At 40.3% G+C, this 72,089-nt stretch overlaps 3 protein-coding genes across 4 annotated transcripts in view; 2 read left to right on the plus strand and 1 right to left on the minus strand.

Moving 5' to 3' along the window:
* rspo1 (R-spondin 1) overlaps positions 1-4,044 on the plus strand; it is a gene marked incomplete at its 5' end in the record, with an annotated part of 10,115 nt that extends 6,071 nt beyond the window's left edge. Inside the window, 1 exon segment of the mRNA NM_001279577.1 lies at positions 3,778-4,044. Within this exon segment, the coding sequence (NP_001266506.1) occupies positions 3,778-3,949 (172 nt within the window).
* Positions 4,045-28,760: 24,716 nt separating this feature from the next.
* fhl3a (four and a half LIM domains 3a) lies at positions 28,761-55,845 on the minus strand. Of its 2 annotated transcripts, none has more exons than XM_003450551.5 (6): positions 55,607-55,845; positions 35,402-35,566; positions 34,268-34,442; positions 31,085-31,254; positions 30,742-30,928; positions 28,761-30,229 (listed from the first exon to the last, which is right to left on the minus strand). In XM_003450551.5, exons 2-6 carry the CDS (start codon positions 35,555-35,557, stop codon positions 30,078-30,080), a joined length of 840 nt encoding a protein of 279 aa, XP_003450599.1. In that variant the 5' UTR covers positions 35,558-35,566; positions 55,607-55,845; the 3' UTR covers positions 28,761-30,077. The 2 variants fall into 2 exon arrangements, with proteins under 2 accessions (XP_003450599.1, XP_025767541.1); XM_025911756.1 differs by lacking the exon at positions 55,607-55,845 and adding an exon at positions 43,935-44,079.
* A 6,678-nt stretch (positions 55,846-62,523) lies between these two features.
* utp11 (UTP11 small subunit processome component) lies at positions 62,524-65,683 on the plus strand. The gene is made up of 8 exons (XM_003450519.4): positions 62,524-62,751; positions 62,907-62,968; positions 63,061-63,163; positions 63,259-63,378; positions 64,750-64,843; positions 64,993-65,123; positions 65,258-65,368; positions 65,462-65,683. Exons 1-8 carry the CDS (start codon positions 62,692-62,694, stop codon positions 65,543-65,545), a joined length of 765 nt encoding a protein of 254 aa, XP_003450567.1. The 5' UTR covers positions 62,524-62,691; the 3' UTR covers positions 65,546-65,683.
* The last annotated feature ends 6,406 nt before the right edge of the window (positions 65,684-72,089 follow it).

The raw sequence follows: 72,089 nt of genomic DNA on the forward strand, positions 1-72,089 counted from the left end.
TCAACATTCAAAGGCCTGCATTCTCGCCAGTGTGTCTGTGACCCGCAGCGTGTTGATTGGGTTTGGTTTGGCAGAGTCCACAGCAGAACACAGAATTTCTTGACTTTTCAGCATGTAAACAATAAACTTCATCTGCGAGCCAAGCAGATGAAGGGCGGACATTACGCACTGCAAAGCTGGATAAGGATCAGAGCTAGAAAGAGCTGTTTGTTCTGAGGACTGCTGAAGCGCGAGGTTTACATGCCCATGACATGTTTGCTTGAGGTCTTTTCATCCACATAGCAGCTTGCTCTCCAGCGGGTGAACAGTCATTCTCACCAGTTAGTGGTCATTATCAGTTTTCATAACATCTTATTAAGTGCTCTTGGCCTTATTTGCTGCTACGGCTATTAAATGACAGGTCTGTTCAGTTGAGTCAAGCATCCTGAGCATACTAAATACAAAAATGCAACAAAAACAGAAATAAAGCTTATTTACATTTAAATATTTTGCTTCTTAGTCAAACAAATAAATAAGTATCAGCAGCGGCTTTTGGGGGTGATAAACCTTGCAAAAGACAGGAAAATAAGTGGATGGGTTTAACCCTGTTCCTGATTCATATCATCGGCTTTTGGTCTCTTTAGGTGCAAAGGAGTTATTGCTAATGAAATGTCATTAGAAAGTTTCTTTGTCTTTAAATACCCCCATATTAATCTGCTTTGCATAATATGCCAATTTTCAACCGTAAACTTATTTACAAGACTTAGAGAACTGTTAATGAGCAGTATTTAAGGTCTTTATTTTTCGGTGGCACGCTTTGGGGATTTCGGGCACAGCAGCAGCATTGCATAACAATATTAATTGGCCACAGTACAGATGTTGCAACACGTAACAGATGACATGGCCTGATATATGTGAGTAAACATGGTGGAGGCTTGCGTACTCTGGTATCATTCTCTTCTTCTCCAGGGGTCTGAGTCTGAAAAGCAGAACATGATCTGACACTTTCCCATAGATCTGTGGTAATGGGAAATGAGAGAGGTTGGCATGGCTCGTAACTGCTCAGTGAGGAGGGGCCGCTTCACTGGACAGGCTGTTACAGTGCAGTTTGAGAAATGAGTGGCAGATTTGCTCTGTGTGGGGCCAGCACCCTGGAACAAAAATTCAGCCTTGGGTTCAGAATAATACTGAATAGTGTAATATTATAAAAACAACTGCTATGTAGATTGTCGAATTTTAAGCAAAGGGTGTTTTTGGTTTAATCTGAGGAGATGAGTCGTGGAAGCTTTGTGGATGTGATTGTTCACATTGAGTAAGCTACTGTTAAATAGGTAAACGTGTATAAACTGAAGACACTTAATGGTGCTAAAACGTACAGGGATGAGTTTCCCTCTATGGGGTCATTCATGCGTGATGGTACCACGACTCCAATGAACTAGTTTATGTGGGTAAACTCTTCAAAAAGAGCACAGCTGTGGATTCATCTGTGGGGTGGGAGTTGGCTGGCAACTGGCTATATAAAACACAGGGGGCAGATCTTGTATAACATTAGTGATTTAGTGGTCTGCAGATCTCACGCTTTGTGTTGATTTGGCTGTGATTTTTTTTTCCACCCTTTTCCTGAAGCTTTACAAAAAGGTCTCACGCGAAAACAAAATTTTCTGGATATGTTATTTCATTTGTCAGGCAAAATTGTTTAGCTTGGATGAAGAGGAGCTGCAATCAGAGCTGTCATAAACTGATGGAGTCCGCCTTTCTTGGCTCCATTAGTGATTTGTTATAGAAGTAATTAAGTCCTTACACAGTAAGCACATCATCTCAGAGGCTGCAGTGTGTGATTGAAGACCCTTACTTAATGCCATTCTCTTTCATTGTGTCTCAATGATTTAAAGCGAATCTGTTACTTCTCAATATTAAGTGTTTATTTTAATAGTTTCTATAAAAGTCCAGAAATATGTTTATTCATTCAAGACAAATGATGAACAAGCTGGACAAACTCATCTTATGTAATTTAAGTCAACTAAACAAATGAGTTCTTAGTGAAGTTTCCACCACTTTTGGCACTAATAGCTCCAAAAAAAAGACATGTTATTCCTGTTTGTGCACTACTGTGTGGGACTGAGCCTTCTCGTTTACAGTTCAGACTAAAGTAACTGTGACATGCATGGGTCAGTGGTGGATAAATGTTATTGTGTTAGGTTTGTTCACATTCACATCAAAATTACATCACGCCCATGCACTGAATTTCACTGTAGAATTCTGCTCTTTTTCAAGTTTGTGAAATATCATGACTTGAGGTTTTTTTTTCTACTTTTCTTTCAATTTGAACATAATTGAATGGGTGACAAATTTAAAAGTGCTGGTAGGGAGATAAACACAGACATAAAGTTACTACTGCATAGCAGCAGACAAACATGGTGGCGCCATAAGCTCTAAGTTTGTCAGCCATGTAGTGAACACTGTCCAGCCCTTGGCACGTGTCCTCTCAGCTTTCCGGATGTGCAGAGAGTCTCAACGCACAAGTTTATAACAAACACACTCCAGCGTAACTATGCTCCCTCGTATATACAAAATCAAATACTTTTCAGTGCTGCCTAAACAATAGTTGACAAAGTTAAAGTTGACAAAGTTAAACTGAAACACAAGCCTCGTGTCCATTTGCACTTTCCGACAGCTCTTCATGTCATTGTGGGCCATTACTGGGTCCTTGACAATGTTTAACTCATTAAGCCAGATGTGATTTATGTGACAGCAAATTGTCACTTGTCTGTCCCTTCCGCTCTTACAGTCAGTACGCGTGCTGTAATTTAAAATCACCAGCCGATCTAAGCCCTTCACTTTTATGAACAGGTTTAGTGGGGAAATTAACCACACAATGATGGATGTTTGCATTTAGAGAGCAATTATGCTCTTAAAATGTGCGACTGCTGTGAATTTTAATGCAAGAGTACTAGCGGGGAGGAGACTGGGGGAGGTTTGAGTGTATGTCAAGTGGGACAAGGGAGCGGGTGCTGAAAGAGAAATTAAACAGACTGAGACCTTAGCGTGTGGATGACACCTATGTGAGAATACACTTAGGTACTGCAACGCTTGTAGCTATGCTATGAAAACATCAATATGCAGCTGTTAGTAGATCCAATATTAATTACGATTACCATCTTCTTTTAGCCTGACAGCAAATGTCATTAGTTTTTTCCGGTGTTACACAGTTTTTTATTGGGACCCGACAGCATTGCAGATAAAAAAGTAAAGGGAGTATCGCTGTGATTACAACCCGTCTGTATCAAGTTCCCAGGCAACACGTGCGATAATTATGAAGATATTTTACTGAAAACAACAAAGGTGAAAGTCATGCTGATGCCACAGAAGTCAGGGAGACTCTAAAGTGATTTGCATTCTACCTCCTCTGGCCGTGAACGTCTGCACTGAAGACATGAGACTGATTCAACAGCTGTTGGGTTATTTCAGTCCAGTCGTGGACAAACTGGCTCCAAATGTTTAGATGTGTTATTTTTTGCTGGCTGCATGTTGTGCGGTAATTGCTGCTATACATATACTGTCACCATGGCTAAACATAACATTATTTTAGCTTTTGTTGTTTGGGATTTCTTGACTATGGTTTATGTCTGGTAGCCTGTATTAAAAGTTCTGATGCATAACACAACCCCTCAGGAGGTTTTTAGCCAAGCAGGAGCATTTCTATGTGCAACATTTTGTTGGGACAGATGCCTTTTTATAAGAAATACAGTAATATGTAGTATAACCACCTTTTTTTCCTTATACATTCTTTTTTTTCAGAGAGGAAGAGTAAAGGAGACAGACAAGACGATACAAACAGGAGAGAAAGGGAGAATACACGTGAGCGAGCACAAGGAGGAGGAGGAGGAGGAGGAGGAGGCGGAGGCGGAGGAGGAAAGCGGAGGAAAGGCCACAGCAGGACGACCACTGCTCCCAGCATCACAACCAGCTCTGTCACCTAAGCGCTGACGCCTGCTGGATGAGGCTGAGAGAAAACCAGAGACAATGCCTCGCCCAGCAGTGTCAGCCACAGACACAGATTGATGTTGAAGGAAAGGATTAATGCTGCTATGCTGCATTGTAGAAGATGCAGAGAGAACTGGAGGTTTGCTGAAACACAAAAGATTCCCTGAAGCTTTTTGAATAGCTCACCATATCTGGAAGAGACATGCTGTCCTAATGTTGGACAGCAAAGCCAAATTGAAGACTATGGTTGGACTTGATTTGTGTGATGAACTGACCCTATATCACTCTTAAACTAAGACCAGACCATGTGTTTTAAATGCAGCATTCGAGCCTGATTATGAATGAAGGGATGCCTAAATCTCCTCTGGTCCATGATGTATTTTGTTCCAGTCTGATTTTAATTACCGTCTGTTCTCCATTTGTTTTCATGTTTGTAAGAGGTGGCAGATGGATTTTCTCAACTGTCACTGTCTGTGATGTAAAGACAAAGAAAGTATTACGTCTTGGTACCTTTATTTCCTATTGTGAAAGGAAACAGAAAGAAAGGCACTGGAAATCACTTGTGGTTGCTGAGGACAGAAGTCTTCTATACAGTTAGGCTCATAATTTGTTGGACAAACACAATTTTTGTAGCACTTCATCTGTAGACCACTACAGGAGATTTTAAATCAAGTAAAAAATACATGATCAAAGTGCAGACTGTGAGCTCTGATTCAAGAGGTTTCATAAAAGTATTGCATTTACTGTTTGGAATTACAGCCATTTTTTATACATAGTCCCCCCATTTTAAGAGGCTCAAATTCAGCCATAATTTAGATGAAAGATACTTTTTCATACTGTTTTTAACCTTTGCAGTCAATGAATCACCAATTCTGTGCTTCCTCCCTTTAGATTCTCCATTAATCCCTTAGTGATTGTAGTCACTTTCAGTAGGTCCTTGCTTGTGAGTCTCTCTCCCTTCAGTTTTGTCTCCATTAACTGAAATGGCTACTGAAGAATATCCCATTTCTTTACCTTGAAAAACTATTGGGTTTCTTCTGTAGTAATGCTGCGGATCCTAATCCATCTGGACTGTGAAGCACCAGATCGGTTTTGCAGCTTTTGGCTGGATCTGAGTGCAGACTACAGCCCTGTACTCTTTAGAATTAGCTAAGGAGGCAGGCTCTCTTAGATGTTTTCTAGCAAAGGCTGATCTAATCTGACCTTCCGGTTCTTGGGCGTAACCAGTGATTTGCACCTTGTTGTAAACCCTCCGTATTTACTCTTGAGTGTATTTAGTCTTGAGGCATCTCTTGATTGTAGACCTTGACAATGATAAAACTACTTGCTGGCTGGTGCATTCATTCTTTTTAAGACTGTATCTCTCTAGTAGGTTTTTTGGGTTTTCAGCTTGATGATGGCATCCTTTACTTTCATTTGGACTTCATATTGAGAGTTTTGAACACAAACACACAACTCGTAGATTCAACTTCAGATCATTCATCTGTTTAATTTGCAGTGTAATATTGAGAGAACAGGCCTTCCCTGGCCATAAAACTGCTTGTCAGTCAGTACTCTGAAAATTGGGGACTGTGTATAAAAACATCTTAAATTCCTAAACAGTTAATACATTTTTTTTTAACAAATGTCTTGAATTAACGCTGAAAGTCTGTACCCCAGTCACATCTTTATTGTTTGATTTAAAACCCACTGTGTTGTGTACAAAAATTGAGTCGTTGTTCAAAAACAAGCCGAAGAAAATGCAGAGGAGGATTACTGGGCGCACATCTTATATCCTCTGGTCTTTAGTCACAAACTTTTGTCATTTGATAGCTTAATGTTTGTTTTGAAAAAAAAAAATGTTTGTATCTGAAAATATCTCTGCACAGAAATGAGTATTTGCATGGCAAACGATTACATGTGTGTGCAAGTGTGTGTATGCGTGTGCATCTGTTTGTTTGTACCTGAAGTCTGGGTGTTTGTTTATATGCATTCCTGCACGAATTCAAGTGGTTTGATGACAGAACTTAGTTGTTTGTAGGTTTGTTGATGTTTGCACATATAGTATATGGTAATACTGATCTAACAGATTGAAAGAAAAGGGTGTGGAAAACAGCAGAAAAAATGTAAATGCACAGTGATATATTGAATACGCAGTAAATACAAGCCAATTATTACTACATAAGCCATCAAATCATCACTAATCAGTATGTTTGCAACAGGGTCTGAAGATTTTGCACAAATATAATGTTCCCTACTGCTCATATTTCAGAAGGATAATAGCATTTTATAAACGTATACTGTAAAAACTGGCTTTATGACATTGCGGATAGAGTGTTTTCCATGGGTCTGTTTGTTAAACAAGGTGTTAGTTTCGGGGAAAGTTACACGCTCTATTATTCATTCATACTATGAGTTGTGATACTGAATATGTCAAGCTGTGTTTATCAACAAATTTAAAAGTATTAGTACTATCATGTATAGCTTATTCTGTGAAAGCCTAAATAAAGTTCAGATGAAGCTAACGAGCATCACTCCTACGCTCATGTGGCACCTGGTCTGTTTGATTTTAGATTGGTCGTTTTATGATTTTGTCAATAAATGACAAATAATTGCTGCTGTGGGGTTAACAGTAAAAACAAGTACTGTGCGTATACTTGAATGAATTCAGTCCTTTTTACAAGGTGGCCTTATTTTCTTACTTTTAGTCTATTTTTCACTTCCAGAAAGAAACAAAGTCAGTCCAACTCAGTAAAAGTAGTACTTTTATACAAATCTCAAGCTTAGTCAAGCTTATTCAGAAGGAACAGGATAAACAAAATATCAACTTGCCTTACAATTTTACTGATTTTGTGGTTTAACTTTGATCTTTTTAATGTAATTATGGCCACATAAACAAATGTTCCTACTTGTAATCTGCATCATGGGTGGGTATTTTTTTTTATTTTTTATTCCAGCAGCAGATAATTCAGTTAAGTTGGTAACATTTATATATAAAGTGTCTTTTACAGGCAAGTTGTCACAAAGCACTGCACACAAATTAGAGTAAAATAAATAAGAAACTTGAATGCCATGACAACAAGTTAAGATACAGAATAAATTAAAATCAGTATCAACAAAAACCCAAGAGTCAGCTACACATATTTGGTATAATTTGCTTCACTTCAATGTTAAGATCCTGTTCTTTTTGATGGCTGCTCTTGCGGCTCTTTTTCCAGCCTTTCAATCCAGCTGTGTTGCCTTTATTTGAGATCTCAGTGACTCCTTTTGGTGAATACAGTTACATAAGCAATCAATATGATAGCCAAACCAAAATTAGGACTTTTATTATTATCATAACAAAAATGAAAATAGTAATTATTTATTCATTTCAGAGAGAAGCAAAATATGTGACAAGGAAGGTCAGTCCTGGTCAATGTGATCTATTTTGGACAGTTTTGTACCTTAAGTAGCCATTTCCTCCTCGCTGTGCTGAATATAAACCTGGCAGATTGGAGCTGTTAGTATGTTGCTATCTATCTCCAATTTGAAAGATTTCTGTAGCCACGGCATGTTCTTTCTCAGGCTACAGGAAGCCATTTCGAGAGGTGGAAGGGCTTAGATGGTGTGATGGTCCCGATCACTGGCCAAATGCTGGCGCCTGGGCAGGGGTCGTAAAAGCAGAGACAGAAATAAAAACTAATGGTGTGTCATAGCCAGAAGGGAGGGGGTATACCATGCACTGGCCCCACAACAAAACAGCCGTTTCTCATTACCAAAGGGGAGGGCAGGGGGAATGGTAGAGTATGCACCGTAAATTACACATTCATCGCTCTTCCTGACCATAAATTCTTACCCTGGCTCCACTGGACGGAGCTCTCCCTCAGCTCCCACTCTCTTTTTTCGTTCTCTTGTTCCCCGCTCCCATGTTTTCCAAGAGAAATGAATGGTAAATCTTTGGAGTATATGGGTGCCCTTGATTTGCCAAGATTCTTAACACTAAATGATTTCATTACTTTAGCTTGGCTTTTAACCCAGACCCCAGAAAGTGCATCACATCAATAGGGAACACCCTCTCTATGTCTGCTGGACTTGAATGCACAATGCTTTGACCAAATGTAAACAAAATAGTACTATCACTATAACAACCCTTAAAAGAAATCTAACAATGACAAAGATTACCGGTAGAGAGCAACTAAATCAAATCTGTTATTGTTTTCTGATGGCATTTGTAGTTAAAATAATCTCAGATGAGAAGATTCACTTACAGGATTTTGAAATTTCTCATTACTTTTTTCTCTTGTGATCATCATAAATTGTTTCTATAAACTGACTCATCTGTTTGATGATTTTGTCAAACTGTTTCCAGGAATGAACTTCCTTGTTTGTGGTATTTATAAGTTGTCTATACAAGTTAAAGTTTATACTGTTATTTCAAAACACACCAAAGGCTTATATTGTATGAAAAAAATTATATGTATGTATATATCTTTTGACACTATGCAGCTTCCTCAGAATAACCCATAGTCAGTAAAGGCTGTCATATAAACTAACTGAGCCATTCCTTTAGGGCCTATTTCCACTGTTATACTTCAAGGGAATTGAGTTTTTCCTCTAAAATACTGTAAGGTTACAGTGTAACGTGTACTGGTTTGAATGGTGTTGTGAATACATAAATAAATGCTTACAATTTAACTGAAAAATAATAACATTTTAAAGGCATGTGAGAGAGATATAAATGTTAATCTGTCATATTTTTCATTTCCACTTGAATGCACAGTACACTACCAGTAACAGCCTCTGCAGATGTCCCATCAGCAATCCGATTTGATCATTTCTATGCTGAAAGCCGAACATACCCTCTCTGTGGCTCAAGATCTGAGAGGCCGTTTCTGGAAATCTACAAAAAGAAAATGTCCTATTTGATTCAAAAATATTCCAGAGAATTGTACATCAGTACTGACAGTTTGGCATGTTTGACCAGCAGCAGATATCAATAAAAGCAGGGCTTCTAAATCAAAATAACAGAAGTATTTTGTGTTTTAGGGCAAGCCAGGATGCTTTGTGAGAAAAGACAAATCACAAATGTGCATCTGACAACAGTTAAGCACACACGTGTAATGGAAATAAGAACTAAAAGACTTAGTGAGGAAGGACCTTTTCTTTAATATGGAAACTTAGGTTCGATGTTTAGTGCCAGACCCAAACATAGGGGTATTTTAGGGTGTCGGTGGATTTCTCAACTCTGGTAGTCTTCACTCAACACTTACTAAAGAAAGAAGCTGGAAAAATGATTTAACTCGTGTCAGCTGTCAAGTTATTTTTAAGAAAGTTTAAATTATAGCTTGATTTAACTGGAAGGGACTGGCTGAAAAAGGTCGTCAGTAATTCCTGATACTTGAGAGGAAAGGTTTGGAGATGCTTGTAGGATGGTAGGTATGATACTTGAAGTGCACTGCCCTCTTTTGGTTATAAAATGGTACTACATGTTAAAAGAAGGGACAGTTTTTAATTTTGATTTGACGTTTGCTTCTCTGTTTAAATGTTTAAATGGTAAAGGTCTATAAGGTATGTGGTTTAAAATACATACGCTTACAGTGATTCATATACCTTTTTTATTAGTAATCATTAATAATTATTTATAATACTCTATTATATTTTATATACAGTGGTGCCAAATTTGTCAAGCAATCATTGGTAAAAATGATTTTAATTTAAATTTTTATTGTATCACTACAAAAAAAATTCAAGCGCTTATAAGATCTTTGAAAATACCTTGCTGAAGACTGTAATGCTGTAAAAGTCTTTTTTCTTTTCATTTCATTTCTTTTCTTTTCTTTTCTTTTCTTTTCTTTTCTTTTCTTTAATCACTGCCTTTTTTTGTTAACCAAACACTTTAAATCACAAAGACCTATGCCAAAAAAAAAAAAATCACCAGTAGAAAATGGTCATAAAGGGGTATGGGTTGATAAAAAGGACAGGATAAACACAACATGGTAGTTTATATGACTGTAGATTTAGGCATGTAGAGTACTTTGTAAAAGTCCTGAGCCACCCCTCATTTCTATGATTATCCTTCCAAAGAGCTAATCTTTCTCTTTTTGGTCATTTCTAAAGTGGTCTTGAGCAATACTTCTTCTGGCTGTCTGAAGGTCTTTCAAAGTCTTTCTTTAGACACTGGCTCCTTTTTTGTTCATTTTGAGTCCATGTATCTGAACATTTCATAGAAGTGTATGAATTACTCAAGCAAAAAAAAGGCATCTAACCCAAGGGGTAAACCTGTGTTGTATCTACACATAATAGAAAACTCAGCAAAGAACCGTCTTTAAAATGTGTCACTTTCAAAGTGGACCCCCCCCCCCAAAACAAACAAACAAACAAACAAACAAAAAAACCCAAATCAAAAATAAAAATAATTGTTGTTCTTTCTTTAGTAGAATCTATCAAAAATAGCAAAGTTTGACAGGTATAAAATAGTATTTTTACACCAACAACTTGGTTTCTAACTTCAAACAGTTAATTGGACAGGTGGACGACAAAAGAAGAAGTGGCAGGCCTAACAGCTTACAGAGTTTAGGCTGCGTTGGAGAATAAAGGTGGTCATACCAAATATTTACTTTCAGGCATATTCGAATTTTACAAACTCACTATACACTATACACCATACACTTTATACACTGCTTCATACGTTTAAATTTCCATGCACATATTTTAGTAAATCAGTGCACCCACTTTCAATGTTCCTATTAATATATGAGATAGGTCAAGACTTCTACACGGTCCTGCATCCATTCATCCATTCTCCAAGTTATCTAGTTGAAAGGGGGCCTGGAGTCTATCCCTGCAGCCCTGATAGGTCACCAATGTAATGCAGGGCTAACATAGAGAGACAGTCAACCATTTGCATTCATATTCACACCTATGAGTAATTTAGATTCACCAGTTAACCTAACCTCGACTAACTGCATATCTTTGGGCTGTGGGAAGATGGTGGAGTACCCAGAGAACATGCAAACTCCACATATAAAGATACCGACCAGATGGTGGATGCCAAATTCAAGACGTTCCTTTGGCTAACTACCACGCCAACCTGCTGCCCTATTCTAAATCATATTGCATTTTAAGACCTTTTGGTTCAAGATTGCAATAACTGAATTGGACACAAGAGGGAGGTATGAACACATACAAAATAGGCAACAACAAACAAAACAAACAGAAAGAGATTTTTACAATGGTTTTCATCATAAACACAGTATTCACTGTGACATTCCAAATAAGCAAGAAAAATGTCCGTTCTGAAACACATTTTGTAAGATTTCAGAAAGTTAGTGAGGCAAATTAAAGATCATTCGGAACATGCAAGTCTTTGCTGTTACAGGTCAAATGTAAAGATGTACCATATCTAAGAAGAATAACTTAAATCATGCGACCCCTACATTATGCTCTGCTTTATTTCATTTTGATGGAAATCTAATTTCTAATTCAATTTTCAAGTAGCTCCAGTTTTTTGTTTGTGCAGAGACAAATGCCCTTTTCTGGTGACCTTGCTTTTATCGCAGATGTGTGACTTTAATTTCATGTCCTCAAATTTTCAGAGCACTTTCCTGTAGAACTTTTTTTTTTTCCATTTAATGTTATTTAAATTTTGTGGGGGCATTGCCAAGCATTTACAGGTTATAAAGATGAATTCAGAATGTGTTTAAAACCTATTCAGTTAGCACTATTTTTCCCACATTACAACACGAAAACCCCCCAAAAACTGGCCTCTTGAAATCTTACACAACACTTAAAGTAGGTTTGAATAAATCCTCTTAAATCACATGAACTTTACAAGGTTACTCTCGTCCATGGATTTGTTGGTTTCTTTTAATCCATCAATTTACTTTATTATTAACTATTTTAACCTGAACAAAAGAGATGAATTAGAGGACTGATTTTAAAAAAAGAATTGGAGAGGTTCCCTAGTTTTGTTCATTGCTAAATCCTTCAGACATTTTAAATTACAGTCAATCACAGTCAATCCACTCCTCAAACCTTTTGCATTCCAAAAATCTAATCCCAAACAACTGTTCCATCTGAGCTGCCCAGCTGGCAGCACTAAATGACTGGAGTTATGCTGCACTGCTCCAAAATGGAAAGCAGCGCAACTGTGTGACCACTGATCTGACGCTGGGTAAAGAAAAGCATGCGTGATCAGCAACTTTCCACCTTACCCTTTACGCTTACTTTTCTCATGTCTCAATAAGCCACGAAGTTCAAACACATCCTCGAGTAGAAATGTTTTTGTAGACGCTGTTCAATCCCACTGAAGCAGAAAAGTAATCAAGAGGTTCCTCTTTCCCTCTCAGCACATTTGGGTGATTTGAGCCATCTTTCATTGTCTTCCCCAGTGATCTGACCTGCTTTCAACTGCTGTTATATTTCCAAACAATTGCTGGAGAATCACTGAACCGTCACCTTCTCTCCATTGCTGTCTTGAGTCCTGTTACCTCTTGAGTTTTGTTTTGTCCTCCAGTCTTTCACACTGAAAGTCAAGTGAAGAGTAAAAAATAAAGCCCAAAAAGGTATTAAGCTGTATTTATTAATAACCAATTTCTTTGTTTACTTAATTTCCACTTTAGCTGCTTTAAAAGGTCATGCTGTGAGATTCCAAGCTTTCATCTGTACCACTAGTTTCACCTCAGAATTTGTGCACATTATAAGTGAGGAGATACACACTTTTTCTCTCAGTCTAAGTCAAGAACAAAGAAAAAGATGTAAGCAACGCTAATAATCTGTTGACACAAATCTTTCCCCTCTGCAGGAAAAAGGAAGATACTTTTACGACATGCAGAACATTTTAGGCATTATATTGTTTGTGGTTTCACCAGACCAAATACAAAGGAGGACAAAGTTAAAAACCACATTCAGACAATAGATCTTAGTAATGTCCTTCTGTCCCAGAGATGTTCAAGTCTGAATGGCTTTGTAGGAATTTATCACATTCCTGCTTTCCCACATTAATACACTGTTTTAGGTCTGAAACCACATTAAACCCTAATGTGTAAAATGTATGAGGGGGGAGTAAATGGCAGCAGAACAAACAACTCGCACTAACACATTTTGAGGCAAATGTGTGAAATACAGCGTGGGTGTGAAATGCAACAGTGACTACAAGTATGCATAACATTTCTGTAATGCATCCATTACTTCCAGAGGCCCATTTACATTAGGAGCTGTCTTTAGTCATTCTCAGGACATTAAGGTTTTCAATGGAGGACAAATCAGAGAGGTGGACACATCCAGCTCTGAAGTCTGGAAAAAACATTTTTTTGCTTAGAGCACTCATTACGAGACAGTATAAGGAGCTTCCCACAAACAAGCACAACTCCTTGACCTCAGATGGGAGTGAATGGAGAGGACGAAAGTCGAGCCAAACCATAGAGGCAGACTCCAAACCTCACCAACAAGCACCAGCCCCAGGAGTGTCAGCTTGGGACACAGATGTATATACTTTTTTTTTTTCCTCCATGCACAGCAAACAGACCTTCAGAACACTTTGAGTAACTACAGCTGTGTGGAGCCTCACAATCTCCTCTGATACTTTGGCTGAAGAGAATAGGTTTAAGAAGAAAGTTTGAGGATAAGAAAGCATCTCTTTTATTCATATTAGTTATGGGAGATATCTGATGAGAAAAGCCATGGTTACTTGTTCTTTGTCAACATGCTGACCCATTCACTCAATACATTTAGCTCATATGTTTCTATGTTTATCATTTAACATCTAAACATGTTAGAATTTGGTTATTCAGCAATCAATCTGCATAATATTTGCAAGAAGTCCTCATAGTTGGACATGTTCTTATTGGTTAATGTCAGTAAAAGGACAGGGAGCAATCAGTTCACCATCAACAATAATGAACTGTTATGTACATTAGAATTGAAATTCAGCCCCATTCAATGTACGTGGATGTGCTAAGCCTAACCAAGAGGTTATTTCATTTGTAAATGCAAAAAGGAGCAAAAGGACTACAACAAATAAATCCAACTTATCCCTCAGTGTCTCAGTCATTAAAGAAAAGAAAAGAAAAGATTTGCTTAACAAATTTATGACAACCATGAAAATACTGAAAATATGAGGTGTAAAATATGTGTGTAAGAAAACAAAATTTCAATTAAAATTTAAAAGTCCACACTCATTCCATTTCTACACAACCTTGTACACACTGTCCTAATTTCCTAAGAATAAGTCCTAAGTCTCTTTTTTAATTAAATTTTAACCTTTGTATTTGAACAATTCCGGCCTGAGGGGTTACCAAGGTCGTAGTTTATGACCATATTTAGACCCCTTAACTTAACAGCTAACTCACAGATTGGACAGCAGAATGTGTTTTTGTCCCCAGATCCCCTGAAGCATTTCATTACTCATCTCAGAAATTTTAATTTCTGCTGTGAAAACTTTAAATTTCTGGACTTGGCTTTCTCAGATGGGTTAAATGCAAACCTACAGACATTGGATTTAATGGGTCTGTATTGGAAACCTTCATTCTGTGATGGGTCTGTAGCCACAGGTGCTCACAGTCACACCTATTGTTTTAACTTGCATTAAACATTTAGGTCAGCTAAGCATAAACCACTACTAAAAAGGCCTTGCTTATACAGAGAAAACAGCAAGGTGTTAGGATGCCTGGGTCGTTGACCCAGGGTTTTGAGTTTATTATATTTATCATTTCTAGTCTTTGGTTTCTTTGAAGTTCTGTCTGATGGTTTATGTCTCTGTGTTATCCTTAGTTGCTGTCTCCCCTGTCGGCTATATCCTCGTGTCCAGTCAGTGTCTGTGTCTGCCCTGTTCCCACCTCTGTTCCCTCTGTAGTGCTTGCCTGTGAGTCTGTCTGTAAGTTCAGTCTGTGTTACTTCCTGTTTTACTTTGAAGGTCCGGGTCTTATGTGAATGTGTCCTGCTTTGCTTCCTTGTCTCGTTAGTCCTGATTTGCCCCAGCTGTGTTTCCCTCCTGTTGCCCATTCCCTGATTGCTCCCTCTGTGTATTTAAGCCCTGTGTTTTCCTGTGCTCTCTGTCGCGTTCTACCGTTTATTATGCTGTGTGTTTTGTCTGCTTGCCTGAGTTTATTTGGAGTCTGTTTTGTTACCTTTTTTGAGTTCAGCATTAAAGCTGTTTTGAGTTCACCTTTTTGTCTCCGGAGTCTGCACTTTGGGTCCTTTTCCTGTCTGCACACAGCCAACCCTAACAGAAGAACGCGACCATACTATGGACCCAGCAGACTCCGTTTGGTATCGGCGACCCGCAGTTTCTGCCTTCCTCAAGGAGAGCGTGAGGCAGGAGGCTAAGCATGCCCAGGAGCTCCAGTCACCCTTCTATGGGTCTCGTTTGGCTTTCGGAGGGCCCCGCAGCCTCCAAACTGCCATGGCCACGGCCGAGCCGGCACCTATGCCTCGGGCGATCAGATTGAGCACGTGCTCATTCTCTCCAGTCGCTACACCTCCGCCTCCACCCCTGGATTACCAGTCCGACAAGAAGGTTAAGCGGCGGAGGAAGAGGGATTACGTGACGCGGGACGTTAGACTCACTCCGCTGCAATCCTTCGCTCTGTTTTTGGGTCTGCCACGTTCTGAGCTTCACAAACTCTCTGCTTCCTCGTCGCAGCCCGGTCTTTTGGAGGATTCGCAGCCCAGTTTGCCACCTCCCACTTCCCGGAGAAAGCGACGTTCACGCAGTCGCCACTCTGTCTCTGCTGAGCCACTCCCCGTGGTGAGTTATAATGACTGTTTTCATTCTGCTCCCTCTAAGCTGGAAAAAGACAATCATCTGAACACTGCTAAAACTGAGACTGTTAAGACTATTACACATGGTGGTGGTAGGAAGCTAAAAAACATTTTAGAGGAGTCTGTGTTTTCTGACCCTGCTCCTTCGCCCAGTTGTGTTCCTGCTCCCAGGGCGGCTCGGGCCCAGCATTCCCCTGCACCTGTTTCAGTGCTTCAGGTGAGGGAGGCTGGGGTCCAGCTGGTCCCTGCTCCGGTGCCTGTCGCGGCACCCGTACCTTCTCCTCGGGTGGGAGAGGCCGGTATCCGGCAGGTACCTGCACCTGTTTCTGACCTCGCTGGAGGCTCAGGTGAGCCCGTCCAGCGATTTTCTTCAGGTTCTGGAGGCTCAGGGGAACTAGCTCAGCTTATTGCTAATCCACCACCTAACCCACCATTACTACCATCGTTACAACAGTCAATAGAACTTAAACTTCTATCCATAGCTCGAACATTAGCTCACCTATCGGCTCAGTCACCTGCTCAGTTCTCACCTCAGTCGTTTACTCGGCCGTTTATTCCCGCTGGAGGGTCCGAGGGACCGCTCCAGCCTTTGTTCGTCTCCGCTGGAGGGTCTGAGGGGCCCGTCCAGCCTTCTGTTCCCGCTGGGGGTTCTGGAGAACCGCGCCAGCCTTTGTTTGCCTCCGCTGGAGGGTCCGAGCGGCCCGTCCAGCCTTCTGCCTCCGCTGGAGGGTCCGAGCGGCCCGTCCAGCCTTCTGTTCCCGCTGGAGGGTCCGAGCGGCCCGTCCAGCCTTCTGTTCCCGCTGGAGGGTCCGAGGGGCCCGTCCAGCCTTCTGTTCCCGCTGGAGGGTCCGAAGGGCCCGTCCAGTCTTCTGCCTCCGCTGGAGGGTCCGAAGGGCCCGTCCAGTCTTCTGCCTCCGCTGGAGGGTCCGAAGGGCCCGTCCAGCCTTCATCGCCACCACCTGCGGCTCCCACGCCGTCGCCTGCAGTGCCACCACCTGCGGCTCCCACGCCGTCACCTGCAGTGCCACCACCTGCGGCTCCCACGCCGTCACCTGCAGTGCCACCACCTGCGGCTCCCACGCTGTCACCTGCAGCTTCGTCCTCGCCTGGTCCAGCTACGGCTTCAGCTCCGCCGTCGTCTGGTCCAGCTTCAGCGTCGCCTGCAGCGTCACCCTCGCCCGGTCCGGCCTCCGAGTCTTCGCCTTCGCCCGGTCCGGCCTCCGAGTCTTCGCCTTCGCCCGGTCCGGCCTCCGAGTCTTCGCCTTCGCCCAGTCTGGCCTCGGCTACAGCTTCGCTTGGTCCTGCCTCGGCCACGCCGACGTCCGGACCACATCCTGCGCCTCTACAGCGCCGGCCTCCTTCCAGGCCTCTGATTACACGTCCTGGTCCTGCTCGTCCTGTCCGGCCTGCTCGTCCTGCACGTCCTGTCCGGCCTGCCCGTCCTTTCTGGCCACTTTCCAAGCCGATGATTGGGCGTCCTCGCCGTCGTGGACGGCCTCCTTCCGGGCCGATGATTGGGCATCCTCGCCGTCGTGGACGGCCTCCTGACCTGCTCCGTCGCCGCCGGTGCCTCCCGCCCGGCCGGCCTCCTGACCTGCTCCGTCGCCGCCGGTGCCTCCCGCCCGGCCGGCCTCCTGAACTTTTTTCTGGACTCTTGGGTCGTCGTCCTCCGGGCCGGCCCCCTGAACTTTGTGTGACCTGTTTTTCCTGGCCGCCTGCGCCTGTCGTGCGCCTATGTTTTGTTATGTTGCTTTCTGGGCTCCGGTGTTTGCACCTTTTTTGTTTCTGGCTCCTTGTTTGGTTTGTTTCGAGCCCTCCGTCCTGTTTCCCCCACCGCCCGCCCTGGTTGGGTTGTTTTTTGTTTTGGTGTTTAGGTTTGGGCTGTCTGGGAGCCAGCCCTTTAGGGGGGGGTACTGTTAGGATGCCTGGGTCGTTGACCCAGGGTTTTGAGTTTATTATATTTATCATTTCTAGTCTTTGGTTTCTTTGAAGTTCTGTCTGATGGTTTATGTCTCTGTGTTATCCTTAGTTGCTGTCTCCCCTGTCGGCTATATCCTCGTGTCCAGTCAGTGTCTGTGTCTGCCCTGTTCCCACCTCTGTTCCCTCTGTAGTGCTTGCCTGTGAGTCTGTCTGTAAGTTCAGTCTGTGTTACTTCCTGTTTTACTTTGAAGGTCCGGGTCTTATGTGAATGTGTCCTGCTTTGCTTCCTTGTCTCGTTAGTCCTGATTTGCCCCAGCTGTGTTTCCCTCCTGTTGCCCATTCCCTGATTGCTCCCTCTGTGTATTTAAGCCCTGTGTTTTCCTGTGCTCTCTGTCGCGTTCTACCGTTTATTATGCTGTGTGTTTTGTCTGCTTGCCTGAGTTTATTTGGAGTCTGTTTTGTTACCTTTTTTGAGTTCAGCATTAAAGCTGTTTTGAGTTCACCTTTTTGTCTCCGGAGTCTGCACTTTGGGTCCTTTTCCTGTCTGCACACAGCCAACCCTAACACAAGGATTATCATTCTAGTTAGAGAATGTGCTGTTTGTCTGATCTCATTACAAAATTACAATATCTAACTCAGTTTGGGTTTTACTTGGGAAAGTAAAACAGATTAGAGAAAAAAGAAGTCCCGGAAACATGATGTGGAATCTCCCATTTGGTCAAATCCTAGCTTTAAACATGAACCAAATACTGTGGTAAATACAGCAGTAATATTACCAATGACCAAGCAGGAAATTTTACAGGTTGCAAAATTAGAGAAATTAATAAACTTACAAGAGCAAGGTTAAGGTGTGCTGGATCAACAGGTTAAACTAACATGAACTGAAAACCAAAAGTAAGTAATGAAAAGGAAATAAAGTCAGGCAGCTGTTGTTGCTGTGGGTAAAAAACAACAACAAAAAACAGCATCACAAACTGGATCAAGGTATGTGGCAAGCAGGGACAAGCACCAGGTGCATTATGCAATACATTCAGTTTTAACATTTATATTCAGTGTTAATTGTAGCTGGGCTTGAAGAGTTAATGCTAGCTTATTTTAATTAAAAAAACAACAACAACATTGTAATATGCAGTAAGGGTGGCGCATGCCTCCCCATGCCACCACAGCAGATCCGCCCCAGGTGAGCTGCATTATCACCAAGACTAAGCCAGGACTTCCTGCTAGACAGGTGTCACAAGGAAGTCCTGAGAGGGGTGTCACAAAAGAAATTAATTATCTACAAGATGAATAACTGACAAACATGAAACACAAGGGAACAGAGAAGACAGTGAAAGAGTACAAAACAAATAAATAAATTACAAAAGCCAAGACACAGAGTGAGTGTCCCACACTCTGTTTCTAAAATCAATTATCTAGAATTCTCTCTTTGTTCAAAATGTTGCCTGTTAAGATCCTAAGAGCTACATTTAACCTTGTGGTCTTTATAAAAGAGACCACACTTACTCACTCTGCAACTCAGTTAACCTCTCAATTACGTCAATGCTTTAATGCTATTAGCTCGTTAGGCGCTGTTGTTTGCTAAGATGTCTAAGACACAGACACGCACATACACACAATTAGAACTCATTAAAGATTAGTCAACTGAGAAGGAAAAGTCCATGTTCCAGCAATGGAATGAAAATAAATAAATATATAAATGAAAGTTATTGTGATCCCAGTTGCTGCCAGAAATTTTCAGTTTGAAAGTGGCTACCCTTATCTGCACCACAGGGACGGGGCATAAACACAGTAATTCAGTTAAATTAATCCAATCACACAATTAAGAAAATTAGACGGGTTCATAAAACTATTTTCTGCTATCACATATGGTATCAGCTTAATTACCCTCCCAGGGGGAGGCAATTAAGTTTCCCAAGGAGTCACATGAGAAACTAAGATTGTTGTGGAGGCCTGCACCAATGAGCCAAACTCCCATCTGTTCATTATTTATATTTTATCTCTTTATAAGATCATTGCTGCTCCACATAGTCTAAAGGACCAGATCAAAAAGAGTTAACCTAATTTGTTTTATAAATTGACGGTAATATAAAAACGCAACAAATATTAGCCTGTAATGGGTATTTTATGAGTCAAAATTGAATAGGTCTGATAGGCCAAACTTGGTAGGATGGTGTGTCCTGGTACCTACACCTGCGCTCACAAAATTATTTGAAATCGGCCTTACTTTGAATGCTGCGCTGCTAGAGTAGTTGTCTCATACATGATTCCCAATATTATGATCTGGGGTCAATTCCCAGACAGCTCACTATCGAGGGAGAAGTTCTCCTCTGTTCCTTATGAGTGTTTTTGAAGTGGCTGTGCCTCGGCAGTTAGAGCAGATCATTTACTAATCAGAAGCTTAATGATTCAATCCCAATCAGACTCGGCTCCTCAAGTTTGCATGCCGAAGTATCCTTGGGCAAGATACTGAGCCCTGAAATTGCCTGAGTAGTTCATGAGAGTGCGAATGTTAAGAAAGTACTTGGACATACAAGTGAAGCAAGTGTTTGTGTGAATGAAGCTTGTAGCATAAAGTGCTCTGAGTTTTAAAGCAGAGCAGAAAGGCGCTCTGTAAGAGACAGTCCATTTACCATTTTAACTACTGGATTGGGAATATTTCAGTATACAAGTTAAACTGTAAACTGTCATGATTTGTAACTCCATTTCATCCTGACAGTGCATCATCAAAGCAGCAAACATGCAGTTAAGTAGTCACTGAGGTATCCTTTACTACCAATGACAGAATAATTTCTCAGACATTTGGGGTTAACCCACGTCTGCTGAGGTTACATACTGAAGACGTGGCTGCGGTGGACCAGTGCACTTCGTCAAGTGGACACCAAACACTGAACTGAAAAATACTCAGGCCATTGGAGGCCAGGATGAAACCATAGAGATCTATGGCTCACGTTTTAAGTTCTGTTTTTGACAGCTGTGGCAGCATCTGTGATCTACTGTGGAAAATATTCATAAAGTCTGTTTTCTGTCAAAACTCATTGTTCTTTCTGATTATATGTAGTAATCACAAGACATATTGCATGTTATTGATTTGTTTAACATACACTGATGTCTTTAGTCTGCAATTCCTAGAGATTCAACAAGGTAATAGAAAGATTTCTCAGAGATTTTGGTCCATATTGACATGATAGCATCACACAGTTGCTGCACATTTTCTGGCTGCACATACATGATGTCAGTTTTCCATTTCATCACATTCTGAAGTTGCTCTGATGGATTTAGATTTGGTAAATGTGGAGGCCATTTGAATACAGTGAAGTCATTGTCATGTTCAAGAAACCAATTTGAGATGATTTGAGCTTTTGGGCACGGCACCGTATACTCCTGGAGGCAGCCATCAGAAGGTACACAGTGGTCATACAACAATGGACATGGTCAGCAACAATACTTGGGCAGCCTGTGGTGTTTAAACAATGCTCACTTTGTACCAAAGGGGCTCAAAGTGTGCCAAGAAACCATTATAGCACCAGGATCCTTAGCCGTTGATACAAGGCAGGATGGATCCATGCTTTCATGTTGTTTTTGCTAGAGTCTGGCTCTATTGTCTGAATGTTGCAGAAATCGAGACTTGTCAGACCAGGTAATGTTTTTCTACGTGAACTGTATTCTCAGTTTGCTGTTTTTGATGACGCGAGCATGTGATCGGCTGATTAGATATTTGCGTTAACGAGCAGTTGAACACGTGTACATAATAAAGTGTGAGTAAGTGTGCATTACATATGTGGTGCACGTAGTGATCCTCACTCACATCCACAAACATCAGAAGCCCACTGTTGAATGCGGTATGAAAGAAGAGAACCTTTTCTCCCCCAGAGGCTCTTTTTCAACTTTTGCTGTGTCACAGCTGATAAGTGGGCTTTAGACTCACACACTTCCTGTTCCCACTGTGTGGGAGCATTGATAAAAAGGTTACATGAAACTCTGGCAGATGGGGTTACAGATCCCTAATTTAAGGCATTTAAAAGGTCATGCAAGTTTCTTCTTTGAGTCATCTGTAGTTGCGAACTTGCCCTTACACATGTTTTTGCGGGAATATTTTACTCAATATTAGTTTTACTTAAGGTTTGAATTCTAATAGGACCCACTGTGGTGTAACCACCTGATATTAGTAGCCGTGTTATTTAAGCCTTTTTAAATTTAATCTGTATGAAGTATATGTTGGTGACATTTTTTACGTTCAACAGTATCACAGCAGGTTTCGAAGGAGTTCAATGAGTCCAATGAAGGAAATTTTGAAAAGTGCTCAAACTTCACAGACAGTCTGTTTCAATGCCACCAAACCTCTACAAGCGAAACCAAATCACACATTTTAGCAAACGAAAAACCTTTATCACTCACCACAGGTGTGCCTCCTAATATGTCATTAACAGGCGAGACAAGCTTGATATAGTAATTGTTTCTCATAGGTGTGTCAGTTGTGGCTACACCTAAAATCGATACTATGAATGAATTACTTGAAAATTAACAAATATTTAAAGTTTCATTGTGTAAGAACTGCAAAGCATATCAATTTTTTTTTGTCTATGCCCGTTTCTAAAAAATAGAACAGCTCTGTGGTTTCTTTTTTGCATACTTCTGCGGTGTGAAAAATAGTACTGTACAACTGACTCATGGTGTGGATGTCTAGACACTAAAAAAAACATGACCTGAAGTTGCTGCAACATCCGACTTGTTAAAGTTTGCTCACGTTTTCTTTTCTTTTCTTTTTTTGTCATTGTGTCTGTCTTGATCTTTTGGCAAATGAAAAGAGGGAAGATGGTCATTTTGAGTATGTCATGCATTAAATCATGAATTTTATTGTTTTTTCTTTCTTCTGGATCATGACTCCTACAAAATGCTCAAGATATATAGTATGAACAATTATATTTTAACTATGCATTACTATGTGACAAATGAATAATTTTGTTTCATTTTTTATTCCCTTTCACTTTGTCTCCCATGCAAGACTGGAAAAGTGTATTTATAAGTAAAGCTCAGCATGATACTTTATGACTTTCTGAGAGTCTTACTGGTCCGACAAATTCTTCCAAAAAGAAGTTTATTTTGTAGGACAATCAATTTTAATTATTGTAGCTAACTATTGGCTTTTTTTGTGATAATTAAGATCAGCAAAGGTACCCATCAGTGGAGATTAATTTATGATCCATCCATCCATCCATCCAGAGGGGACAAACCACAAGAGAAAGATTTAATCTCTCTAGTGTATCCTGGGTCTGCCTGTGGGCCTCTTCCAGGGACATACAGCGGGAAAATAATTAAAGAACACATCACCAAAGTAAATATATTTCCAAAGGGGCTGTTGTCATGAAATTCACACCAGATGTCATCCAGTCATGGTAATAATCCAAAGAAATCAAGACATAGGTGTTTATAAATTAAATTATGTGTAATAATGAGACATGACAAAGGGAAAAGGTTTTGAACATCATTTCACCATAAATCAGCCACAACCAGGTGCTCCCCACAAGATTTCAGGCAAAAAGTGAAAAGAATTAGAAGAAGAGTTTGTCCAAGAGCCAAGGACCAATTTCTTGAGGGCTATAGAAAGATCTGGAATCACCTGGTACAATTATTCCAAAGAAAATAATGAGTAATGGCACTCAGCTGCCATGGCCTGCACGCATGAAAGCATGTTGAAGCGTGTTAAAATTTTGCTGAACAATATTTAGACAAGCCTGTGAAATACTGGGAGAGTGTAGGTTGGTCAGCTCTTTGGATGCCATACATCATGTTTGGACATCAAAAACACTGCATCCATCCATCCATTCGCTTCCGCTTATCCTTTTCAGGGTCGCGGGGGGCGCTGGAGCCTATCCCAGCTGTCATAGGGTGAGAGGCGGGGTACACCCTGGACAGGTCGCCAGTCTGTCGCAGGGCCAACACACAGGGACAGACAACCATTCGCACTCACATTCACTCGCACATTCACACCTAGTGGCAATTTGGATTATCCAATTAACCTATCCCCACAAGCTGCATGTCTTTGGACGGTGGGAGGAAGCCGGAGTACCCGGAGAAATAACACTGCATATCACCCCAAAACACGATATCAACAGTGAGGTTTGTAGATGGGAACATCATGGTGTGAGGCTATTTTTCAGCATACTGGACTAGCACACTTCACATAACTGAAGGAAGGATGAATGGAAAAATGTACTGAGACATTCTTGATAAAAATCCGCTGCCATCTACCAGGATGATGAAGATGAAATGAGGGTGGACGTTTCAGCAAGACAATAATCCCAAACACACATCCAATGAAAGTCCAGTTTAGAGAGAGAAAATAAAGCTGCTAGAATGGCCCAGCCAATCACCCGACCCGAATCCAACTGAAAATCAGTGGAAAGAACTAAAGCTCGAAGTTCATTGAAGGGTCCCACAGAAACGTCAGGTTTTGAAGACTGTTTGTGTGGAAGAATGGGCCAAAATCACAACTGAGTAACCCTTGTGACTAGTTTCTCCATAGAGGAAAAATCTTGAAGCTGTCATCACCAACAAAGGCATTTTGCAAGATGTATTAAATACATTTCAGTAAGCTTTTTCAGTACTTTTCCCTGTGTTATTTCTCATTATTACACATAACTTAATTTATGGACATCTATGGTTTGATTTCTTGTAAAGTATGAATTGAATGGGTTGTTATCGACATGTGGTGAAAATTCCATGTCAATAGCACCTTTAGAAATATATTTACTTAGAAAAATTGGTGACGTGTTCAATACTTATTTTACCCACTGTGTGTCCCACTGGGAAGAGGCCCATAGGCAAACCCAGGAGATAGATTATATCTCTCACTTGCGGTTTGTCCCATGGATGCATGGATGGATGCAACCAGGAGGCATTTAAGTCAGAAACAACCCCTAGTTATCCAGCCCAAACCACCTCAACTGGCCCCTTTCAATGTGGAATAGTAGTGGCTCTACTCTGAGATGCTGGTGAATGACTGAACTTCTCACCCTGTCTGTAAGTGAGATCCCAGCCACCCTTTGGAAGAAATTTCTGCTGCTTGCATCCGCAGTGTGATTCTTTTGGTCACTGCCTAGAGCTGAAGACCAAAGTTGAGAGTGAGGACATAAATCGACCAGTAAATGGACAGCTTCGCTTTAACGCTTAGCTCGCTTTACCACAGTGGACTGGTACATTACTGCAGAAGTAGCACCAATCTGTCTGTCAATCTCCCGCTCCCCTTTCCTCTCACTTGTGAACAATACATAGAGATATCTGAACTCCCCCACTTGGGGCAACAACTCATCCCTGAAATCAAGCAGGCGCTCCACCCTTTTGCAGCTAATCTCATTTCCATTGCTTCACATGTGGCTGCAAACATCCCCAGAGTGAGCTGGAGGTCTCCGACTGATAAAGCAAACAAAACCACATCATCTGCAAAAAGCAGAGAAGAGATCCTGCAGCCACAAAAGTTCTCATGATAAAAGTTATGAACAGAATCAGTGACAAAGGCAGGCTTTGTGTAGTCCAACACCCTCTTGGAATGGACCTCACCTGGCTCTGACTGCCAGCAATATGGACCAAGCTCTCACTGTGGTTGAACAGGGACTGACTGGCCCATAGCAACTGGTCAAGTACCCCATACACCAGTAGCACGTGTAACAGAATTCCCCAAGGGATGTGGTTGATCTGTCTTGTGTGAAACTTGTATGAAAAGCATACAAGAGTGAAAACAGATATAAGATCCCTTGAAAAATTATATAAATGAAACTTGTATGTTTTGGACACTTACTAAAACAACATATGAAAGTAATGAGAAAGTGTCCACTTTCATGAGTAAATCATATAAGCCTTATATGATTCACTATATGAAGTAGGCCACATCTTATGCAAGTCTTTTATAAGTTTTTACTATTTCTTTTCCATATGGGATGTGTTGACTGGTTGGGCAAACTCCCATGCAATCTCAAATATCCTTGAGAGGTAAAAAAGATGGTTTAGTGTTCCACGATGAAGACAAAAACAATTTCTCCTCATGAATTGGAGATTCGACCAGCAGGTGGACTCTCTTCTCCAGTACCCTGGCACAGACCTTAGGAGTCCCAAAAGCTAACCAAGGCTGGTAGCACTCTTCCAACTTGGTGACTCTCCTCACCTCCAGTGTCCACCATCTGATTTGAGAATTACTGCCATGAGAAGCACCAATTACCTTCCAATGACAGATCTGTACAGCTACTCTGGCAAGGGAGGTATGGGACATGGGCCATTCAGACTCAGTGTCCCCAGCGTCCCTCAGGATGTGTGTTGAAGTTCTGCCAAAGGTGGGAATTTAAGATCCTGCAGAACAGGGCCTCTGCTAGATATTCAAAGTGAACCCTCCCTATACATTTAGGTACTCCAGCCCTGTCTAACATCCATCCTCATCACCTGATCCAACTCACCACAATCGCCCCTTTTTATATTCATGTGTCCAACACCTACAGCTTATGAATCACTCTTTATCTGGTTTCCTCTTTGAATTTCTATCTTATTGTAATGTAAAAGTTTGTGTGGCCCAGTGATCCCAGGAGCTATGTTGTTGGGGGCATTTGCTCCTGGTAGGATCATCCAAGGCAAACTGGTCTTGGGTGAGGGACCAGGGTCCACAGGTGCAGGACTGCTCAGATTTAATATGGTTATAAAGCTGTATAGATGGTGTACAGGAAGCTGCCAGTTCTAATCAGATGAAATAAAAACTTCCAAGCAAGTGAAGAAAAAAGAAAACAACTTTCAAAGACAGGAAAGCAAACCATAACATCTTAATATTTTTCACTATTACTCAGTTAACCCTATCAAATTCTTTGCTGTTTAAAGTATCATTTTCTATTATACTTATACACATTTACCAGACTAAGAAAGGCTGTTCATGGTAACCTCAGCTTTGAAAGAAGCTAACCCAGTCTGCTCTGTAGGAAGAGACCACATACACACTGACTCAGTCAAATGAATTAAATCATGTAATCATGAAAATGTGACATGAATTCATTAAACTAGTTTTTACTATCACATAAGGCATCAGTCTAATTACACTTCGCCCAGCCACTGGAGTTTGATGATCAAAGAAATCAGATTAGTTTAGGTTTCACAGAAAACTTTGTGTCATTATAAATTGATCATAATGTAATACTCTAAAGTCAGTTTAATTTAATCCAAACATTTAAACATTAAAGCCTTTGAGAGTTACACAAATCGTATTTGGTTTTTAAGGCAGGATGTCCATGTATCCACAGGAGACCATGAGTCCTCATATGGGAAATTACATTTGGGCTTTTCTGCTTTGTTCTGCTCATTAAAGTTTTTTAAACTTTGGTTCAATCATATATTTATTGTGTTATGCTGTAAAATAAACTCACTGTTCCCATGAAGACATGCTTTCTGTTCAGAGATGGTGTTCAGTTTTTTTGTTTTTTGTTTTGTATCAGGCTCAACCAACACCAAATAGCTAGGGGAATTTAAGAAAATGCATCTTAAACAAGTGCCTGAGCTTTAAAAGGGGTTAAAAACAGTAATTTAAAAATTTTGATAGTCCTATTTAACCTTTTCATTCACTTTCTGTAAACCTCTGGGTTCTTAGCCCATATGATTCTACCAGTCTCACTCCTTTTACTGGTGTTTTATAGGCCATACAAGAAGCCTTTACATGCAACCTTCAGCAGAACTTGTTAATGCTATGCTGGACTTTTTAAACACTGTCTGTTTTAATGCCTTGATAATAGATAAAGTGTTTGTTTGGCATTCAGCATTTATAGTCATGTTTTCTAATTCCTACTGTAAAATCAAGTTTCTGCACTGGGAACGTGAATGTTATTTTCGTCTTTAAGCATGAAGTGCTAAAATAGATAACTGTTTATATTACATATGACCTTAAATCCACAAATCCTGTAACATGGCATCTCTCTGTAATCACTGTTGCCTGTTTGTATAGTTTCTGCATTCAAGTCAAACTGTTTATTTAAGGGTTGATGTTTTACTGAAATACGTTTAACAGCAAAATAGTGATTATAATCATTTTTATGTGACTGATCACGTAGGAACCCAAATGATGCTGCTGTCTACACACTTCTAGGCAAACAAGGACATGCCTTCTTTGAGCTGTCCTGATTTTCAGGAACTTCTTTGTGCGGTAAACTTCATTTTGAATGACAGTGGCCACAAACACATCTGGCAGAGTCAAAGAGAAAAAAACATTCTGTTGCTGAAAACCAGAAAGAGAATGACCCCCAGTAAAGGGCAGTTCTAGTCAGATTTTCATATGAATAAGCACATTTTTCTTCTCTTGCAAGCAATAACTGTGAATGATTAACCTGCTTGTTGGGATCGTGTGCCATATGATACAGCTAACTGTCTGCATCTGACCCTTCCTGTTAGCCATCACCTCCCCGCCAGCCTCCTTCTTCTAATAAATTCAAAGGGGGCTGTGAGTGGAGCTGACCCCCCTAGTGAAAGTGCCATAGAGCAACTCCAGATGTGAACATCTTCCCTCTCTTTCTCTCCTCCTCTCTGTCTCCCACACTCTCCCACTTCCACCACCAGTGCACCCGCCCTCCCCCATGCAGCTACGAGTTTTCCATTTCCTTTTTTGGTGAAAAAATCTGGAACAGAGGCAGGGAGGAGGACATTTCGCCAACGCCGACAGGAGAGTGTATCTGGAGGTCTGTGTATTTGTGCTTCATCAAGGCAATGAAACAGTCGACTCAGCATAAACACTGGTGCATGTATATCCATTCAGGGACATACACACAAATTTGCACTCGTGCTCCATTTTTCACACGCACAAGCGAGCACACACATTCACACACCTACACACACACACACACACGTACACACAAATATCTTAAAAATATCAGAAAATTAAAGGCATACACTTTTCACTCTTTTATTACCTACGCCTGGTTTGTCTCTACCATTTTCTCGCACTCACACTTTCATGCTCAGCTACTCTTTCCCCTGACTTTACGCACACATACACAGAGATATTTTTTTCCTAGAAAGACATTTGCCAAAGTGGAGGGTTTTCTGGTTTACAGAGTAAACACAAGTTCACAGAAATCTTCATACATAATGACCACAAGATGCACAGAATATAAAGATAGAAAATATAAAAACTGCTAAGAAACTTCAAAGTCAGTGTGAATTTATTTAATAAGTCTTCAAAATAAAACTAACCATTCAGCCATATCAATTTTCATCTGAGTTACAGGTATGTTCATAGTTTTAATCCTGATGGCCTATTCTCCATCTTAATGTATGTATATTTGCCAACTCTGACTCACCAGCATCAAAGCTGAAATAATGAAATTATTAAGGTATTTTTTAATAGAATTTTCACATAAAGTGTATCATACAAACTTACAATGAAAAAAACAAACAATAACAGCTTCAACAGAAACAAAATAATTAGTGTGGCCAATCACGGCAGGCGGTGCGTATTCCTGCCACACACAACAGTAATGTTGATGTTTCAGCTTCTTTTGGGTATTAATGCTGGCTCTTTGTAGAATGATTATATATATATATATATAAAGAATTATTAAAACAACTAAAAAAGGAAATAAGATAAAATGTTATGTAAAAAGTGTCATTGCAAAGCTCAATATAAGCAGATACATGACAAAAAATGCTCTGTATTTCTTGTGCCTTGTCTTTGTAACAGCCAGTAACAGTTACAGGGAGGCAAAGTGAATGTTTTTATGTGCACGTACATATCTTACCCAAAGTGCAAATAATTTGGAGTGAATAATAAGAACTGACTACAATAATAAACATATGTTCAGCTTTTCATGTTCTTCTCATTCGTATTTTTCCATTTACAAAAAAATGTCTAATTCTTTAAAATGTCCCACCTCTTTCTGGATCATTATATACAGTAAATTGTTAAGATGAACAAAAAAAGACATACAATAGAGAAAGGCTACTGACACGTGAGGAAAGGAAACATTCAAAATGCATAAAACTGCAGTTATAAGAGCATTAAAACAGTAACTCCATGACACTTTTAAAATATAGACTGCAAGTTTCATCTACTATACTGTATCAGTGTTTGGTGTCTTTTCTTCAGAGTATGATTTCTACCTGAAGTTACATTTTATTGATGGAAAAAAATGTTTTACATAGTTACAAGCAGTTTGCATTTATAATAATAAGGCACTCCATGAACAAAATCTATTTTTAAAATTTTTTAAAACTTTTTTTTGGAAATCTTTGTGATGGTTCATGCAAACAATGCAGCATCAAAACAGGATTTTGGACACCAGCTTTTAGATTAAAATCTGACATAGACGGGACATCAAGTAACTGATGTCTTATGAAAAGAAATTGACCTGAAGCAGTATGTGTTAGCCTGTGTTTCCTGTCTTGGTAATTACTCAGGGTTCTTGAAAAGCCATAATAAAGAGTAAGCTGAGGGAAAGTTTGGTTTTTAGGAAATGAATGCTCTATAGGCTGGTGTGGCAGTCACGACATAAGATTCTGTCACCATCAGGGAAAAACCCAGCACCAACAAGCGAAACAGAGCACTGCGAGCAGGTGAAACACGGCTGATGCCACTGACGATCTTCAAATGAGATGTACTTTCCTCCTCCAAAGCCTGAAGAGCAAGGAAAAACAAATTGACTGCTGAAAGTTGATACATGAAAATAAAATAGCCATTTTTTGACACCAAATTATCCTGACATTTTTTGACTATAACAGGGGTGTCAAACATAAGGCCCGATGGACAGTGTCGGCCAGGCAAAGACTCCAACATGGCCCAGGGTTAGGAAGACTTTCAGAAATGTTAACAACGAGTGGATACATTTTGAATTTTTTACTGTGTTTTCATAAGTTTCATCACTAGACCAATGGTCATTTATACTACAGCAGGGTAGTTAGGAAATAGATTAAAAAAATGACATGACAGAAAAGTTCATGTTTTTCACTATTTCAGGTCTTCAATGCATTCAACACTTTTCTTTGCCATAAATTCTCTGTATCTACCCTCTGTGGTCCAAGCAGTCTTCCATACCATACTGAAATTCAATGTATGTAGTGTATAAAGGTAGCACTACAAGTATGTTCACAAATCAAGACAGTGATGTATACACAGTGATGCATTCTTGCCTGTGATGGGTTTGCTGCAGGCCTCACACTTCTTGGCGTACAGGTTTCCAAAGCACTTGAGGCAGTAAGGGCTGTCATCCCGGGAGGTGAAGTGCTGACCTGCCAGCTGGGTCTTACAGCTGGTGCACACAAAACACTCCTTATGCCACGGCTCATCACGATAGGTCACTCCACCTTTGGTCAGAGTCTTAAAAAAAGATCAAAGGTCATGTGGAAATCTGTCACACTACTGCAGAGATTTAATCCAACTAATTTTTAACTCTTTTTTGAAGTGTGGCAGTTTACCAGTTTCTAAAACTTTAAAAATAATAAGTCTTTACAACAATGTGGCAGCTTTGCTGACCTTTTTACAGCGTGTGCAACGTGGAGCAAACTTGTCCTCGTAGCAGGGCACACAGTAGTGCTCATCCTTGTCAGGAATGAAGGACTTTGAGCCAATCGGCTGTGAACAGCTGTGACAGATGAAACAGCCCTCATGCCAAGTAGAACCTGCATACTCGAGTTTTCTTGTGCCTACAGTAACAGAAGAATGGAAACAAGAGACAGAAAAAGAATGATGGAAAGAATGATTATAAAAGCGCTAACTTTGCATCATTTACACGTCTTTATAGGATAGTTACGATCATTTTGGTATTTTCTGTGGTTTTATTAAAATAGGAAATAAAACAGTTGAATTGCATGAAGACATATAAATCCATTTTGTTTCACTAAGATTTATTTTACATCATAATACCACAGGCCCCATACTTCTCTCCTACAACTGGAAACTGGTGGCAGGCCTTAAAAGAAAAGGGATAATGCCATTTTCCCCTCTGTGTCCTCAACCAATCCATCTTGTATTCCACAGCTGTTGAGTTTTTTATTATACTGGTTGGTTTATTCTACAGTGACGTAGTGGTTTGTGTTGGGCTGACATCTTGCATTACTGCTTTTGGCAAATTGCTAACGTTTCACCGCCTTAGTCTATATGCTGTTGTGATCTCTAATCAAAAACACTGAAATCCCCAGCAAAATCTTTCCAGTTTAGAAACTGACATTAATAATTGTGGCTCAAGAAGGATAATATTAACTGTTAGACATGCGTATTTGACAAATACAATAAAAGTGAACATGCTAAAATAGAATTCTGTTCTTTTTCCTTTTTTTTTTTAGAAGAGAAAGCATTTCAAAAGAATTGCGATAAGCTTTAGAAACTTTATAAACAGGCAGTAAGTTTATGACAAAGCACGAAATCCCTGCACAGAAAGCAGAATTTCTAAAGCATGCTTTCTGCATGTAGTCTAAAGTCAGTATTCTTTAAATGGTCTCTTGACTCTACGGGCCCTCTTGACCTTACACCACAAAACTACTGTGTACTCTGCTTATTACAGTACACGCTTACAGTACACTTCCATAAATGGATTTCCCATATATGTAAGATGCAATCAAAAACTTCCACTACAGCACAGGGATGGAAGGATTTCAGTTTGGATAATGTTTCATTCAAGGTCGTGTCCTTGAGCCATACACTGCTACGTTTTGATCACTCGCTTGAAGTTCTGTTTTGACTAGTCGCAGGTGTAGATTTGTGATGCACACTGGATTTCCTCCAGCCTGTCAAAACAGCAACCCTTCAACTTCAAGTTGGAAGTAACTAAAGTGGTGAGTAGGGTGAGAGGTGAGTGAAGATTGTGCCCTTGTAGGACAATTGTGTGTGCCGTAGTTCATTTGCACATAACGCCCTTGCTCAGACGCCTCAAAGGACTGGCATGGCTGTGCAGAGCCTTCGCACGGTTTTGCAGACTGTCACCTATATGCCGTAACTGATTACTGTCACCAGGTGGCAGAGTCAAAAATGTGTGGAAGAACCAGTCTGTGGGCTGTTCTTGTGATGCTGTTGATCCTGCAGCCAGCCATGGAGAAGACTGATGTTATAACATGCAAAGAGTTAAAGTGAAACCAAGCGTTCAAAACAAAACAACTGCAGCCAGTGTCTGGGCTTTTTCACGCTACTGTTTTGATCTTTGGTATTATTTTGTTCTTTTCTCATGCTTCTGTCTCCCCTTTGTGGTGAATGCTCCCTTTCCTGCCCAGTCCCACTTTTCAACCAATCAGCATTCGATCTACACATAGCATCATCTTTGCTGAGCCATGCACTGTTGTCTTTTTGAGGACTGCACATCAGCGCATCTCTGTAGAGATAACCGAATACTCACGCAAATGAGCACAAAGACAGTACCATGAATCCCACTTTAAGACAGTAGAACTGGGCACTCACAGTCTGATCCTATGGGAAAATTTCCCAGTGTGTCTGACCTGATGCACTGCTCTTCAGGCTTAGAAACTCCAAGCTCTTCTACTGGAAATACTATTTGGTGTCTGAGTTTATAGCCAGAGACCAAAAACTCAAAATTATATCAGTTAGCTTAGGTAAAATTTAAATCACTTAAACTTTTTGGGGGGTTTTTTTTAGGTGAAGCAGAACATATCTTGTATGTTTTGTCTGTTTGAAAAATAGAAAAGAACTTATGCAAGACTTTGCAGTTTCAGTCCCCACAACAACAGAAACGCTAAATGATTTTCAGAAGTGAAGAAGAGGACCATTGTCTGCGACTGCACGAGAACATCTGGTTGATGATCTTTGGCAATGGAATAATTTCAGTACTTTTATCAGAACAATCTTGACAACCAAAACAGTTTCTGTGGAATCTTTATACAGATTCAGTGTAAACTGTGCTTTTCTCCTCAAGTCGCTAGCACTAAGGCTATCATTCAGCTATTACACAATGATAAGTATGCTTCTGTTTTTTACGGGTGTTTATGTTATTTGATGACAAATGATGGTAACTGGACGCACAAAAATGAAACAGGATGAAGTAAGTGTCCCTGTAAATTTGTCTTACATAATACTGAATAAAAAAGAGGAGTAATTGGGGGAAGCCAAAGTCTTCCTTGAATTATTTGTAGATTATGAGGGCTGAGAAAGATAGTACTGGGGACTGGAATTTGCAGATTTCTCTACTGATATGATCAGTTTACTTCCAGTCTGTCAGCCATTGGGATCTAGTTTAAACATGTCAATTCAAGCAGACCATTCAAGCCTTGTCTTTGCCTCATCTCATCCTTTTTTCTAAATCCATCCTGTTTGCCTTTTTCTATAATTTTGACTTTACACTTTTCATTTGACCCTGCTTTCTGGAGTTTACCATCTTACAGTTCTTTTAAACTGATGTGCCTATATTTTAACTTTTCAATTTGTATATACATGAAAATAAAAGGAGGGACAAGGAGGAGGAGCTTAGTAAGGTATCATATTTTATGACAATGTTTTTCTATTTTATTGAATTTCATCTTATGCCTCGGCTCAGGTTTCAAAATGCCCCACAACTTTACTTTTCTAACTGCCACTGGAAGAATACTTCATACATACACAAAAAAGAAAAACTGTAAACTGTTACAAACAAAATTTAGAGCAGAAAAAAGACTATCATGCACATTTCATCTTCAAAGTCCCTCTGCACAGAAACATTGCAGCATCCACACGTACCTGGCATGACAATCTTGTCACAGGCTACACACTTGGAGGAGAATTCATTACAGTAGCAGTCATTGCAGAGCAGTGCATCATCCTGGCTAGTGAAGGGTTCATCTGCCAGAGAGCGATCGCAGCGGAAGCAACGGAAGCAGTGCTCATGGTAATGCCGGTCTTCATAAAAGAGTTCCTGGCAGCAGAGCAAAAAAAAAGGCAAGGACACTGAAAGTCATTTCATACACTTACAAATGTGTCCAAGAAGTGAAGTGACATTTCCAGGCATATAAACTAAGGGGATAACAAAAATACTAAAAAATAATTTGTGTTTATAGCATGAGCATTGAGGAGTTTAGTCCTGGGCTGGGTCAAATGTCTGTATATGCAGCAACAAGTATGTTGCACATGTGCATGCCTGTGACTGGTTAGGCATGTGGAGTGAATTAATTGTATACAGGGCTTTAAGCCAGGAAAATGCTGGCTTTATTTTTCATTTACCCCTCTTAAGGGTGAGGATAACTGATTGGAATATTTTAGCTAAGTAAACTATCAAGCGCTGTGTCATATCTCCACTTATTTGACTCCATTATGGACCATATTGGCTTTAGCTGATCCACTTCATATTAGTGTTTTCCACTGAGGGAGGATTGTGGGGAAGAAACAGACATTGCCTCATGCTGCATTTTTACTATCTCAAAATTAGTTAGTTGGCATTTATGGACTTCTGTGGAAATTACCTGCATAATTGCTTGTTAAATTGGCCTCTACAATGTCTTGCTACGCAAAATATATAGATCACGCCTCATTTACCATGAATTATGCATCATTAACATGACATAACTTCTGTTTTAGCTATTCAAAGCCATGTCTAAACACTGTAAAAATGGCATAAAGCTCATTGGAGTAGTTCTTTTGTGTGATTTATCTTTGTTTAAACAGTTAATACAAAGTCCACACTGTGGAAAGAGGTAGATCATCATTAGCAATTTATTACATGAAGAAATCCTATATATACAATCATGTTTTTATCTTTTTATAACAACTATAGAATCCTTTTCAACTGCAAATCTAAAAAAAATATTCCACTTGTTACTCTTGTTGTCGAGCACATAGCTGATTACATGTTGGGTCACGTTGAAATGGATGCCTTACCCTTGCGTCATGGCCAATCAGTTCTTTGCACTCGTCACATGTGTTCGAGAACAAGCTGTCATAGCAGGGAATGCAGTAGGGGCTGTCATCAGACTGGATGTACTTGCGGCCATACAGCGATTCTTTGCAATTGTCACAGTCAAATCGGTCAGTCATCGTAATTTCCTAAAATAGAGAAAAGATGCATTCAGTTCATCAATGATTCCAAAATAAAATGCTAAAAAGCAAAAGTGAGAACAAACAATAAAAGCACGAGAGAAGAGAACAATGAACAGTGGACGAAAGGGAGGGAGTGTGCTCAAGAATGATTCAATCACCTTTTCCATCACAGCAGCCGAACATCAGTGTAGACTTTCACTGCCAATATTTATGCTGTAAATACTTCAGCTTGTACCAGCAATGGAGCTGAGCTCAAACAAAACACACAGCGCAAGTGGGAGCAAGTGGAAAGAGACGCAGGGAAAGGAGTGAAGGAGCGAGTTAGAGGCAGTTCAAAATGCCTATTAACTTTTTATTGCTTGTGATGAAAGTGTAGTAGGTGCAGAGGGAAGGGGGCAAAAGAGGGAGCTGTCACTTGCTGTCTTTGAGTAAAACACCTTCCCGTTTCTACGAAGCGCAAACTAACGAGTAAAACGCCAAACCGAACAACCTCAGCTGCGATTATGACAGAAAGACGTAGTATATCTGCGCACATCACATGAAATCCACACATCACTTATGCCTGTAAATATTTATGATGCAAGGATTTATTTTTGTGTATAGCATGGACCACCAACAGATACAGAAATCTGGTGAAGCGTTTGAAAGTGTGTTTGTGTGGGTATGTCTGAACACGACTGCTCAGCAAGTGGCTTCCTTGCAGGATAAGATGCAGCTACAGTGTGTGCCTTATAGATAATAGGCGGTAAACTGTCTAAGAACATGGTTTCCGTTGTACGAAAGCACCCTTGATCATGACTGAGTGAACAACAAAGTGACAGAACAACATTGTGTGAGCATTATGGTAACAGTATCAGGTTGCCAAAACATTACAACATGGCTGGAGAAAAGCCCAGTGATAAGTTATACAGCCCTCTGGCAGGCTCTAGTGCTGGCTATTCATTCCCACCACCCAGTAACAACAATCATCGTTGATAAGACAATCAATCAAACTTTAAACTGGTCCATTGCTGCCTGTCTTACACCCACACCCTTAGAAAAACACCCACGGGTGCATGCACACAAGCATATTACACACAAATCCCAAAGGAGGCATGTAAATACACATACTGACATTTTTTGTACCAAAGGGGAAAAAAAGAACAAAGCCAAGTCACATAGGATCCACCATCAAAGAAAGAATTAGTCTCAGCCTCTCAAGTTTCAACCGTCTCTGCCGCTTTGGCCATGTGTATGAACGGGCGCACAACACTACACTGCCATGTCACTCTAATTTAATGACTGAATGTCTTAAATTCTGGGGCTTATGGGAAAAGATCCGAATAAGCAGCTGTGGTTCTGTCGTGTACATCAAGACGCTGAACTTGCAAATATGTGTTTTAACACTACATTTATGTACATTTGACACACCATCCATCTAAGAAATTGCTGCCATTCGCCCACATAACCACAACGCCAGGATTATATCAGCAAAGTAAAGAGCTCAAAAGCAGAACTGCGACCTTAATATTATCTGCACGTCACGTTAACATACCTGGCACTGCTTTCCAGGTAAAGGTACGGGATGAGGCATGACTCACAAAGCCAGGAAGTCAGTGCTATGATGTTTGATATCAGATTAAATTTCCACAGCAAATCACACACGTATTTATTGCATACATAATCTGTCCATTATGATAAAAAAGTATATAGAAGTTGTTAAAGTAGAGAAGTGAGAATGTTTACACTTATTCCTTAAAGAGTACTAAACAGTCTCCCTTTTTTTTTAGGTTTGTCTAGTTTCCCTGTTTAAAAACTAGGTTAGGGTTAAGTATCCAAAGAACTCAGTGGAGCACAGATGAACATTAGAAGTAATTGCAAAATTTTCCAGAACCAAGTACAAATATATTGCACGTAATACTTCAAGAATCAGAACAAAGGCTGTTTTTTTTACTCCCAGGACTTGTAGTGTTACAGTGAAGTGATTTACTTCAAATACCAATCCAAAGCCCAAAATGAAGTTCTAACAGCACAGACTCTCACAGAGAGGGGCATGACGTCAGTGTACTGACCCTGCAGTGATGGCTTAAGACGTGACTGCATGCAGAAATTGTTGGCCACTAATCAAAAGAGAAGAGAAGAGAAGAGAAGAGAAGAGAAGAGAAGAGAAGAGAAGAGAAGAGAAGAGAAGAGAAGAGAAGAGAAGAGAAGATGGTGAGACGGCCGCAGTGAACTCTACTCCCAAAGTCAGTTCTCACAGGGAGAGGGCTGTGTATCTACTACTGTATATACTAGCCTTCTGGCAGAGTTCCATTGCCTTTGTGTACAGTACCAAGTGACTAAAAGCCCCACTCTGGGTTAATGATGTTCAAAAATACCAGAAGTGTGACTGAATTCATTCCCCTGGGAAAAGTGTGGGCTTTTCAGGAAAATCGTCACTGAATCGACATAGGGCCAAAAATATTGCCAAAAGTTCAAATATAGTGCTTCTTCAAAAAGAGACTTTACACAGACAAAGATGCATTCCATTCTCTTGATTTTCAAAGCAACATTCGTTTCAGCAGCGGGGTCGGTGAAATTGATTCTGCACGAATGTCACAGTCATATTTAGAATAAACTTCTAGGAGTTAAGTTTAAAAATTGTATTGTTTGAGAGCTGACAGTCAACTGTCATCTTTAAACTGTCTCAAAAACATTTGAGACAAAAGGGTCTTGAATGTTTTGTACACCTCTTTGCCCTTAGTTTCTAGTACCATTACAAACCAAACTCTCAGTTTCACCAAAAAATGTAAATCTAATATATTTCTGAAAAATTAATTGCAAATTCTTAGTATCCCAAGGATGAATTTGCAATAATTGCTCCAACCACATGCCAAAACACTCAGTAACATCCCATGCAACTATAGAATTATAGTTGTGTTTAAACTTGCTACAAACAGACCTTCAGACTTGTTTTCGTATATCAGTTTATAAGATAGCAGAAGAATGCCAAGGCCACATTCTCATTACAGCCATCCATGATTGGCATCAGGAGGTCAAGTTCAGGGTCAGTTGTGAGACACCACAAAGCAACCAGACCAACCAGAGCATGCAGACTGTATCCTGTTGCTGAGCAACATAGTCATGGTTGGTCACTGAAGAGCTAGCAAACACCCTGTCCAGTCCCACAGGCAGGCCTGTTAATCCCCAGCCCAAACTTTGCATACGCTCTGGTTAATTCCAAATGAACAGTCGCACAGCCTGCTGGGAACAAATGTGCCAAATCTGTCCCTTGTCCTCTGCAGCTTATCTGGAGAACATGTTTGTAAAATATCTCCTGACATCATGCTACACCAACTGGGGAAAGAAATCATCTTGACCACAGAAAGCAGATGGCTGTGTATGAGCTGTAATAAACAGTCCTACAGTTAAATAAAGCCCATTTGAATTACATATTTATATATGTAAATATATATACATATACTCCACATTAACAGAGAAACTATTGAATCATTTTTCAGCAACAAGAATGAGAAAAACACATTTTATGACTATTTTACTAAACAGTTAATGGGGAAATGTCACATATCAAACATTAATAAAAGTGCCAGTGCGGAAGCAGTGCGACTGGTTGGACCAAGATAAGACAGCCTGACAACTGGAAATAGCATCACGGCTGTGACACAGCAGTGACACTTTGGGAGCAGAATTTAAAATTGTTCTGTTTAATTCTAAGGTGGAAATTACACAAAAGTTGTGGTTACATTGTAATATGAGCCGTGCATGCAATAAAGTAGTTAAGAAGAAGCCATTTAAGCATAAGAGCAACTGCTGTTTGTTATTATAGGTCTGTGTTTATACGTCCTTTGTGACATGTGTGCTTTTAAATCCAAGTGGATACTTAAAACGTGTGGATTTTACTGTGGAGGGTAAAGCCTGATTTACTTTGAAAAAGTAGTAGCAACAAAAGCCACTCAATCACTTTAACTGACTGAATCTTTCGGGAGTAAAAAGACTCACAAACTAGATGAAGGAGTGTGTTTTGTGCGGGTCACCTTCAAGTAGTACACGACAGCTTCCGTCTATAAAGGTTCCAGTGATAGTGATGAAGTGGAAATGAAATGAAGCCCAAAAACAGATAATGAGCAAAGAATGTGAGATAAAAAGCAAAATGCATGTTGTCTTACAAAAGTCTTACAAAAAATTAGAGAAAAAGTGAAACAGCTGCATTTGGATAAACACATATGATCACATTGTGTCCTGTCTGCTGCCTGGACATCTTCCAAACACAGTAAGCCTTTTCTGGCTTTGAGATAGGAGAAATTTCAGTATATCATTTTAGAGCCTAGTTGAGCATATCAAAAATAAAGCACATTAGCAAGAAAAACACTTGCGAAAACAATTGTCTCCATCCAGTGGCTATATAAAAAGAGCCTGATGGAGATGAGTTGATTCATTCCAGTTCCTCATAACCAAGGAAGAATTTCATTATGGTGACTAATGCAGTCAAAGCATGAATTGCACAATGAAGATTTCTTTTAATGGTTCAGAGCTTAGGTTTATGACACAATGTCACAAGAACTGCGTTCATGTTTTCTTTTCAAGTGACTCGCAACTAGACCTTCTGGGAAAATGTTTCAAATCCACAAGTCACTCAACAAACTAAATCCCATCAGTATGGCTGTTTTTGTGAGGATCATTGAAAGTGGTCAGAAATATTTAGGTCGTAATAAAACAAAAACAGAGTTGGACATTGATATGTATTTGCTAAATTAGTCAGTTGTTTGGTGCGCTGTTCCTGTTGGCTTTCACTAGATCAGATAAATAAAGTCCAGCAATCAAAAGGACACACTGAGTCTTATCACAGGAAGAGAAGGAAATTGCTCATGAATGAGAGATAATGCTGCAGCTCTATTCAAAGACAGATGTGCTTATTTAAACAAGCATACAAGTGCTGGTTTTGGAAATACAAAAAAACACTTTAATTCTAGTGTTAAGCAACAACTTTGCTTACTTAAAAGTAGCAAAAAAATCCACCACAATGAACTGACAGTTTAGTCAAATATGCCGCTGTTTAGTGTAGCTGTTATACAGACTCTTAGCAAGAAATCCAAACTGCAATCTCTGCAATAAACTCTGCAGTCATCAGAGTTTATTTGATGGGGTCGGCACCCAGCCACTGTTAAGATGCTATTGGTAGATAACCAGTGGCTCCACTAGATCTGTTGTCATTTTTGCACTCTCCGTCTTTCATTAGAGGAAATCTTGGGCCACCCACATTCTCAGTACATTAGATGAGCAGCTGAATACAAAGGTACACAGAGACACTTTCTTCTGCTGAGTTTCTTTCAACAACATTGTTGAGAAAGATGTGGCAGGGCAGAGAGACGTAGACAAGGTTTGGTGTGAGGTCACCTGAGACTGCTCTTCTGTGGAAGCATGGGTCAGACTTGACAACAGAGCACAGGCTGCAGGACCAGACACTGGAAGGCTAACCTGTTATTGTCTCTGAGCATTTAAACACCGCCTGGTGTGGAGTGGGAGGCGACAGAAGGCTCAAGTTAAAGCCAACATCATAAACATAAAGGAAGAAAATGAGTACCTGCAGCAGCAAATGTCACCATGGCCTTTGTAATTTGTCCATTCTTGGCAGCTTTTAATGACCATGCAACTGTGGGGATATGACTTGATGTCTTTTAATATTAGCCTTCAGTCTGTTGTGTTGTGCACACAGCGGTATTAGGGAAAAGCTACAAGTGAATATCAGCTGGCTTGAAAGAACTGTATCTCAAACCTTCTGGAGTCCTTCATTAAAAGGATCTGACACAATGATTTATGTGTGTACAAAAGATAAACAAAAGCCCCGCACATACTGCACTGACGTTAATTTAGCTATACTTAAAACATAAATTTTTCACAGTCTGACAGTCACTTGGCCCAACTGAGAGCTGAGGACGTGTTAGCTAGAGGGCCTCCATGTGTGCACGGATCACAAAACTCTGTGAAGAAGAACCCAGCTGAAAATGCAATTGTCACACGTCACCGCTCCGTTTCCAGAAGCCGATCTCAATCCGAGTGTTCCACAATACTCCACCAACACCAAACAATAACATTACAATTACTTTAAATCATACAGTGCTGTCCCAACCACCATGAGGGAAAGCTTGGAAGTGAACTGAATCTGAATGTATTTTTGTACCACTGTGTGCAGATGGTCAAAAGGCTACATTTTTGGCCTACATTTGTCTTCCTTTGAAGAAAAAAAAAAAATGCTGCCATACATTAGTGCCTCACATCTGGTTTGCATTGGAGGAACTATGCAGTTAACTCCTGTGTGCCAGTGGAGGTTTTGGAGAATCACTGCCTTGAGAATGCAGGAAAAGCGGCGTTTTTACTTTTTTTATTTCTCTGTGCTGGTATTTGCAGGCAAATGTTTAGATGGCATGGGGAAAACTAGAATGGGAGTGAGGACAAAGACAAAAAATTTTAAAAGCTGGCAAGAAAGGTTAAAAAAAAAAACTAAAACTTGACAGTCTGCTCTGTAGTTAATCTTTGAATATATTTAAAGGTGGAAAACAGTGCGGAGTGAGGAGAGGAAAGTAAGGAATTCAGAAACAATGGCGCTGAAAAGAATGTGTGATAAACAGCCAATTCACAACAAACGATTCAAAAAGTTGATGCCTGCAGAAAACAAAGGCAAACAACAAAGACAAGCCAATAAAGGTGCTGAAAGATCTCAAGATAAAAGTTCCATTTTCTCCGTCTTACTCCTGCTTTGAGGTGAATAATTAAAATGAAAAGAGTTGTTCTAAGCCTTCTATATAGCTTTCAGAGAGGATTTACTATGACCATGTCTCTCTTTAAAGAAACACAGAGTTTAATACCAAGAACCTGGTTCTCCAAAGTTTCCCAAGGCAGATTTGTGCACAAACATGGAAAGTCACTGTCCTGCTATCTTCACATCCTCCCCGTCATCCCCAACCCCATGATCCACAGTATAGGGAATCCCTTTGAAATCTGAATCCTTCACAGTTTAGTCGAGAACCATTTCAGTCACCTGCTTTGTAATGTTGTGCATAACATTTGAATGAATGTATTCCCATTTTTAAGAGCCCTTCTTTACTCATGTATTCAGTGTGGCCACCCTAGTCTTCATTCAGATCTAAGGACAGAAGTATGCTTAGTGAGGTCAGGGTACTTCCACTTGCAAGCTGGGTGATTCATTTACTGGTTTGCAAGCCCCAGGAGAGGATGTTTTCACAAGACCAAGCTTCAGAGGGGGGAGGGAAAGAGCCCTTCTGATACAATATCTTCAATGGGAAAACAAACGATATATATTTTTGTCCGTCTCTTTGTGCCTTTGCTCCATGAACAGTCAGATTCAGTAAAGACCCGTTAAGCTAAACCAATTGCACAACATTTCTGAACTTTTCCCCATTAATCCCTTAATAAAGTTAAGAGTATCATACTCCATGCAAGAGTTTTTGTGAGTTTTAACCTAAATAAACTGCACAAAGTCCTTTTTTCCCCCTTGTTTTACACAGGTCCTACTTTGTATTTGAGGCAGGCACTTTTGACCTGTTTATGGCATTTTGGGAAGAGAAATCTAATTACACAGTGGTTTGGAAATGCTTTGACTTTGTTATCCATGCTTTGTGATATAATAAAAAATAACTTGTGATGGAGTCATGGACATTTCTCCTTTTCTTTTCTATTTGCTATGGCTATGTCTTTATTGTTGTACTTAAATCTGTGTTATACAGCTTTTGACCTTGTTAGGAAAGGCTGTTTTCACTCTGGTGCTTACAGAGCACCAGAGTGAAAACAACAGGAGCAGTCATTCTTATACTTTTTTAGAGTTCCTTTAGAGACCTGTCTGAAAGGGCCACAGATTGATGCATTGTAATGTAGCATAGAGACTGAATCTGTCATTAGTTAACACACAAACACACATGCATTTGTACTTGTGTCTCTGAGAGGACACTGCCCAGTCAAACTGTCATGTCATTCTAACGTCAATCCTAAAATCAAGTCTTAATGTTTGGGGGGTAACTCACACACATGCACAAATCCACTTAATCCTGCCTATAATGTGAGTCAGCAATGTTTCACATACCTGCTAACACAATTAATTAACTATGCACTTGTATTTTATGTCTAAACTTAAAGTATACTTGATAAGCATGACCAAAGAGGTGGGAAACTTAAACATGTTCAGGCCTCTGCTCCTTAGACACTGCTTAGACACTGATTTTGTGGCTATTAGTCACACGGGGGCACTGAAATTTATAGGCAGTTTCCCAGACGAGGATTAAGCCTAGTCCCAGACTAAAAAACAAAGCAAAACAAAACAAAAAGCAAATAAATCCATTAACATCTCCATCGATAAAAGTTTGTAGTGTAAAACTATACTTACTTTATGGCTGGGAAACCAACCCTGAGGCTAACTGTGAACCAAAAGACACAAAATGGCTCCTTCAGACTCTTGGTCATTCCCAGGTGGTCTCCTAATGTTGCTGAGTCAGCATAACTAGCCCGGACATCAAGGAACCAGGCTAGAGTTTCACAGCCCGCACACTCAGCAATCTGAGCATGCCACACACAACTGTTGAGTATACACTCACAAGTGCAAGCAATTATTTGTAACTCATTTAGACTTGCGGCTCGTGGCTGCAGTGATGGCACCTGACCCTGAGGTTAATATCAAGGCAAGGGAGCTTTTTATTATTTCTCTGATAAAACATTCATCCAAATATCCCCAGACATGAATATTCAGCATTTTGTAATAAGCAGGTGGATGTTTTCATTCACTGAGCGCCAGGGGTTTTATGCATTATAAGGGGTGAGAGGAATCTACGTTCCTGACAACAGCTGCACAAATTGTGCTTCATAACCACAGCAGACCAAAACACTCACCTCTCTCCCCCTTTGACACTGTTACCCTGAAAAGATAGGTTTATTTAAACAAAACAAAAAAAAGCAATTCACTGGATAAGAAAATAAGGGTAAAATGCCAATTGTGAACTGACTGGGATGATTAGCTTAGAAGTCATTTCCAGTACATGTTGCCATTCTTTCCCTTCTCAGACACATTTCCATGGCAACAAGTAAACAGTGCCCTCATTCCCTAGCACCATAAACCTCTTGGCAGTGACGTTTAGCTCTCATTTCATCCTGCTCACTTCTGCCTGAGGGCACAACCCAACGTTTTATTAGGAATGCTGGTGCAATGTGAAAACTGATGTGTTATGCCATCCTGAAAAGGCGATTCTGGACTTCCTCACTATTTCAAGAGTGAAGCCTGTAACGCAAGCGTCGTGTTTCCCGGTCATAAAAAAAGACAAAAAAAAAGACATGATGTCCACTTCCTTTACTCTGCTATTCAGTCTGAGAAACATACCAAGGTTCATTTCCTACTGGCCGATGACCGCTTTCACCCACATGCGGTGGATAACAATGAGAAGTCCAAGACAGTATGCACACACACACTGCTTCTTCCTGTTACCCCAAACACAGACATCTCTGGGACTTCTCAGAAAGATGTTCACATACATTTTGCAAACACACGGTCACAATGAAAAACAGATGTATTATGTCTAAACACAGTGAAACAGTCCCGCGGAAGGGCAATGTCACAGATACACCTGCAGCAATTTGCGGACGTTTTTACACACACCTAATGCAAGCACACACAAAGCTGAGGGTAGAGCGTAGAGAGATCAAACAAAAAAGAAACACTGCAACCAAAACAGGGGGCAATAAGTGGCATGAAGAGTGCAATGAGCAGCTGCATACACACACCCACCGTTTGTTTAACTTTCTTTGTGGGGACTTCCTGTTGGGTGTAATTATCTCTCATATTTATGATCCCCAGCTTTTCTGCTCACATAAATGAAGCTGATAGGGTCAAGCAGTCTAATGCATTAAGGAAATGAGTTTCAAACACAGTGGGAAGATCTTGGTAACAACAATCTAAACATGTTGAGTAGTTGATGAATTCACACCAGGCTGACGATCAGGCGCCCCCTCTTACACTCGAACCCTCACCAGCAGTTCAGAAGATGGACGCCTTACTTAGTCAAACAATGATGTCATTGTTGGTGAGACTACCGTAGAGTGAGATTTAAAGTGCAAGGGACGATAAAAATCAGTTTCCATTCAGACTCAACTTGAGATTGTATAAATTTCCATTTATATTTCTGCATACTGATGCAAAAAAAAGAAGAAAGGACTGTGTAGGAACATATCTCCTGTGACCCACTTTTTATGATCCGGAGATCAGCCGCCTCCTTTTCCTCTTTGTCAGTCTCCCTGTTTTAACCTTTAAATAGGTTACTCTGGGCCAAGTCATGTGACTACCTGATGTCTTGGCAGTGCATGTATGCTTTCTGGAAAAAAAGAAACAACAAAACACATGATGATTGGCTACAAAACCAGGAAGTGTATATGTGAGCGGTGCACTAGTAGAGGTTAGTGACCTAGAGGTCATACATCCCCCTCGCCTGACTGCTAGGAGAATGTCTCGGCTCTGAAATGCAGCAGGTAGGCTCTGTGGCTGCAATGAGCTCACTTCAAAAGGTGTCCATAAATCACGCTGACATGCATCCACCCTTACCTCCCCACGCCCCTCAGTTGCTCCCACACCTACCCCTTTCCCCTTTCCCCCTTTTCACTGCTGCCATCGAACAAAGCTTCAGACTATACGTCTTTTGTCCCTTACTAGTTCTGATCATTCATGTTTTGAGCTCTTGCATCCACTCACAGGGCCACAATTGCACAAGTGCATTCATTTATTTGTGTAGTGACCTAGGAAAGGCCGTAGAAGTAAAAAAACAAAAAAAACATAGCAGAATAACCAGGGAGAGGTGGAGTGATAGTAGTAGATGTAAGCATGTAGTCACCTAAAAGTGATTAGCACTAGTATCAAGAAACAGCAGTCCCTGTGATACACAATACATCCCAGTAGATTTATCTGAGATTGTTTTAAGTCCCCGAGATGAGCCGCAAGTTCAGAAATCCAAGCTTGTTTCTTGACTTTGCCAGAAGAGAGCTGCAATCCGTCAGGTCCTTATCTTAGAGTGTCACACACTGGGATCTCTTTATCATGCAGCCATGCAAAACACCATTCATCTTCCCCACCTAATTCATTATCGGTGATAAAATGCAAAGACCCAGCTGCAGTTGTTAAATGGAGAGGCGAGATGTGAAAACAGGTGCTTTGGTAAACACTGATAGCATTGCTGAATTATGTTGCTTCCAAAGAAGACCTGTCTATCTCTTTCAATCTATTAACCAGAGCTCCTACCCGACTCTCGTCTGACCTTATTCAGCTTTTGTCCTGCTTCTCTTTCCTATATAGAAGAATGATTTGGGAACTGTGCTGAACACAAAACAGACACAAAGTGAGGAGTTAGCTAAAGCCACAAGGATTGCATCCTGGTTTCACAGCCTCTTCATCGATCAAGTAAAGTGTAAATGTAAGTCATGCTAAGTGTAAATTATCAGGATACATGGATCCACCTTCACTATTAGACTAGCAGTAGATAAAGGTTAAAAGCTACATGGCACAAAATGCTGTGCAGAGACACTGAGATAATCCAATGCCTGATCTTGGAAACACGCAGTGTCTCAAATGAGCTTGATCATGCAAGTCTTCTGATACTATAGGACACTTTTTCCTCCTTTTTTCTTCAGCAATCATTAAACCTTAAACAGTTTCCACTCACCAGTGTTGAGAAAGCGTGCGATGCGATGAGGGATGGGGTTTTTTAAGGGGGGTTGAATACTTCCACAGTGAAGTCATGGCGCTTGTGTCATTGGCCCTCTGCTTTGCTTTGCTCACCGTCTGGCCTGCATTTTACCCATTGATCTAATTTCCATTGCCAACACTGGATGTGGTTCTGTTTGAAGCTGAATGTTTAGGTCCATTAAAGTACTGACAGAATTGCAAACGTATGGTGGACCTTAGGACAAGTAGGAAAACAACTTAGTGTTTTTTGCCAGGCTTCTGAGAGGACTGCAGAATATAGTATGAATAAGGAACACTGTCTCGTTCTGAGGGGCGTTTAGTACGATGGAAGAAGGCAATACCTTAACCTTACCTTCTAGCGTCTTTACTTTACTATATAAAGGTGCCTTGAGATAATTGTTGTGGTGGAATGGCTGTATATAAATAAAACCGAATTAGTTCTTGTGCATTATATGTGAGCACAGCGTCAGAAAAGCTTATATCCATTTATGTAGAATCTTTATGCTCACATACGTTGCTGGTAGTTATTATCGAATATAATTTTAAACACACAGTAGAATATTTCACCTTCAAAATCTGACTTGCCTATATTCTATTTTCAGTTAAATATGGGTTTTAAATGATTTGCAAATTATTGCACATCAGCATCCTAACTTTTTTAAAACTTTTTTTAAAACCAGGATGTCACATTTTGTTGGAGACATGTTATATTTGTACTGTGCTACCACTAATGCGCTCAAAAACCATCTCTGTAGGTGGTTTGGCTCACTGCCCAGGCCATATACAATACATCAAGCTGCTAGTTGTAATGGGGGGTCTGTATCTGTCACATAATTTCTACGACATCACAGAGACAGCTTTATTTCTACGCATAAGGGAAGAAAACTACACAGTGACTCTTATAATGCTCAGATAAGACAACATAGACACTATACGGTTACCTGCAAGAAGTGAAATCCCTTTCTTACTGAGGGCTTCTTGTGAGTTGGGGGAATGTTATGTTCCAAAAGATAAAATGCTTTGAGTGGCACAAAAAGAAGACATTTCCAAAAACACAAAAATACACTTCATTAAGGCTGCAACAATGACGTCCAGACATTTATAATTTTTCCCCATCAAACGAAACTGAATTGCTGCAAAAGCACTCCAAGGTACTATTCTTCAAGTTCATTTAGCCATATGTGTATTGATGTACCACATGGTCTGCAAAAAGGCCTATTTTGTGTGCCCTTTTATGTTTTTCCAGCTGTGGCAGAGACATAGTCATCATATGACGACATCTTGGCTTTAGATTTTTTTTAAATATAATTTTTTGAACTGTGCAGACAACTATATCCAAGAATAATTGCATCACAGCCCAATATACATCCGATACATAATATTAAACAAATAATCAGAAAATATATATGAAATGCATGTAAACTTACGCAATATTTAAGTTTAAGTGTCTGAAATTCTCTGCACAGTTTCCCTTCATATTCAAAAACAGTGAAAGGCTCCGTGCTCGGTGTTGCATGCGTGGACTTTCTGTCCTTGGTAAAAGACAAAAAGGTTTGGAATTGCTACAGAGTATTGCTACAGAGCCAATGATGGTTTTCAATGCCAGGTGATTACGCTAAAACAAAAGTAAAACAACGCCCACATAATTCTGGGGTGCTGGAAAAGTTTGAATCATTAGGAGTTGTGCTGAAAGTACTAAAAACATCCTGAGCTGAATGTGATCGGCTGGTTGTGAACACACTTTCAAACAAAGCAGTATTTCATTTTTAAGATTACACTGCATCACTTTTAAGGAGTTTCATAGTTGAGAGATGATGCCAGATGCATCGCTGGATGCACAACGTGTTCTTTTGCTTGTTTGCATTTTTGAAATAAGAGTAAATAGTTGTTGAAATTATTGCAAATTAATAATAGAAATTTCTCCAAGACGGAGAGGTGGTGCACAGAGTGTACTATAAACAGTAGGGATGTACGTTTGCCTTTGATTACACCTTTCTGTAACAGTCCTTTGATAAATGCGTGCGCTCACCTCTCCTAGCCATCTCATCCTTTCATTCTCGCTTTTCACTTCAACCAAAGAAGCCACAAAATCCCTTCCCAGTTCTCTGTTAGTTGTTTTAGTCGTACATCACCGTCGTGTTCTCACAGAGAAGCTAACGTCCTTTTATAGCCAGACAACGGCCACTTTCTGCCATTTATGGCTCCTCCAACGTACTGAATGAGGGCCAGTCAGTTATCCAAGGTGAGAGAAGACAGGGAAGCAAGGGAGGCCAAAAAATATCCTGCCCTCTTCGTACACCTATTCAATGCAACTTTGACAGGTTTACAATTAGTACCAAATGCTACACAAGCAGTGGTGAACGCGCTCTCCTCTGTGTATTTCGAAAAGGGCACAACTGTCATATACAGCACAATTTATAGACTGACATAAATCCACACCTCTGTGTATGCAGCGAGTCTGGCTTGTCTCAGCTTGTTTTCTCTGTAGAGACTATTGTCTCTGCCACAGACCCGTAGAGATGAAAGTGAGATGGTAGAAAAGCATGTATGTGTGCCTGCAATACGTGCGCGCAAAAGGCAAAAAAGAACTACGAAGATGGAGCGAGATATTCTGGCTAAAGAATCACATTCTTCATCATTTGCTAGTTTCATCATGCAGAGCAGGCATTTTTACAGTGTTTATGTTAAGCAAGGGGAACGCGCTCTCTTACAGCTTCACTCCAAATAAACAGAGTTGTATTTATCAGAGACAAGATAATTCACTTCTGAACATGTACCAGCTTTTCACACAGGACATCGTGTAAACTCCCTGGGGTTCATTCCTTGGAGACAGTTGTGCAACACAGCAAACATTTGTGAGCATTCAAATAAAAATGTGCACATGCTAAACAGCTTGCTTCACACCCAAACTCGATTGACGGCACTTCCTCTGTTGTGATGTCACAGTCTGGGTTCATTCTGTGCAGATGTGAGAGCCAAACCTATAAAGTATTTGGGAAGCAATCAACACCAGCGCAGTTGGCATTGCGGCAAAGTGAAGTTACAGCCAAATAAAGACACAACTACCACCGCAGCATGGGGTAAAGGTGAGATACAGTAGTGCTGTGGTGGAACAAACAGTGCAGGTATACAGAGCCAAGCTTTAATTACCTTTCCAAGACATCTGTTATGAGAACAGAGGCCTGTTAGTATGTTGTTTAGGAGAAATTCTTTGCTAACAGCCCATTCTTTCTGGGGGTTGCAGTGTTTTGAAAGGTGGCATTTTAAGCTGCAGGCACTGTTGCTGTGTTTGTTGCCTGCTGTGCATCACTGCGTGGTTAAGGACTGTTTGCCACATGCTCTCAAATTATTACCTAATTAAGCCAATGTACAAGACCATCCAATGGAAAGGATGATAAGCATTGTTGTACCCCTTAAAAAAATAAATCAGCTGTAGGAAGGTTGATGATCGCTGTTAGATTAACGTACATGTAGTAACCTACAAAGTATTTTAGTGGTAGGATCAGGATCAGGGATCTATAAGTAACAGGCACACAAACTTGAGAGTCATCTACTTGTGACAGAAGTCATGATCATTTCAACTCAGTGAGTCCCTCGTGATATTATCCAGAAGAATCTCTCTCTGTTATTCCACATGTAAAAAGTGTGGTGTTACAATCTGAAGTGTAAGCACTGGTTCTTTATTTTTTCATCTCTCCTAGCAGACATATGAGGATGGAATAACATCTTATTACCTTGGATCTTGGAGAAATTCTCCTCACTCAACATTCCTCTCCTCAAGTACTTCCATTAACCATAGGTTATCCTATGATTTAGCCACAGCCCAACATAACCATTAGTTATATGAATTTATAACACACATCTTATTACCAGTTATATAAAAGCCCTGCAATTTGTCCATAGACTTTGAATTTGAGCTTTCTTCCCAGTCCTCCCTTCTCCCTTTTCTTGATGGGACTTGCAACTATTCTTTCTCGTTGTTGAAATCTACTACTTTCCCAGGACAGCATCATTTATGGGTGCCAGTTTTTTAAGCAACCAATTGCATTATGCAATTCAAAGATCTTCACACCTTTTGGCAAAGTTTCAGTCAACACACAGCAGACTTGAAGGAGTTCCAAGAAACTAACGACAGTTTCTTTCTGGGATCCTGCTCTCAGGAACAAGTCAGGTTACACAGATGATGGAAGGCTTTGTAACGGCCGTAGGTTTTACATGACATTCCTTTTATCGAGTCCTGTACATCTGTTGGCACATGACCCTACTCTCTTCCCTTTAGGTGAGGGCGCAGGGAAAGAGTCATGAGTGACTAACACATTTCTTCAGCGCACAACTGAATGTGATGACGAAGCATTGAATCGACAGGATTTCTGCACCCAAACAACATCTGTTTCATGTGAAAGGCTGCAAAGGAAACACTGATAAGCTACGAATGGTTTCCAGAAATTCAATGTGTAATAAATTTATAGGACACGTGTGGAAAACTTGAATGGATAAGGTGAAAGGCGGAGTGACGCAAAACAAAGCACCACTCTTTCGTGCCATATAATTAGCTTGTATTAAACTAGTAGGTGTGTAGTTATAAGTTACCTAGTATTCGGTCCTCGCAATTTGGTATTTCTTCTGAAAACAGTATTTCCTTTAAGGACAGCAGGTACTGTATTGTAAGCGCTAGGTATAGACCCGTAATTACACTCCTAAAGGAGCATAATTACCCCATTAGCGCAGAGTAAGTTACCTTTAACACGCCTTTGCAGCCTATATGAAGTTTGACTTCTCCTTACATAAAATCTCATATGGACTGAACACTGTGGCAGTGAGAAATACGAGCAGTCACACGTGTTAGGCAAGATGAATGAATTGTGAGGTGGTGGTGGGGCGAGGGGGGCACTACCTCCCACAGGGGCCCTGGCTCAAGGGATCATGTTTCAGACGTTTACCAACAAAGCGTCCATGGAGGAAGTCTTGCGACCCTCACAATAACAGCACAGCACCTGGCCTTCCCCACACAGGAAGCCTGAGGTCATTTCCCCCCCTTTCAGGGAATGCAGACACACTCATGCTGCCAGCCACGTGCCCCCATATCCTAATGAAGAGGGAAGTGAGTAACGGTGGAGGAGACATATATAAAGATATATATATATATATATATTTAACTCTAAAGCAGAAAGGACTACATTTTGCCTTATATGGTCTCACATGTAACACAGACATTTTTTAATCAGTAGAAACAGCTACAGGTTGGACTGAGTTTTTTTTTTTTTTTTTAATTCTGGAAAGAAGTTATGCAGTCTCATATCTGTGCTGGGATAATCAAAATTTCAGATTTTTAACTGAAAAGAAAAACAAGACACAAAAAGGACCAAAGCGCGGGAGCATGCAAGTGAGGGTTAGGAAGACACCACTATCTTTTTGAAAGACACACATGCCTTAACTTTGAAAGAAGCTGAAGCAGTAATCAAAATAAAACTTATCAAATATCACAATGACTTGTTGTGGAAACTGCCCAACGTGCCCTCTGACATATACCACCGAGGGACAGGAAAAATGCAATGCAAAATGTCAGGGGAGAACCACTTCTTTACAAATCTATATTCTGCTCTCAAACCACCTGCAAACACTTGACCACCAGTTCCTCCATCATTATCCTTGGCCTTATTTCAAATGGTGCCAACACATAAAACTAGCTACAGACAATTCATTTAGCTGCAGTCCCACTACAGTTTAGAGCTGGCCATGGTCCAACCACCATGCAGGGAGAAACCTTTAGAAAACACTGAGACCTCTGAAGAATGTGACCATGGTCAATGAAACAGAGAGGGAGAGAGGAAGAGGGAAAAAAGCAAACAAATACATTATACAGCCCGTGGGCTCTGTCAAGGCAAGCTTCCCAGATGCTAAATGGGACAGAATGACTGTCTTTTGGTTACTAGGGTATTACTTCTGCGTGTTACTGTGGCAAGGCATTTGTGTAAAAATAACAAACATAACCTGTCAATGGTGAAAGCACAATGAGCGTTCAAAAAGAGCACATCCCTTCAATTCTGTAGTGACACAAAGAAAACAAGGGTGCTGGATCTAATGCTGATTTGAACATTTGTTGTCTTTGCATTAAAACACACCTTATTTAATAATTCATTTAGCATTTTTCTGCATTAAATGAGGACTCGAAGCACTTTCTACTACAAGTCTTCATCACATTACTTTATGTATAAGCACCTTGCCTAACCATCATGAGCAACACTCACACACCAATGTATGCACTGGGGTAAACTCAGGGCTCAAAAACTTGCCCAAGGATACTTCAGCATACAGACTAGAGTAGTCAGGGATTGAACCAGTGACCTTCTAATTAGTAGAGGACTGCCTCTGTCTCCTAGGCCTCAGCTGTGCCGCAATGACACATGTGTTTAAGGAACCACTAGGTTTCAGGAGTCAAGCCCTTACTTTAAATCTAATAATATTTTAATTTTAACAATGGATCAAGAGACTATGCATAAGCAGTTGCTCATCACAAAGACATCACCCAGATCTGCAGGTTCCTTCATTTGCAAAGAGTATCAGCATTTTTGCCTCATTATTTTCTCATTTCTCGTGTCCTCATCCTAACTTTATTATGCTCACTGCGTATCTCTGCTCTCATTAAACCCTATTCCCAGCTAAAGCTGGAAAGTGTGACTGTATACTACTTGCTGAGTTCCAGACAGACAAAACTAACAAAGAGGAACTAGTTGAGAGAACAAAACTAAGAAAGGAAAGTCAATATCCCAGCTATAATCACTGTTTGGCCAGCTTCAGAGCTCTAAACAAAAGCCTGTGCTGTTCCTTATCTGCTGGATATGCAAATATGCAACTGTAAGTGCCATATCAACTTTATATGGTGACAATACCATATGTCAGTGCTGCACAATAGTTTCTGTGTTTCTGAGATCCCTAGTGATTCAAAGCATGGTTAGAGTTTAACTTGACCAAATCTTTGTATGTTAACGATCTGTTACAGGCAATGCAATGTAATAAATATCCTCCTAACACAATGGAAAAACTGAATTTGCATCTTCAGTTTGTAACTTGACATCACATGTAGTGTCAGCACAAGAGCAGTTGTTATGTCCCTGAAAGCCCTTCCAACTATACCCAAGACAAAACACAATACTTTGTGTCTGTAATCTGCTTACGCTGTAGAAACAAAAATAAACACCATTTCCATCTTCAATCCTTGGATTAAACTTTATCCCTTTGTGAACACGTTACTCTCACCGCATGCCCACTGCACCCGCATGACACAACAGATGAAACACCAAACAATCACCACAAGGATGACACTGCTACTATGCATTATGATGTCACGATACACGCCCAACAGAAACCTCGAAGCTGCAGTACGGACACACCCATCCCAGACGCACACTGCCATACCCCACTTTGTTCCGCTGGAGAAATGACAAGTTAAGCCCGAGGGACTTTGCTCTGTGAGGCCTTCACACGTTGCTCAGCCGGGAGCTTCAGTGGTACAAAAGTTGCTTCTTAATCCTTCCTCGACACAGTTCAGTGGGTCACACAAACTAACACACACTCTGTTTCTCCATTAAGTGGACATTATTTGTTTTATGCCTCATTTGCATGTATGCATATACTGTTTTACAATAACAAAGAAAAGGAAAGGAGAAAAGAAAAGAAAGGAGAAAAACATATAGACAGACAGAAAAGATCCAGGCCCCCTGACATGTCTCTGGGTTTTACTTTGCAGGCTTATCCACAGGCCCTGTGTTTGACTAAGGTGTGAAGGATTAATACTTGTCATAATGTCAAGCCCAAGCCTGCTCTTATCTTGCAATTCCCAACATGAAAAGTGCAGAGTAAATGTGATCTTAAGATGTTAAATTATACATGAAGCTCATACTGTGCAGTTAAGTGCAGTGCTACCAGTTCAACCACATGAAACGCAACTAATAATAATCAGTATTTCAGTAAGCTGATTACTATTCAGCTGAAAACACATTTCACAAAGAGTCAACTTTTGCCACGAGACACAATCAGAGGCTGTTATTTATTATCAATTTACTGAATATAAAACAGTAATGACACAACTAGTCATTACAACACTTTAAGTTCTTTAAACTCGAGATTCTTTGTGAATTGTATTTTCAGCTGAATACCTCACCAAGAATCAGTATGTATAAGTTACTTTATTTTGCCATGATCCATCTTTAGCGAAGTAATTTCCTGTTTTAAAGGTATATTCATCGTTTAGTAAAAGGAATACCGTGATAGTAAGAAGGGGAAAAGTCTGTATATAACTATCTATCTGTATATATTTTTAAAAGAAAGTTGAATCCTACCAGGAGTCTCTGAAGTCTGGAGGCACCTTTGCAACTTCAAAGTGGTAACCCGCCTCTTCCTCTGTGTCAGCAGCCACTCGCTCAGATCAGGACTGGGATCAGTTCGCAGGTCGCTCCTCCGACGTGTCGCCCGCAACTGTGCAACTTTTTGTGTTTCTTCTGACTGTTGATAAACCTCTGCGGCAGAGAGGGATGCAGCTTGCCGGCTACTTTTGTCCTACTACTGAGGAAGTTGCTGGTGAGTCACAAGATCCCGCCCCCCCAAAAAACATTCCTCCCTTCCTCCCTCCCTGCAGCGACTTCAAACGAGACCTGAGAGTAGTCTAGGCAGTGGAGGGTACATCCCAACCGGGCCTTATTTTTTCCGTGCTGCTGTCAGTTTTAGTAGAATTACATATTATAGCCGAGTTAATATCCTTAACAGGAAACACCTACTTACAATAAGTATGTTGGAGAAGGCGATACTGCTCACGAGCTTCCTTAATTAATTCTGACAAGCAATCAGCCGGTTAGTAAATAAATCAAGCATCTAGGAGACAGAAGTAAAAAGTCTGTCAGATGAATTTGAAAGTATCTGTGAACCTCCCATGCAATGTTTAGAGTTAATACACATGAGACGTGACCACTCTATGAGAGCTGGGATAGACTCCAGCCAGGCCAGCACCCTGAACTGGAGAAGCGGGGGAAAAAATAAAATACATTACGATAAAAACATAAAAAAATAAATAAAAATAAAGCATGAATGGATGCATATAATAGGATTAAAATGCTCTGACATTTTGGTCTCAGATCAATTCCAGATATTAATGACTTGGGTTCAAATAGAGACTTTATATTTCCTATAGTCTAAATAATGTGTAAGTATAAATATTAACTGGTGAAAGTGAACAGCAGCAAGCAGCCTAGATATGTATTAAGACATTCTTGCTTTTCTAAAACACACAAATCTCTTGCTTTTTAAGTGACATTTGTTGACCTTTTCATGCAGTTACATTACCAAAAAGGGTAAAGAGCAAACCCAGTTGTTAAATTACACTTCCCTATTTTAAAGTGTGGGTCATTTCTCCACTCCCCATGTTTCATTTTTTGTCATGACTCAACAAGTGGGAGTGACATTTTCCCCTGGATGCAGCTGGCTGCTGTTTTGTCATACAGTGAATGATCCTGATATCTCCATTTGAGTCATTATAGTGAATCAGTATGTTCCCAACCCATTAAACACAGTATCGTTGGCACAAGTGCCTCCATGCATGATAAACAGTACATTATGTTCAGGTCGGCAGTCACCATACACTTTCTGTGGTTAGGGATTCAACCATATACACAGCAGCAGCTCAAACATAGCAAAGACCACAAAGACTACACTCTTTGTAGGAAAAGTTTTCAAAAAATAACTGTTTGTGAATTGGTAAAAAAACCTCAACATTTAACAGTTCAATGTGTGTAATTAAAGAACTGTGGTGCTAATTTCCAACTCCATATTTTCAGTCTACTAGCATATCTTTGTATTGCAGTTCACAGTTCAAAGCAATCCTTGACGACCTCATACTGGCCTATGCTGCTTTGATGCCGCCCCTAAGCTCATCCTGTGGCCAAAAAAAGCTGTTTTTAACCACTGTTTAAGCTCATAGCAGGACTTCATTTCAAGGATGTCAGTATTGTTATTATTACATGCTGCTGTTTGCAGCTATACTGAAGACCCTCTCACAGATTTTCCTTTTAAGGGTGCTCTGCAAGTTTTCAGTAAGGCGGAGATAAGACCATAATAGCCACCGCACCATATGACCATATCTGTGACTTGAACCAGTAATTAATCTTCTCACAGTTTGATGATCTCAATTTTCGAACCTTCACTGTGGTTTATATGCTTCTTGCAAGGCAAGCTATTTGATACTCTTATTTTAGGATGGCCTCAATCAAAGGCCACATAAAGGTCAAGTAAAAAACGTCACAATGCCACACAGATGTGAACAGTGGTGCACGCTTTCTCCTGGGAGACATTATTCACGTTACACTGCATTTCAATAAAAAGTGTCACAAACAGCTTTGCAAACAACAAAAACAGACCATGCAAGAGAATTTCAAACCTATCCTGCTTTCTCACTTCCACCTAACAAAACAGGATTGGTCTCTGGGTGATGTGTGCGGAGTGACAGTTTCAGAAATGTGCCAGTGTGCAGGGCAAAAAGGTTTCATATACTGTTTTAGCCATCTGACAAGCCCTCTGGCTGTAAGGCACTAACATAGTAACTTAAAACTCTCTGATCAAGAAAAAGTGTCCATCCTCAGCTATCTGTTAGCTATTTGTTATGCGATTCAACTCACTATTTAAAGCAAATTTCACTTAAATGTATTGCAGAGAGATGAAAACATCTCTTCACTGTATGATAAATAACTGACTAGATGTTTGTATTAGATTGTGGACATACTTTCTGTAAGCTGTACCACCACCCTTCAATGACAATCAGTAAATAAGAACAGCGATCAGTCAATAAGCTCCTCCTTCAAATAAGACTTTTCCAAGAAAGCCAGTGCTCAGAAGTATTAAATACTACAATATAAATTCCTGCTAATTTGATTCACTTAATATGGCATCGTTGTTTCTTGATTGTTTATGGACGAGCAACAGAGGATAGCCCATATTAAGTTAAAGTCATTAAAGTTAAAGTCATATTAAGTTAAATCATTACTAAAGACACATTTTTATGCCCTGGCTTTTAACACACTATGATCCAAGCATTTTGGTCTTATTTGAATTAGTTTTAGTTATTGTTTTAATTCTTTTATTGTCCTATTATTGTTTTTTATTGTTATTATTGTATTACATTGTTGCTTTTTAATGCCATTTTTATATTGTTAAGCACTTTGTGCAGCATTGGCTGTTTGAAATGTGCTATATAAATAAATTTGACCTTGACCTTGACCTTAAAGTTTAAAACAAAACCCTCTGACCATGTGGCACGTTGTTTTTCATGGTTCTGTGAAAACTGAAAGAGTGTGATCCACACTCATTTGACCCCTCACTTCCACGCAACCCCCTAATTATGAATTCTAATTTTACACTCCGAGGCGTGGTCCCATCAGGCTGTGTGAAACAAATTACAGGATTACAGGCCTGTCAATTCATCGTGGTCGAGATAGTCCGATGAGTTTCTTACTTTGTAACCAAGTTAACTGTGACCTTCACCTTAAACATTTATGTTTTAGTTTTGCAAAACAAGTTAAAGGTTTAATATGAGTCAACTGAATGTGACTTGATCATGAACAGAAATGGATCATAATGTCTAAAGTGAATGCTATGCAATGAATTTTCTTGATTATTGTGTATTGCTACACACACCACGCTCTTTTCTTGGATGTGTGGTTTTGAAACATCTGAGGCAAATTAGCTCAAATGAACAACATGACCCTGAGCACAAGACCAATGGTGTTACTAAATTGCTAAATGCCCCACTTGAGTGATATCTAAATGTGTCCTGCACCAATTTGTGTGTGTTTTCACCAGATACATGATGGCAAGTGGACATCGTGACATCCAGCTATAATGTAATAAAAATATTGTCATATTCAGTGGTGCGAGGCACAAAACAGCACAAAATCAAAGGGTGTTTGGATACTTAAATTGAATTTACAATATCTTTGTAGCTTTAGATAGAGAAGCACGTGGAGTACACCATCTATCATCTATCAAAGATAAGCTCAAAATAACCTATCACAAGACTATCGATTTAAAAACAAAGGCTTTTGATGATATCAGCAATTAGAGCTTATTTACAGAGCACATCAGGTCTCATCTAAAAACCCTACCCCTTTTTTCTACACTTTGCCGCCATGATTGCTTGGAGTATAAAACCAGTTATGGCACAATATACACTCTCAAAACTCAAGCAGAGAAAATAAGCACCATATCAACACTTAATAGTAGACAATTTTGTTTTACAAGAGTTTGTGGTTAACTTACTATTGTGAGAATCCCACCCAGTAGTGCCCCTATGTTGTAATTTACTGGGAACTGGGCATAAAGAAGCAGAATGTAACACTGTTCTATTACAAGGGAAAAGCTATGCATTCAATATGTACCGTGGGCATCACATTACTATATGTTACACCATTAGACTGAATCAATATAAATGCTTTTAAACTATCTAGTATGTCAGTCACAAGATAAATCTGGGGTGCTCAAAGGATCCTTCTGGGGTAAAATGATGTCTGCTATTATATAATATAATACTGAGTGTTTCTTCTTGTTTTGTTTATTAATCCTCTTTGATTTCATTTTTTTTCTTCTTAATGTTGGGTCATTTTACTTACTTAGTTATCTAAACTAAACCATATGAGGAATTCATAAGAGGAAAGATGCTTGACAGAATTGCTAACTACATGAAAACATCTTCATCTTCTGTTTGCAATAGGCAGCCAATCAGGAGAAAGTTGGCCTTAAGGTTTCCTTAAAGGGGGAAGAACTACAGCATCTTGAAAGTAGATGATTGAGCAACTGCATGAAGTCCTGGTATGAAGTAAATAGGGATTATATTAAATTGTGTGCCAAGAAAAAGGCATTATGGATATAGAAATAGGCATAATGGGTTCACTCTAATGAATTCTAAAGTCAGTTTGAAGTGTAGCTGCCAGATGTTGTAAAAAGTTTGATGTTTCCATCTAAGAATAATAAAGTACTAGAAAATAGAAATGATGTAAATAGAATTTCCTTAACACTACTTTCCACCGCTGACAGCAACAACTTATTCAATCTCTTAGGAGATACAACTAAATAATCACAGGAGAAATTTGTAGCCCGTGCATTTTTCGACTGGGTTGGTCAAATGGCCCGTTGCAGATGAAGACCAACCACGGCCAGGGGAGACATACCAAAGTCCTGAGCTCACCCCGAGTGCAGCAGCCTCACAATATGTCAGCAGTGTTATTTTTACGAGGTCATATCGGAAAACCCAATGGCTCTGCATCTGCCCTGCAAGGGCATTCCTCCATTGCTGACCATGAACAAACCCACAAGCTGTTGTGCTCCTGTTCTTGTGTCAGCTCGTTACAAGTCCCTGATTTCCAAAGTAGTATTTACCCCTGCCGTGGCTCACCAGGCATTTTACTTGTAATGATAAATACTCACATGAATTAAACAGCACGGAGCCCAGTAAGTCAGAAGGCAGACATTAACCCGTAAATCCTGGCTGCAGTCTGTGTTTGCCTAGTTAAATACATGTTAGTGGGTGAGTGGATCAGTGGGGCCTTGGGCTGAAACCTTCACAGGAATCGGGGTGATTAGCCATCACACTGATAAACAAGCCCGTGACATAATGTGGAAAAACTGATCCCATTCAGAGGTCTCATCACCCGCAAGACATTCTGCATGCCAGGCAAATCTCACACATATAAAACAAATTCCTTGCGGTTGGTGAGGAGATAGTGGGCTTCCATCGGAGAAAATGGCCGTTAAGTGGAATATCACTCTCTGTCTCGCTGGCTTCGTCCCACATCCACAGAGAGTTGAGAACCTGGGTGAGATTAGGGACTGGTGCCGTTGCGGCTTTGTCTTTGTCTCCCTGAAATGTCAGGAAGTGGAGAATCTTTTCTCGCAGAGAGAAGGGGTGACCCTCATCTTCAGAGTGGAAAGAAAGGAAAACACAGAAATTCCTCATGTATATATTTCATTTCAAGCATGTGAGCTAAAGTCACAGTGTCTTAGTTCTATAGCCATAAGAAAAGCACATATAAATGTTTTAAGTGTAATTGAGTTTGTTTCCTGTTTGAGAGTGTGTGAATGTTTTAAGGCATATTACAGGATTTCTGTGTAATCCTTTTTAGGCCTGTTGGACTGGGCATTAATCAAAATAGGGGTCTGGAATCCCAACGGAAACACGCAGTGAATGCTCATGTTGGAAAAACATAAACGTATTACCAATTAGTGTTAACTGTGCTCTCTGGCAAATGCTGGCTGTCATTATAATAACCAAAGCAATTTGGTGTATGAGTAGTGCAGCCAAACACATATTACGTTAGCTGTACTATGATGACCCTCACTTGTTTTGGGCTTTTTTTCCTGTGCCAAGCCTGGCTTGTATATAGCCTGAGAGTACTTGTTAGATAAATAAGATTAATTCAGTTTGTCTTTGCCAGTAAGCCTTACAGCACGACGACTGTAGTATTATAGACCCAACATTTAAAACCAAAAGACAACCAAATTACAGGGCTTCGGATTGCAATGATATTACATTAGTTGATTTTTTTTAAACATAACGTTTATTAGAAAATGTATTAAACAACCAGTTAATATGTCACTGTTTTCCCCCATCTATGTAGACTAATAATATCAAAATAATTTCATAATTTAATGTTACTGATTTAAAAAATATTAAAATTATCAATAAACAAAAAAGTTTAATGGTCAAAATACTTAATTACCTGTGAATCTTCTATAGTCAGAATCAGAAAAATGCTGGGTTTTAAGAAAACATATTTTAAATTGTATTTTCACCAGAAAGCCCTTGTAAGTGTTAAAAAATTAGCCTATATATTTAATGTATGTTTTGGATAAAGATTAGAAATGCACAGAAAAACATAATAATGAAGTTTTAGCTGGGTTTAACTATTTAAATATATCTATGCTTTGCTTAATATTTTCTTGTCTCCTCTGTAGGAGCGCACGTACAGGTTATCTTATCAACATTTCATATGCAACAGGGCCCCCTAGTGTTACTACCCGAATGTACAATAGGCAGCACCAAAATACCGACTATTCTAATTTGTCTAAAACATCTTTAATTTTATTTAAAATGTAAATGAAAAATGATATATAATTTTAAATACTTATACAACTTGTTGCTGAACTCCATGTTTTGAAAATATGACGATATTTTCAGCGGGTTTTGAGTTGCGAATCTGCGACAGCGAAATGAAAAACGGCACGCTCTAAATCAGGCAGGAACCCACGTGTCCCTCTCACAGGGAAGCACTAGAAACCAGATGCATCAAGGAGGCGTTAAACATCAGTGTGTGTGTGCTTAATAAGCCTTATATTCATCTGCTTTAAGTTATTTTTGCGTGTATACGGTCGGGGTCATTTCACAAATATGTCCTCGTTCAGAAAGGCACTGAAATCTCGACAGAAAAATCACCATGAAAGATCCCAGGTGAGCGTTTCAATGTCGTTGGCTAGCTCGTTAGCCTATTAGCCAAGGCAAAACAACACACTTCTCGTGTGTTCGGTTGTTTTTCTGACACGCACACACTTACAGTAATAGATAGTAATGTTGGATCTGTCTTTTCTGTATGTGTGTCTGTGTAGCCCGGCTTCAGGAAACAACTGGGATTGCTGGAGAAGAAGAAGGACTACAAACTCCGTGCAGAGTAAGGAAAAGTGCAAGTTTATTGACACACTTTATAGTTGTGTTTACATTTTGAAGGTAAGATGTTTAAGTTTGCCATGTCTGCTTGTATAGTGACTATCATAAGAAACAGAACACACTCGCTGCTCTGCGAAAGAAAGCTCTGGAGAAGAACCCGGATGAATTTTACTTCAAGATGATCAGCTCTCCACTGCAGGTATTAAAGCAACTAGAAGCACCTCCTTGCTTCATAGATTCGGTCATATATGAGTTTTGCCTGAGCGTTTTATTTATCTTGTGGCATGTTGACAGGATGGAGTTCACGTAATTAAAAAAACAAAGGAGGTGGAGGAGGTGACTGAGGAACAGAAGAAAATGATGAGGACACAGGATATCAACTACGTGGAGATGAAAAGGGTTGCAGAAGTTAAGGTAACCTTTAATTTCCATGTGATAAATCATGCAGAAGAAAAAAATACCACCACTGTGGCAAAACTGACTTGTTAATAGGCTCAGTGGCCACAACTTATCTCATTGCCTTTTAACCACATTTGCATTTTTCTGCTCTGTTCAATTAGTGTGATGTTGTTGGGTTTTGTTTTTGTTGTTGTTGTTGTTGTTGTTTTGGTTTTTTGGAAATGCTTGTTGACCAGTTATGAGATTCATTACTACAACTCATCTTACTGGATTACACCAGGCATCTTTCTGATAGATAATTAGTTGGTTGGTGACATCATAACGTCTTTGAACCAGTAGCTACTGTGGTAAAGTAATGTGCAAAAGTCTTGACTCACCCTTCATTTCTTTATATACTGCTTCAAAGGAACCAGTCTTTCTTGTAATTATTTAAAATGGTATTTAATACTGATCTGCCAATCATCCAAGCATTAAAAATGCTCCTCAATTTATTAACTACTAGTCTGTCTACACATAGAAGACAATTTGGCAAAGTGCTATTAGCTGAAAACCAAAGGGAGGACAACAGAAGTGGTGAGGCTTAAAAAGTGTCTGCAGCAGATGAACAATAACTAAAAAAGTCATGTGCTTAAAAAACAGGAATACATATGGCCTTTCACAAGCCATTCTTAAGCAACGCGAACAGGCTGAGGTATCCCAAATTAAATAACAACTCTGCTGACAATCAGTGGCAATGCGTCTTATGGAGTGGTGAATCCAAATTTGAAATTTTTGCTTCAAATTGTCATCAATATGTACGGAGCAGGTCAGGAGAGAGGTACGACAGTGACTGTCTACGGCCATCTGGAGAGCACAGAGGCTCTGTCATGGTGTGAGGCAGCATTTCAGCCAGTCGTGTTGAAGATCTTGTTAAAACTGATAAAATTATGAACCCAAAAAGTACCGCGAGATTTTGAGTCCCCCATATAACACCTTCTGGAAAGCTTCTGATTGGCAACGGCTTCAAACACACTGCTGATGCAGGACCAGTAAGAAGTGAATTGGGCATGTGTGAAGCTTTCCTAGCGAGAGATGTTCAGTGTTTGTTTTAGACATCAGAAATGCACCTGTGAAGATCTGAAAATGAAAAGTCAATACACATGAATAGCAAAGGTGAAGAATGGTGTGGATAAAAATTAAAGCCATTAATTGTTAAAAGCAATCCTGTTCCTGAAAAGGCAAATTTGCAGTAGCTATCTGCAGTAATGAATGAGAGGGCTCTGTGGTGGTACATGTTTCTAGTAGTTTAAGGGCAGTGGCAGCAGCATGAGCATAGATATTATCGCCATCATTTACATCTGTGGTGGTGCCTCGGTTAATCTTTCTGGGTATATGATGTACTTCCAGAAAATTGAGAGGCTGAAAGGAGAGCTCCATCTTCTGGATGCAGAGAGCAAACCAAAGAACAAGCACACATTTTTTGTGGACTCCAAAAAAGAAGGTGAATATAAGTGTTTGGTATATTTAATCAATTTAGTGAGTGCTTGAAAATGTGTAAGTACTGTGCACACAAACTATCCTTTTCCTCTTGTGCTTTCAGTCTTGAGATTGCCTGAGAAGTTGTTGTTTGTTTTTTTTTCCCTCCCTCAGTGCATTCATTTAACCTGGCGGACCACCTCAACACAGCTCCGGAGCTGGTGGACAGAGTGTACAACAGACCAACACTGGAAACACTGGAAACCAAGAGAATACAGGGAGCTGTAGACCCGCGTGCTCTGGGGGTCTGTGGAGATGATGTTTATTCATTTTTTGAATATTTCTTTAAAATTCAGCTCCTCAGAATTGTTCATTGATAATAACGTTTAAGATTCAGCATTTCATTCTACTGATGGGTCTATGTGTTTTGTACCTGTAGAAACTGGCAAAGCAAAGGAAACATCAATACAAGATACTTTCCCAGAGAATTGACAGAGAAAAGAAAATGTTTGTCATCAGCCAGAAAATTCAGACCCGTAAGGACCTGCAGGTGAGGAGGACATGGTCCTTAAGTGTTTTGGTGATGGTGTGCTATGACTGTCTTCATTTCAGTGTTTTTTTTAATGTTTTGCCTTTGCTCCAGGATAAGTGCAAGAAAGTGAAGGTAAAGAAGGAGACCACCAGTACTTCCGCAATTTACAAGTTTGAAGCTAAGAGGAAACGTTGACAAGAGGAGGGAAAGAAAATCACTGTCGGGAGGTGATACTTGGAAATAATGAACTTCTCTCCTATGGAAAATTCAGTTTTGTATATAATTATAAACTATGTTTAATTTGTTTCAAATAAACATCAAAAGAACTTGTAATTAGAGTTAATTTCTTGATTTGGAGACAACTTATATTTTAAGGATTTCTTTGCCCGTGAAGAAGTGGAGAGCTCCCAGGCTCTATGACTCGAGGGGTGCTGTATGATCTGGTTAGCTAAGAAATATAATATTACTTTTTACCACTAGGGGGCATTAGTGTTCTTCATGAGTGTTCCAATCTGAGGCAACTGGAAGAGAGAGCGATAAGTGCATTTGTTCCCAGAAGTTACTATAGTGGTTCTTAAACTTGTTTTAGTATACTCTTTTTAAGAGGATGAAGAAGACTTGCATCCCACACCTCACACTTTTCTGACAGGTAGTAGTAAAAGTAGTAGTAGTAATAATAATATTACGATCCAAGCTGAACTGTAGTTAAATAAATGCCATATTCAGTTAAGGTTGGCTGTGCACTGTATTCTAGGTCATCCTTGCCCCACAGTTTGAGTTACAAGTACGACCTACCATTTCCTTTTTGTGTCAGATTTAGGGTATAAAATTTCTCACTCATGTGTTGTTGCTCTCTAATTCAGTAACTGTCCCATTTACACAACAACATCAAGAAATACATTCACTTTATCCAAGTTTGAGGACAACTTTGGTAGTTCTCCATGTTACACGCGTAATGCTTTGTTAAACGTTGAGATACGCATGATGTGTTAATAATGTGTTATTTAGTCCTGAATAACTGACATGTATACCGAGGTTAAGTATTTTGGAAGCTCTGATACATTATCTAAAAAAAATGATTTATATATTTTTAACATCAACTGAGGACATTGTTTGCGTGCTGAAGTGAAGCATAGCTGGACTGCTTTCTGTGGTGGAGACGCAGGCTTGGCTTAGCCTTCAGAGCCTCTGAAGGACACGTCTTTGTTTGCAGCCCTCGACTTGGGATGCAGCACACCTCTAACAGGCCCTTTTCACATGTCGCAGCAGGGTAGACACAGCTGCAGCTAATACAATTAAAAATGATTTAGGTGTCAGTTAGCAAGCATCGATAACAATAACACTATTGCCAATGCTTGCTCATTAGCTCACTTTAATCAAAATTACCCATTATTAATTTTATTAGCTGCAGCTGTGCTTATGCAACAACATCTCTGTTAAAAGGCCCCCTTGAGAGATAAATTGTTACAGCTAGCTCATTTTCGACAGGTAGTTCTCTTTCAGCGAACTGATTTGATGCTGCCTAAGAATCTTACCGGACATCAAGGTGCTAAAATTGAAAATTTAATTAACCAAATGTGAGTACTCACATTCATTTGTACAAAATGCTGATGATAAAACTTGTCCGTCAAATCCTTTGCAGTTAGCCGTTGATATCCCATTCCTGTGTGGGCAACAGAGTTTGCTCTACTCCCTGAAATGTAGGAAAGCATCATGATTTAGGGTAAAGCAAGCACACTTAAAAAAAAAAGTAAAATAAAGGTTGGACTTTCTTGCTCCTTGTCTCACGATCTCTACTAATCTTTTATGTTGTCTTGTCTGCACATAAAGCAGGTAAAAATATGTTTGCTTACTTTCAGTAGTTTGAAACAAATTGAGTACCTGATGCCCAGCAACAGTTCACAGTGACCCGGTCTTGATTGATCCTTGTTGGTTGCAGCAGCTCCATAAATGGGGCCCATCCATCAGTTTCTCCTGGGAGCCACTGGGGGGGTAAGAGGGCAGGCAGGGAACCTAGTGAATGTGTCATCAGGAAAAGTGAGAGGCATAGAGGCTACAGGATAGGGACCACAGGTCTTGGCCCAAACTCTGCTGACCAGAGGAAAGGTGCGCCAATAGCTCAGAATGGGCCAAAAGAGGCAAAGAGTGATAGCAGGACTCCTGCTTGCTTCAGTTGCACTCGTCTAGAAGAACAGCTTGACAAATCTAGCACTACAAAATGTTCTGTTAATGTAGATGTTTTCAAATACCTCTACACGTACACCTATATAATAAACATCTTGAGGTTATAGTGCACAGATTGATGTATTTCACTTTAATCAAAGCATAAACAAGGCTCTTGTATGTTTGACGATTTATGTCAGAATTCTGTTGTACCCAGTACGAGTGATTTGCATCCTCAGCCAGCTCTCCCTCCTCCTTCCTTACGCCTTCCTCTCACCCTCTCTGCCCTCTGTTACTGCGTCACACTCCTATGAGGGCGTGTGTGTACCGGGACCCTGAGGCTCACTGTCCATAAGCGGAGGGGGTGGAGGTCGTTGAGGAAAGCCCGGGGGTCAAAACACTGTGTGCGCAGTTCCGGGACCCCAATCCGACTATGCGACCCAAGCACAGACAAGCCACTGTTCCTCCTCAAGCTCTCCTTTCATTCTCCCCAGTAACGGGACTCTTATGCAGGGGTGCAGAGGCAGGGCTCAGGGGTGGGCAGTGGGTGACCTTCTGATTTTAAAGATATAGACAGGCATTCCTCTTTTGTCAAAAGGCTCATAATTCATTTGACTACTCTCACAGGCCATCCTGTCCCCCATAAGCCATCTCTAAAGTTAATGACCCTTGAGGTTTGTTAACGGATAGTCACTTTTGGAATTGGGGGGGTGGAAGTGGAGTACTGTGGGGTAGTCACACAGCTGCAGGGTATGACATTGACCCTGATATATAGTAACTGTTCACAGAGAGTGAAAGTGTAGCCTGGTTAAAATGGAATACAACAGACTTTTGTTCTTTAACTTTAGTTATTAAACATTTGAAAGAGCAAAACTAAAAACTGGCACACTTTGGGGTTTTCTTTTGTACATTTCTACTGAATACTGCACATTTTAAATAAACTTGAATTGTTCAAGGGCTCATTTGTTAACAACACTTAATCTGGATTAGAGTGATCTGAATTTAGAGTTCCCAGTGTGTGCTCTCTGGAATCAGGTAATCCATCTTATTTTGTTAATTACTTTATACAAACTACAGGATTAACAAATCAGCCTGGACTACCAGTGATTTATGCCTCATATTAGTAATTGCTAAACAGTAATTGCTAAATACGTGAAAAACAACTAGCAGAACGGGCAGCATGGGATCAATTTTAATTTTTTTTCAAGAGACAAAAAATAGCAGAATAAAATCATACCAACATCTATTTTTTCCTTAAAATCTTTTGAACAGTCATACCCCTCATGTGATTATTAGTGGCCTAATATATTCAAGATTTAACCTAAACTGATGTCTGATATCTGGTCAGTTTTCTTCAGATTGTTTCAATCTTCTGGGGAATTTTGTCAAAGTGGTAACCCAAAGATTTCAGCCATGGTCCCAGTACAGGCAAAGTGAACAAAACCTAATTTTTACTGCTTGCAGTATTGATATTTGTCATTCAAACCGATACACAACTCCTCTTGAGAGAGATCTAAAGACCACACTGTGAGCAGTTTTCATTTAAACATTACCAATCTTCAGTAGCATTGGTGCGATGGCTTATTATTCTAGAACGTGGTGAAATTTTATTCTCATTTATACAGGGTTCTAATTAGACACGTGCTGCTGTCACCTCCCTTAAACAGGTGCTTGATCCTTACAACCTGCTGCACTTCACTCACTTCATTTACCAGTACCACTTTTCCTCTGCAAAGCCAGCATTCAGTGCCACAGTAAAGCGTGATTTGGGGACAGTACTAATCGATCCCCCAATTACTGAGAGGTGGAGAGTGAGAGGTGGTGAGAAGAATGAAGTAGCCCTAGGTTTGAGTTTTTGGGAGGGCATCTCCAAATGCGAGGGGTGGGGGATGAGAGCTAGTCTTTATCCATGGATACCCCCAGTCCTTTAACTTGAAGCTGGGTGTCAGGGACCTTTTGAAGTTGTCGAAAGAGAGGAGAGACCAAAGAAGGGGAGCATGGGGGAGGTTCAGGCAGGGTCTCTCTCCATGCCAGGGGGAAGGTATCTGAAGGAAAATCTTTACAACCATGACAGTCCCCCTGATGTGCATTCATTTTTGTGAATTTGTGTGTGAGTATTTGGATATCTGTGTGTATTCTAGCATGATTGTGTGTATATACTATGAACGTGTGCCTGAGCCGAATGTCTGGCTCATGCAATGAGGTGGGGATCACAGAGCCTCCTTTTTAAATTGCCGCTAATGAGCCCTGGCTGGCGAGAGGTACTCGAATTGATTAAATTTGCATGGGAGCCTAAATCATGACAGAGGCCTCATACTTGCGCACCCCACCTCTAGTTGCGCACACACATACACAGCACCCCTGCTATTCCCCCACCTCCATATCAGACCTACAGGGGGTATCTCTCTTCAGGAAAGAAGGCCAGAATGTGTGTGTATCTGTGGTGTTGAGCAGGGCGTGGAGCGCACCCATCTGCCCCGGTATTACTGTCAGTCCATCATTCAGGGGAATGCCAGCCGCGTGCCTTGGGGACGTGTTCATTACGCTTTAACTACCGGATCTGTCCTTGTCTCGCAGTCTCCCTGTGTCATTGTCGACTTGAGATTGTGTGTATGTATATTTATGCAAGTGTCTGCTTGCATCACAATTGAATGCACCCAATTCACGTGTCCTGTGGGGGGGTGGGGGGAGTTACTTGGTTACTTAAAATTAAGAACTATTCTTGAGACGCACGTTTGAGTTTGATATCGTGCTTGTGAGTTTTTAAAAGCCATTCATTATATTTATACACCTACTAGCATGCTCATTATGACTTAATTATAATCTCAATATCTTAATCTACCTCCATCTTCCACACAATCACGCTCTCCTCCGTGCACTTTTTTTTTTTTGCCTCTCAAAATTTGTTAGTGTTTTGCTTCTCTAATGCTTTCCTTTAATGGTAACTATGTGACAATGCCTGATCAGAGCTACTTTGTGTGCACACGTTTGCCTTTTATCTACTACTAGTAACAGTGAGGTGTGAGAATCAGTATGTGTGAGTGTGTGCGCGCCGGTGGGGGACAGTGCTTGTGCGTGGTTAGCCCGGGTGATTGCAGTAATCAGATGGGGGTGTTAATCAGAGTTTGTTCGTCAGTGGCCTGATGAGGGGCGATGAGGGCCGCTGATTGTAATGTGATGCTTCGATCGGTCTCTGACGACTACAGAGACAAACCGCCAAGAGAATCATTATCATAGCGTACAGTTTTTTTCCCCCCTCCACTCTTGGAACGCCGCTGCAAACAGAGTGTAAACAAACAAGCAAAACAGCACACTTCAATATGTGGGGAAGTGTGTCATTGTAAAGATGCAGACTCTGTTATTATTATTATTATTACACGGGATGTTTGCATTCTAGTAAACACAATGATGCACTGTGACATGACAGGTTATATATCACTATTTTGGTGTCAGTGTCACCCCTATTGAATAAAAAGAGCAGGGGGAAGGGATGTGTTGGAGTTGGAGGGGAGAAGAGAAAAGATGTAGCTGAAAGAAAGGTTTGGGGGTGGGGATGTAAATGTGACCCCATGGTTTATAGTACTGTCTTGCCACAGACAGGCTTGCATCAGATCTTTTCTTCCTTTTTTTTTTTTTTTTTAAAGGAGGGGGTGATGACGCTATTATGGCAGCCTCATCAGCCAAGTCCCTACAAGGGCTGATACAAATTAATTAACCTAATTAGGGGCTGTGATTGCGGGTGTGATTATAGGGGCCGGGAGGGGAGGGGGAAAGGGATGGAGGGATGAGGCAGAGAGGGATGGTTCATGGAAGTGGGGGTGCGCTGGCAGCCACGGCTCAGGCGATGATGAGCCGGGAGGTGTGGGAGAGCAGCCAAGATGCTCTGCATGGCTAATGAGGAAAGCTAGCAAGCTTTAACCATCCCACCCTTTTCTGTTTTCATGTCTCCACCTTCTGTTTACTTACATTTTTTTTGTCGTTGTTGTTTTTGCTGTTTTCAGTCATTATATTTCACCTCTCTTATCTGCAAGTGCAGTTCTTTCCCTTTTTATCAGCTCCTGAGTTGTTTTGTACGAGTCACGCATGACCTTGGGGGCCAAAAACTCACAACATTTTTGACCATTTATTTGACCAAGTAGGATTCCAGATTCATGTACAAAGCCGAAGCCTTCCTTTTGTTGATCGTCTGTAGTATCGTGCAGCATAGGGTGCAGTGCAGCACTGCCTATTGTTCACTTTAACTGTACTCCCCACAAGGAACAGAAATACCCTGTGGGAACACACATACAGTCACACGCACACATACAAGCTCACATAATAGCTCATCCTTTGGTATACACAACCAATAGCGGCTCAACTTCAGATGCACAGACTCCCTGCCTCACTCTCACAGAGCCACCCAGGCACACTCCAGAGGAGCAATATTTAAATCTCCTTCTATTTGTATTGGAAGCAGAACAAAGATATTCTTCAGACCGAAGCAAAATGTGTTTTCTTGCCGGCATCAGCAATTCTAATGTTTCTAATGAGTTGGCAGAGAAGTGGAGCGAGTGGAAGTGGTTTAGGTATCGGTAAA

Source organism: Oreochromis niloticus, linkage group LG11 (genome assembly GCF_001858045.2).
Source record: "Oreochromis niloticus isolate F11D_XX linkage group LG11, O_niloticus_UMD_NMBU, whole genome shotgun sequence".
Classification (NCBI taxonomy): domain Eukaryota; kingdom Metazoa; phylum Chordata; class Actinopteri; order Cichliformes; family Cichlidae; genus Oreochromis; species Oreochromis niloticus.

Bases quoted from the DNA above. Each gene is read 5' to 3' on its own strand.
- fhl3a (XM_003450551.5), bottom strand. From the start codon at position 35,557: ATGACTGACCGATTTGACTGTGACAATTGCAAAGAATCGCTGTATGGC. The intron at 34,443-35,401 runs GTAAGGCATCCA...CTCTGCTGCCAG, and splicing joins TGATTGGCCATGACGCAAGG to GAACTCTTTTATGAAGACCG. The intron at 30,230-30,741 runs GCAAGAATGCAT...CTTGCTCTTCAG, and splicing joins CTGCAGCAAACCCATCACAG to GCTTTGGAGGAGGAAAGTAC.
- utp11 (XM_003450519.4), top strand. From the start codon at position 62,692: ATGTCCTCGTTCAGAAAGGCACTGAAATCTCGACAGAAAAATCACCAT. The intron at 63,379-64,749 runs GTAACCTTTAAT...ATGTACTTCCAG, and splicing joins AAAGGGTTGCAGAAGTTAAG to AAAATTGAGAGGCTGAAAGG. The intron at 64,844-64,992 runs GTGAATATAAGT...TCCCTCCCTCAG, and splicing joins TGTGGACTCCAAAAAAGAAG to TGCATTCATTTAACCTGGCG.